The 72,089-nt window shown below is 32.0% G+C and overlaps 5 protein-coding genes across 5 annotated transcripts; all 5 read left to right on the top strand.

The window, feature by feature from the left end:
* Positions 1-6,862: 6,862 nt before the first annotated feature.
* LOC8260703 (UDP-glycosyltransferase 92A1) lies at positions 6,863-8,911 on the top strand. Its single transcript, XM_002529647.4, has one exon. The coding sequence runs from the start codon at positions 6,986-6,988 to the stop codon at positions 8,501-8,503; it is 1,518 nt and encodes a 505-aa protein (XP_002529693.1). The 5' UTR covers positions 6,863-6,985; the 3' UTR covers positions 8,504-8,911.
* A 9,319-nt stretch (positions 8,912-18,230) lies between these two features.
* On the top strand, positions 18,231-20,472 carry LOC125370939. The gene is made up of 5 exons (XM_048378402.1): positions 18,231-18,359; positions 18,716-18,832; positions 19,134-19,277; positions 19,857-19,989; positions 20,213-20,472. The coding sequence occupies exons 1-5, from the start codon at positions 18,231-18,233 to the stop codon at positions 20,470-20,472; spliced, it is 783 nt and encodes a 260-aa protein (XP_048234359.1).
* A 9,807-nt stretch (positions 20,473-30,279) lies between these two features.
* LOC8260701 (UDP-glycosyltransferase 92A1-like) lies at positions 30,280-32,292 on the top strand. The gene has a single exon (XM_048377594.1). It carries the CDS (start codon positions 30,463-30,465, stop codon positions 31,975-31,977), a length of 1,515 nt encoding a protein of 504 aa, XP_048233551.1. The 5' UTR covers positions 30,280-30,462; the 3' UTR covers positions 31,978-32,292.
* Positions 32,293-40,946: 8,654 nt separating this feature from the next.
* LOC8260698 (putative lipid-transfer protein DIR1) lies at positions 40,947-41,578 on the top strand. The gene has a single exon (XM_002529642.3). It carries the CDS (start codon positions 41,017-41,019, stop codon positions 41,335-41,337), a length of 321 nt encoding a protein of 106 aa, XP_002529688.1. The 5' UTR covers positions 40,947-41,016; the 3' UTR covers positions 41,338-41,578.
* A 13,041-nt stretch (positions 41,579-54,619) lies between these two features.
* Positions 54,620-55,241, top strand: LOC125370809 (putative lipid-transfer protein DIR1). The gene has a single exon (XM_048377632.1). It carries the CDS (start codon positions 54,693-54,695, stop codon positions 55,011-55,013), a length of 321 nt encoding a protein of 106 aa, XP_048233589.1. The 5' UTR covers positions 54,620-54,692; the 3' UTR covers positions 55,014-55,241.
* Positions 55,242-72,089: the final 16,848 nt, after the last annotated feature.

Below are 72,089 nucleotides of genomic sequence, written 5' to 3'. Positions count from 1 at the left end.
GGGTGATCATGATGCATTGCTAGATGCTAATCTTGATATATGAATATTGATTAAGTTACATTAGAGAATTAACATTAAACTAAAGAGTTTAATTTATAATCCATAATCATTACCAACATGTTAGGAACCTTTTGTGTCACACAAAAATAGAATTTAAGTGAGGATTAAAATGAGATTTAAACATTGGGCTTAAGCTCATATATATTAGGCCTAATTAAAGGTTAATTAATAAGAACTAATGGGCCTTGTATAATGGGCTTATGTTGGGTTTATTATCCATGGATTAATTCTTATATTAATTAAAGTCATTTAGGATAACAAAGTCCAACTTAAAGTAAGTTAGGGCTTTGTAGAAATCCTAAACCCTTAAAGACTTTGATTAAAAGGCCATATATATATATATATATATATATATAAAGAGATGCATATAGGATGGCAATGTTGAAAGGTTGAAGGCTGGTGGCACATCTAAGAAATAAAAACGTTTTCTTTATGTTGTTTTAAGTTAGATGCACAATTTTATAGGTTATGTAATTGAACTTATTCATTATGGTCTAATATGTATTATTTAGAAAATCGGACAACTTTTAAATTATTCAACTTTTTATATATTTTTTGTTCCAATTTTTTAATGTATATTTCTTAATATATGATATCTTTGAATATAATATACATTAATTTATAGTAATTATATACTAATGTTTAAATTTGCATAACTATTCTAAAAATAATATAGTAATTATTTGGATAATGGGTTACATGAAAGTTACCGAAAGTCTATGGATATGGAGACAAATTTAAAATCTATTACCTAAATGGGTATGGGTACAGGTACGAGTAGACATGCACTTTTTAGGTATGGGTAAGGGTATTGTATTATCTTACCCATTGCCATCCCTAACAGTTGATTGGTTGTGTCATAGAGTCGATTGGCTCTACATACAGTCGATCGACTATTCATAGTGCCAATTGATTTTAGGAAGGTTCCTAGGCTAGATTTGACAATCGGATCCTGTAGGCTTTGAGATACATGCACAAAAGCACAAAATGTAGTTAACATACATATAAAACATAATAAATTATGTAATTAACTAGTTTTTAAGACAAAATAACATAATTGAGCTTCAAACAAACTTACAATGAATAAACTCAACCAAACAGGTGCTTACAGACGCGTCTTTCTCAAAGAGCACAAATAACGTCAACTTGGACTCTTCAAATTCGGTAACCAGTTAAGGAGGTCTTGCCACATGTTGGTGGTTTCATTTCTCTACCAGTTGTCGTTGATTGTTTTCTTTATTACTATTATTATCTTTTTTCTTTCTCCTACATTTTGTTTCATTTGCCTTCTCGCTTTCTTCCTTTCTCTTCTATTCTTTCTTTTTCTTGCCTGGTGCTGCTGCTTTTTCTTTTTCTGATTTGCCATGGCTTCCAGCAATAGTAAGTTTTCTTTCTGGTCTTGTTCTTCCTTCATGTCATCTGCTTTTTGTTTTTATTTTTCTTACTGTTTTTCATGTTGTTGTTTGTTTGTTTCATTCGTGCAATTGTTGTCATTGCCTTGTCTACGGCGGCGTTAATGGTTTATTTCTCTTTCCTTTTCATTCTTATTTATGAGGTTTAGTAAGTGGTGGTTCTTAATATACTAGGAAATATTCATCCGACGAGGGGGTAGCCGCGGTGTTAATAGGGGCTCTGCCTCCAGGGTCTCTCTTGGTTCGGCTTCTGAGGGTCACCACGAAGTGATAGATTTGAGTGAGGGGACGCCAGTTCTTTATGGTCCAGCACCACCGTTCTTGCTTCATTTAGCGGGCAGCGCCCGATTACTCGTGCTACTGCCTCTCACAAACTCCTTGCTGAGCCTAGTGTTTCCACGAGGGAGGCAGGTGGTGACTTGGAGGTGCAGCAAAAATAGAAGCTAAAAAAAGAAATTAAAGAAGAAAGTAAAGTCAAAAAACACTATATATGATAAAAGAAAAGTTAAAATAGTATAAATAAAATGTTATATAAGTAAAAAGAAAAAAAAGTAAAATAAAAATAATATTTTATTAAAAAAATAATATTTTATATAATTTTTTCTTTTTTAATCAATAGAAAGTCCAACGGACCATAAATTATAAAATATAAAATAATTATTTTTAAAATTCACTATAAAACCAAAAATTGGACTAATAGAAAGAAAAGGAATTTAACTCAAGAACTTACTCCTAAAAATAAACACCATTTTCATTCTCTATATCTTTCAAATATATAAATATTACTTTCTCTCCCCTCATTTACTCCCTGTCCCAAACAAATGGTCAAGGAATAAATGAGTAGCGTTTTTAAGTTGGGGAAGTAGTGAATGCCCATTGTCCACGTAGTTTATGCATGCCTTACATAACTATTGCTTTAAAAGGAACAGCACCCACAAACATAACAGACAAAATAGGACTGTGATGCACTTTCTGAAAAGGCTAATTTTAATTTTAAAATAATTCTTTACCATCCTCAAAAGTGCACATTTTTTAAATAATTTTATATATATATATTTTTTAAAAATTAATTTAAAGCGTCGTAAAAATAAATTTTATAAATAGTAAAATATCTTTTTAAAAATTATAACATAATTATATATTCAAAATTTTAGTTAAATTATAAAAAAATATTTATCATTTTATCTACATAATTTTAAATATGTATATTTTATATTAATTAAATTAATTTTTATATATTAAATTTTAGAAACACTAATTTTATTTTTATTTAAACCTAATATATACACTCTGCATGAATACTTTTTGATTCAAAAGCTTGTTTCTGGAAAAAAAATATACATCATTTTTAAAAGATAAACTACTGCAATTCCTTTGAAGCAGCAGCTTCTCATAACAAATGTTTTGTTTCCTATTTGTTGTCTTCAGAACAAATTTCTTTTCCTTTTCGTTTTGACATTATTACTTAAACTTCTAATAGAGTTTTGACCAAAAAATGTATTTCAAGGGTCTCATTGCATAATAGTTTAGAGACTAGAGCTTGTAGAAAAATTAAATTTGATTGTGAATCCATCTTTTAATGCCAGAAGCTAAAATATATACATTAATGAAAAGACAAAAATTATAATTCTGCGTTTTATATTTAAATCGTATATTTAGACCCTTTTACTGTTACCATTTGTGTCAAGAGTCATTAGCGCATATGTATTAATTTCTATATATTATTGCATGAATGTCGATAGCTCCATTTAATTCTCTTGTTTTTTTTATGTCCATAAATATATCGGTTTAGCTCAAAAAGTAAATGCATTGATTTATCTTTTTGTCAATATAAACAAACCTAATGAAAGTAAATCACTCAACCACGAATGAAAGAGGGAAAACCCTAAAAACCTTAATCTCTTTTTGAATGCTTAGATTGTGTTTGTTTACCTTAAAACTCTTTACTGAGTCTGAAAAATATAAAGGTACGCTGTTGATTTGGAAGTAGCAAAAAGTATGAATCTCTTATTCTAGAACTGTATTTGTCTTGTATGTTTATGTGGTCCCAACTTGATCTGTCTTTACCATAAATATTAGGGGTATTTACTAGAGATGGTAAATTGCCTCCTACCCGTATGTAAATTTATAACCGGACTTAAATCAGACGGGAAATATTCGCTCCCCACTACTAGTGACGGAGTGAAAATGAGAATTATATCTAAAATATTTTTATATATTTTATATGTTTTATATATAAAATATAAGTAAATAAATATATTTTTTTTAAATATATTAAATATTAATTAAATCTTAGACTTATTTCTTTAATTATACTCAATAATTATTAAAATATTAAATAAATATATTTAAAAATTAATAAATATATATTTTTAAATATAGATATTATTGGAATTCAACCCGACTCTGTTTTGAAACTCTTTTTCTACTTTGTATCCACCTCGTGCTTGACACGGCGGGGATGGGAAATACCAAACATAGCTCAACCCGCTCATTTGAAATTCCTATTTTTTGGGCATGTGGTCTCAAAGTGTGATTTTCTTTTTACTGTAATTATTAGGATTTGAGTCCGGATAAATTTAAAACTAGTAATTGTTTAAGTGTCATATGCTGCAGTGTTCCCAACATATTATCATTTTATTGTTATCCTTAGGGTTTATAACAAGAACAACTTTCATGGTCCACCGTTTTCTTGAAAAAATCAAATCTTACCGTCAAAAATTCCTCTTTATGATTTTTTTAGAATTTTTTATTTATTCTAAAATTTTATCAAAAAAAATACTAAAAAATATTCAAAAGATATTTTTTACAAAATTTATATTACTATAACTTCAGTTTTCATTTTATATCTTTTTTTTTTAATTTTTTAGAAGACTTTATTAGAAAAAATATTAAAAATATATCTATAAAATATCAAAAAATATATTTTACTAATTTTACCGTGAATTTGATTTTTATTTTAGATTTTTTTATTTTTCAAGAGATTTTATTAAAGAAACATAAAATACACCTAAAAATACTGAAAATTGATTCATTTTTTCTTGTATTATTATGACTTTACCTTTTAAAATTTCATTTAAAAAAATATTAAAAGTATACGTATAAAATACTAATAGGATATGATTTTAATTTATATTATTATGAAATCAGTCAAATTAGATAGATTTATCTTTTTTATTTTATATTTTTATATTTGGTATTTGTGAATTGGATGATATTATATATTTTTTATAGCAACTAGTGTTTTGATGATATGAAAATATGTATTTTAAAAAATATACCATGATACACTAAAAATATATCAAATACAGTTTAACATACATGAAGATATTAATTAAAATAAAATTTTAAAATATATTTCACAGTAATAAAAATATACTAAAAAAATTTAATAAAATATCAAAAGAATACTGTAATACAATTCTAAAAAAATAATATAAATTTTTTAAAAAGAAAATTGTGAAAAGAATATTTTTAGAAAAGAAAAATCGTAAAGAAAAGGACTGTAAAAAAAAAATTTCAACACGCTTTCTCATAATCATTTAAAAGTCAATTATAAAAAGCATTAAGGAGTTAGTACGTCTAGCCCTAACTATGGTTGGATTGGAATCTAAAATCTGACGCCTACATCTAAATAATAAATGGTATCTTGAATCTAGGTATGTTGTGCATTATATATTCAATATCCAAAACGTGAATGTTTTATTTAAATGAATGAGCTGAATTTTTAAAACACATATGTGAGAAAGTTTAAATTCAAATATAACGCTTTGTATATTATTGCAGATTTAAAGCATAATGACGAGCTTTCTTTAGTTGTTTGCCTCAATTTTATTTTCTCCATTTTCAATTTTCTATCATTTATCGTTTCAAATCAGAATCTACAAGTTGTTGTTCTTCGTTTTTTTATTTCTTTTTTGTTCTTTGCTGCATAATATTATTGTTCTTTAATTTTTTTTCTTTTTTTTTTCATTCTCATACATAGATTATGCATATTTGTGGATTTTGAAAACTTATTTTTCACGAGCTGAATTCTTTATTCTTTCTCCATTCTCCAAACTCTCAAATCAGAATCTATAAATTTTAATCATTTCTTTTAAAATATGATTATAGGTTAATTAAATATAATGTTCATCATTATGTTCAATAAAAATATTATAACAGCTTGATTGTTAGAAAATAATAAGTTTATTATATAAAACATTAAGGTTCATTGTTTTATTCATAATTTTGTTAACAGTTTTATTTTGAAATTGAATAGGTTCACTTTATAGCACATTGAGGTTCATTATATATGAATAGATTCATTATTTAATTTATAATTTTGGTAACAGTTTTATTTTTGAAATGGAATAAATTAATTCTGTAGCACATTGAGATTCATTATATATGAACTACAAGTTGATCATGTTATTCATAATTTTGATGATAAATTCACTTTTAAAATGGAATAAGTTTATTTTGTAGTACAATTAATCTTATATCATTAACAAATAAATGTTTAACAAAATTCACCATCTACTAGCAACATGTTCATCAACGTAGCATTTGAGGTTCGTCAAATATATAACAAAAATTCATTGATCATATGTTATAATAAAAAAGCTGATGTAAAACAAATAATATATTCATAATAACAAAATCTATCAGTTATAAACTTTAGTTTCATAAGATTTAAACTGTGTGTTCTTTAATATTCTTACCACTGTTTTTACAAGCAATTTATATGATTGTATTGAAATGTCATTTAAAATAAATATGAATATGTATACAAAATAATGGGATCTATAGAAATTTTAAATCTTTAAAGTTTAAAATCGAAAGCCAAAAGAATTATAAAAATTATAAAAATTATAATTTTAAAAATAGGAGAGTGCATGTAAATAAAAATTCAAAAAAAGAAAATAATAAATAGTTGATTTTTTAGTATTAGAAAAGACAATTATATATTTTAGTTGAAGTAAAAATTATATATTGAGCTTAGGATTTTTCTATCTTAATTGTAGGTAAAAATGTTCAATTAAGTTCAATTTTTAAAGAAAATGTGCGGGCTACACATATTAATGATTCCAAGTACATAATCCTATGGATGTATATTGATTTAGGATATAACAATGAAGTTAAAAAAATGTTTTACTTATGGTTCGAAATGGAGAGAGGAATCGGTTGGGTCCTGACCTCAAATTGAATCAAACCAGAACTAGAATTGGCCGAATCCTGAACCAAAAATCGACACCCATATTCTAGGATCAAAATCGGAAGTCTGATTGAGCTGATTTCAATTTGACTCTCAGAAGAACTAGAACCACTAGTTGCACCTTTGCAGGAACTAAAACGGGTGGTTACGGTCCATATATAAAGTTTAAATTCATCACTTCAATTTCAATGTTAAAAGTGGATTAGAAAATTCAGACAACTAGACGGACCTACCTACCTATAAAAAGGGCAAAAACAAGAAACACTCTCTTCTTACTTCATTGTTCATCCATCAAACCAGAATCTTTGATCTTCAAATGGAATCTAAATCTAAGTCTAATGAGCATATAGTGATGTTACCATTCATGGCTCATGGTCATCTCATACCTTTTCTTGCATTAGCAAGACAAATCCACCAAAGAAGTGGTTTCAGAGTCACCATTGCTAATACCCCTCTCAACATTCAATACCTCCGTTCAACCATGAACTCCCCTGAACCTAATAACATCAATTTTATAGAGCTTCCGTTCTCTGTCCCCGCCGAGTATGGCTTACCGCCCAACACTGAAAACTCTGAAAATTTACCTTTGGATCTTATTGGGAAGTTTTTCGCTGCATCAACAAGTCTCGCGAATCCAGTTCACAACCTACTCTCTGATATTGTAGCTAAAGAAGGTAAGCCTCCACTTTGTATAATATCAGATGTTTTTTTTGGGTGGGCTAGTGATGTTGCCAAGAGTTTCGGTACTGTTAATGTTTCTTTCACTACTGGTGGAGCATATGGGTCCTTGGCTTATATTTCTGTATGGCTGAGTCTTCCTCACCGCCAGTATGCCGGTTCCGATGAGTTTCCTGCGCCTGGTTTTCCTGATGGATACCGGTTTCACATATCTCAGTTGCATAAGTTTATAAGAGATGCGGATGGTACTGATATTTGGTCCAAGTTTATGCAGAAACAGATTTCACTTTCTTTACAGTCTTTTGGTTTTTTATGCAACACAGTTGAGGAAATTGAGCCTTTAGGATTGGATTTGTTTAGGAAATATGTTAAGCTTCCTGTGTGGACAACTGGTCCTCTTCTTCCACCTGATGTGCTAAATGGTTCATCTCTTTCGAGTTCAGGGATTATTAGCTCTCAACGTGCAGGTAAGCAATTTGGGATTTCAACAGAAAAATGCCTGCAATTTCTTGATTTGCATATGCCATGTTCTGTACTCTATATTTCATTTGGTTCACAAAATAGTATAAATCCTGCTCAGTTGATGGAATTGGCTATTGGGTTGGAAGAAAGCGCAAAGCCATTCATCTGGGTGATAAGGCCACCAGTTGGTTTTGATAGAAGAGGTGAATTCAAAGCAGAATGGTTACCAGATGGATTCGAACATCGAATCAGTAGTAATAAAAAAGGATTGCTGGTGAGAAATTGGGCACCCCAGTTGGAGATTTTGTCACACAAATCGACCGGAGCATTTTTGAGTCATTGTGGTTGGAACTCGGTGATAGAAAGCTTAAGCCAAGGTGTGCCTATTATAGGTTGGCCTTTAGCAGCAGAGCAAGCTTATAATTCTAAAATGCTGGTGGAGGAAATGGGTGTTGGTGTGGAATTGACAAGAGGATTGCAAACCAGTATAGAATGGAAAGAGGCGAAGAAGGTGATAGAGTTGGCGATGGACTTGAAAGGCAAAGGAAATGATATGAGGAAAAAGGCTACAGAGATTGGAAAGTTGATCAGGGAATCAGTGAAAGACAAGAAAGAAGAAAAGGGGTCCTCTGTTAAAGCACTGGATGATTTTGTAAGGATCCTTTTGTCCAGAAGAGAAGGTGGTGGTCACTAAATGGAAGTTGAGGTACTTTGTTATGGTGTCAGTCATTTTTTATTATTACTTTTGAATAATGTGTTGTATTAACAGCAGCTTCAACAATTTCACAATGAAGCCTTCAAAAAACCCAATTTGCTGCCACCTGCTATTATTATATATACTTTTTTTAGTCAAAGATGCAAATATATACAATTGGCCTCTACGCCACTCGCACCAAGGGTGTCATCTGATGCAAAGATCGAGATTGAGCCACCCAATAACTCCAAAAGGAGATGCAGAGTTTGATCCCAATAGCTAGTTCATTTGTGCTCTGCTTTGTCTTATCCTGGGTTAGTCGAGTTAGATGTTACTTCGCAATGTGATCTGTGCCGCTAGCTCATTTAATGCGATACTTCTACTTTAATATTTTTTTCTTTCCTTTTAGGATTTTTTGTTTCCTTGTGCTTTTATTTCTGTTCTAGTCAATGAGTTAAAAAAGGACGTTTCTTTTTCTTTTTGAAATGAGTTTTGTGTTTCATTCGTAAATTAGTGATTTTTATCAATTTGCCTCCTTGAGCTGCTGACTAGATTTCAACAGATTCCACTAAAAAAAAAAAGAAAAAGTTGAATGGCACTTGGTAATTTAAGGATTTTAACCTCTCAGTTAAAGCCACGGTACATCATCAGTGAATCAGTCTTCTATTGGACGATTGCTTTTATTACAGAGGAATTTACACTGTATATCTCTATTTTGAAATAATTATAAAAATACTGCTTACATTTTTAAGCACTTTGTTTTCTTTTATAAGATGAAAGCTTGCTTTTCGGTTGAGTAATCTTTTCCACACTTATAAAGCTAACATTTATCTTTAATTTTTTCTTAAATTGATCATATTTTTCTTTTGGTCTCTACTTCAATTTCTTGCCATCACAAAACGCAATGTTCTTTTTGTAGTGAAGCTACAACAGAAATAAAAAATGATTTATTGTCTAATCCATATTTGTTTAGATTTTAATTTTTAATATTTATTTTTGTTATTTAATTATTTTAAAACTGAATGATTTTGTTGATGTTTGGTTGATGGTTAGTTGATGTGTAATTGATTTTATGACTAATATGGTTGATGTTTAGTTAATGTTTGGTTGATTTTCAGATCTAGAAGAATCGTCTTCAAATTTTTCTCTTGAACTGTTATTTTTTCTTTTGGATTTCAATTTCTTTTTTCTTTTATGATTTTTGCTATTTCAGCTCTTTGTTTGATGTAAAAGAAAAAAAATTATCGTTTTGGATTTTCTTAAAATTTATTAGATTTTACTCTATATAAGAAGTTTAGATTTATTTAAATTTTATAAAAAATAAATTATTTTGGTTTAAAGTCTTTTAATCTTTATGTTAAACTGCTTTGGCTGATTTGTTTATTAATTTTCAGATTTATGAAGATTTATCTTCAATTTCTTTTACTTTAATTGTTATTTACTTATTGAATAGTTCAAAATAATAGTAATTTTTGTTGAAAAATTATGTTTCAATATTGAAAAATATTAGAAATTAAATTTCGATTTCACATTAATAATCTTCTTTCTCTTTAAAAGACAATAATATTTTCCATCTTGAAGTTAAAATAAAAAGATATAAAATTCTATTAATATAAATAGAGTTAAAGTAGTTGCATAGAGTGGAAAAATTACTCTCTTTTAATAAAAATTAATTTGTCTGCCATAAAAAGATGAATATGGTAAACAAAAGGAATATATAAATAATTACAAAAATATCTTTCCTTATAAAAAATTAAAAGTCTCTAAAAACTAAAGAAAAAATGGTATAAAATAATAGAAATAATATGTGAATAATTAAGTAAATATCTTATCTTATAAAAAATAAAAATTTCTCAAATAAAAAGAAAAAGAAAAAGAAAAGAAAATATATATATATATATATATATATATATGTATAATATTAAAAAATAAAATCACATCTTACGATCATATTCATTGCTTTCTTTTTCAAATTTCTTCATAAATTGAATAACCTATAGTAATATTGAATTTTTACAAAAAGAAAAATTAAGCTTGATAGAATATTTTTGTGAGCTTGTGTTTTTTAGGAATATAAATTTTATTAATTTTGTAAAATTCTCAAATTTATAAAGTTTATAAATTTTTCAAATTAAGCTACACTCAAAAAATCAAGCAAAGTGGGATATTTAGATAACTCTAAAAAAATGAAAGAATTATAAACAAGTTGGCATTTACCGTCATATTAGTTCAAGAAATGTCTAACACAAACTATAAAATAATTCAACTATATAGTATAAAGTGAATGGGATGAATTTCAATTTTAATTTGGAAAGGATAAATTTTTTAAAAAGTGTCATTTTGATGAAGTCATCCATATTAATTAATTAGTTTATGTGAAATATATATTTTAAAAAAAATAAAAGATGAATTTAGACTCATATAAGAACACAAATCTTAAAATAAAAATAAAAGTAATTATTTATAAATCTAAAAGACCACTAATTATGCCCCATTTTTATGATATTTTTTCTATTGGATCTAAAAAGACATTGCAAGAAATGGTTCACATCATAAATTGACGGTGAAAGAAAAATCCATATTTTTGCAAAATATTTTACCTAAAAAGGGGATTTTTGTAATACTTTTTTTCTTGAGGTAAAAATGTTATTGTTGTTATATAAGGGGTATTTTTGTAAAGAACCCTTTATTATATAAATTATAAATATTTTTTTCAATCAAAAAATTAGAATCTTACTCTTTATTTTTAAAAAATGTTGTATGAAATTTAACTAATAATATGAGAATTTATAAAAAAATAACAATCCAAAATAATTAGTAAAAAGGACTTTTTAATTGATACAAACCAAAAATTCTGATTTGGTATATCGGTCTCTACACACGAACTATTCTTGATGAATTCCTGCAAAATAGCAAGTTATGGCCCTGGGTGTGGTACTTGGAAAACCACTCCAGCAATCAAGTTAGTATTTGGTGAAAACAATGAGATATAAGTATTTAAAAGGTTGTAGTTACATTACCTATTTCTCGTGGTGTGATATCTTACATTTATAGGCCTCGAGGTAGAGTAAACTTCTATTACTGTAGGATACATGATAGAGTTCTTTATATACTAAATAACAAGCACGAGAAGTAGAGTCTCGCTCTAAGTCTATAAGGAACTAGGTAGCGTTGAAATAAACTTCTACCTTTTAGGTGTCCGATCTTACTATGGTCGATCTATGGATTGATAGAAAGACTAGAATTTGTATGCTCTACTCGCACAATGTAATCCTTTCAGGCGAGCTCGTATCATATGTCCTCCCCATAAGGATTCGAGTTAAAGGCTCTAATCATACTGACATATGACAGTATTAGGGTGTAATGGCACTTCTTCTAAAAGCTTCTCTCCTGGTTATTGAAAACTGTCACGCCACCTTATCCCACTTCTCAAGGGTTTCAAAATTTGAAAAATCTATAACGGTAGAAACGGTTCACCTTATTCTTACACGTATTCTAGGTGATTAATACTCTTACCTCTTCAACTATCCCTCTAATTATGTATAAATATCTTTTTCTTTCCTTTATTTTTCACTTTTGCTTCCTTGACAGTATATCGTTTCTGTGTTGCTCTTATAATTTCATTCATGTGCTACCATTTCCTGCAAAATCTCTATCGTTTTCCAACTTCGGTGACCACTTCTTCACCATGGTTTCTCTGAGAGGAATTCTAGCTCTTTGATACCACCATCTCCGACAATTAGTTCTTTTTGGGAATTGTCTTAGTAAGTTCTTTCTGACTTTCTTACTCTTTCATCTTGTTCTTTAATGTTTCGTCAGAATGAGTGATTGTGAGGATAGCCAAAATAATTTCTCATTAGAATATGATTATAGTGAAGCCACAGAATCACACGATTCTTGCTCACCATCTCCAATCTCCATATATCATCCTCTTAAAATCTTTTCATACCTGATCCTTCCACCAGTTGAGCTCTTATCGTTTCTACCATTAATCCATAGAAGGGCAATGATAACGGGAGATCTCTCTATCACCAAACCACCGACATCTAAGCATTCATCTCCTAAAAAATCTAGTAAGAAATCTAAAAAGAAGAAAAAGGTTGATGATACCTAAATTCCTAAACCTAAAAAGAAAGTTAGGGAGATCCTCTATTATTTCACTGGCAAACAACTGGATCGCCTTAGATCTGCATACAAAGTACCTAATTCCTATACTCTTAGATTACTCGAACCTAGTACTTATGTCGATCTACCACTAGGAGACAAGGATAAGATGATCTATATTGAAGATCTGAAATCAAGACTTGGGTTTCCATTAGATGATCTTTATATTGATGTCCTAAGAGAATATAGTATCCTTCCTTGCCAACTTCATCCTAACTCTTAGAAAATTCTGTGCGGTCTTTGTTTTCTAGGCAAAGCCAAATGTTAAAATTCACTAGTGGGGTAATTAGGGAGTTATACCTTTTAGTGGTAAAGAAAGGGTTCGATCATTTTTGTAACACCCCCATCACATGCTAACCAATAAACATTAGCCAGGAAGCATACAAGCGTCGTAGAATATATACTACAGGTAGATAGGTCAATATGTAGGTTGTTAAGAATCCAGACACAAGGTTATTAACATATAAACATATGATTATACTTAAACATCATTTAACAAGTATTACAAACATCTTCTTATGCCTTATAAGGCATACTTCCATATATATCACATAACTGCATACAAAAATGCATCGGGAGGAGACTTCACAAACCGGCCCAACGAGAATGCTAAAAGCTAGACTTCGCATACAACCAACGGATGCACTACTATTTACAAACTTGAAAAGAAAAATTTTGGAGAGGGTGAGCCTCCAGCTCGGTAAATAAATAATCAACATAATCTATATCACATACACTTAATACAATTTCCACCAAATCACATAACTTTCCATGATATTCATAGTTTAGGTATAAAGTCATACCATTCTACTCAATTCATTACAAGCATCATAGAAGAAATACAATTCAACAATTATGGTTAGTTCTCACGGCTTGTGGATCCCCTTTAATGTGCTGCTCCGCCTCATCCTCACATATCACACACGTAAGCTGCTCCGCCTCATCTCACATTATACACTTTTATAGCCTCTCTAGGCTTTAGCCTCCCAAAGCTTTATATATATATATATATATATATATATTTTTCACAGGGGAATCCACCATTCACATGCACATATGCACTTAACATCACAATTCAATCATTTCACTTATATCATATTTCAGCAATAACAATTGTTCCACTCAACACCAATCATTTCCATCTCAGTCATTCAAACATAAACAATATTAAGCAAACGCAACCATTTGCGGAACATTTGATTAAATATATGAACATAGCAAATATTAACTATTTACTTACTCAAAATATACTATTCCTTTAGCATATAAGAACCTCCTTTCTCCACAACTTCCTTTCCAGGCCTTTGAGTACCTGTCAACACATTCATCAATTCACATTTCATGCATATTATAAATATTCATGTAAATGCGAGTTCTAATGCATTACAAGATCATCCCCTCTTTAATTCATAGGTCTAACTCTTCCTCTAAGACTCTCAATTACTGTTTTAATATCCTATAAACATTTCCCATCTAGTTAAATACCAATTTAACTCAAATTAACATCAATAAATTGCATAAAACTAATCTCCAATATTTCTGTTTTCTAGACAGAATTTAGTACCAAGGTATATTTATTGCTGGGAAAAATTGGCTTAATAAAAAAATCTCATATTAAATAGACATATCCATTTATGTGTCTAGTTTCATCTCCAAGAAGAATTACTCAATTCCGACTTCTATAGATTTAATTATTTTCAAATTACTGAGCAAGGGTCATACAGCTAGTTGTACCCGAGCAGCAATCTGTTTGCTCAATTTAAGCAACCAAAACGGCAAAAATAGCAAAATCACAAAACTACAAAGTTATAGAGGACTCTTTAAAATTTCCATAGACACCAATTAAGCTTAATTTGGACTTATATAACCCATGTTATGCCTAAAATACAGAACATTAAGGTTGCTGGAATTTTGACAGTTTTCTATCTTAACATACTTAAACTTAAATCAAGCTTAATCTTTATGCAATCATTCAATACTCTACTAATTTATGATAATCAGACCTTTAATTAATCAATGAGAGCATCAAATGAAGTTTTTCCAATTTGTAATCAAGAACCCTAATGACAAATTAATAACACTCAAGTAACAACTTACCAATTTCAGCTTTTGGGTTGCTAATATGCTTAAATCCTTTAGCTTTAGCTTGGCTCCTTCAATAGTTGGCAAAATCCTATCTTAATCTTAAGTTTTTCTAGGTATTCCACTCCTCTCTCTTATTCCAAATTTTGTGTTTTTGGCAATGTACGAATTTTAGAGAAATGAAGAGATAAAATGAGCTTGCTCATGGTTCCAATTTCCAATATTCCTCTCTTAATGCCACCACCTACTAAACTATTTTTATCACCCTAAATTAATTCTTACTAACCATATATAGGTACTAACTTTTAATTGTATCTTTTAAGTCCAATCTATTTACCCAACCTTCAACTATTGGTTCAATTAAGTCTTAAGGCTTAATACACATAACCCAAGTACTTAATCAACTTATCTAAATTAATAATCTAATATCATGCTTCTTATTCTCTACTTATAATTAATATATATCTGTTCTCATAAAATAAAAATATCATTGATATACCATCATATGCCCAATGATTAAATGTAAATGCACATAACATGGATGATGAGAAAATGCAGGCGTTACAATTTTCCTTTCAAAGTGAGAGAAAGATCATCACCCTACCTTCTGCAATAAAAAACTAGAGATACTAATTCTTGATCATCTTTAATGAGAATGATTGGGCGTGATCTTCCTAAAGATTGGGTGATCTACCCAAAGGATGAACTACTTGATCTTACTACCTCTGAGAGAAAGAACATCGACACTTTTTATAATGTTAGCCCTATTTATGGTGTGGAACTAATCAACATGTTTGAACTTAAAGTTTCTACACCCAGTAAGAAATGTAGAAAGGCGAAATCTAAATATATTGGTCCTGGTAGCCTTGATGGACAATCTCATGATATTTATCTTTCTTTTTGTTTTTTATTTTTATAAAATGTTGTTATAGTACCTGATCTTAATTTGTCATTTTTCATTTTTCAGAGATGAAGTCACTCTCCTAGTTGATGAAGAAGAAACAAAATAGAAGGCTAGACTTCAGAAGGGCGGATTGGACATTAAAGGATCAACCTCCAATGATCTTACCAACACATCCTCTATTATGCAACCAAGGATGTCATCAAGCCATGGGGCAAGGATCCTTTAGCATATAATGGACCAATGACTCGATTCAGGATTAAGAAGTTCAAGCAAGCTTTGAATTCTTATTTAGAGCATCTTATGAAGATGGTAAACAATGGAGCTTTGAAGATGACAACAATACTTTAAAGATTGTGAGCTTAATTGAAGTCAAACAACCTTAAGTCAACAAAGTCAAAGGGGTCAACAAGTTCCTTATTTAATTAGGAGTCTTGGCCGCATATCTTATCTCCTTTCTTTAAGGAGTTATTTGTTTTCTTGTAGAATTAGGATTCTTGGCCATATCTTATCTCCTTTTTTAAGGAGTTATTTGTTTCCTTGTTGATTTAGGAGCTTTGGCCGCATATCCTAGTCATTCTAGGGTTAGAATTATTTTGTTTTAAATTCTATAAATAGAGCCCTATGTAATTCGGCTAAGAACATGTTATTTTTGAATTTATCTTTTGCTTTGCAAAAACCTAGTGCGTTGCACTTTAATTCTAAAGGTGTTCCTTTTGAATTGCTTGAAATTAAATTGATTTGATTAGTTTGATTTCACATCTACTTGTTTATACAATCTTTTAGCTTATTAGTTTCAAGGTTGCTAAACAATTCATCTTATTATAATTGTTGATCTTAGTTCATCTTTAACTAAGGGTAACAATTCTGTTTAATTGCAAACTACGAGTTGATCTTTGGTGCGTTAAATCAGACTTATAGGTAAGGGTGCGTTCTACAGGGGCGAGATCTTGTCTGTTTGGTTTACTTTCATCATCAATAAGGGTTTGAATGTATCCTTTGAAGTTCAAGTTCGTATCATTTGGTATCATAGCCAAAATTGCTAGTTTAGGTGATTTTTCCTTTCATATTCAGTCCATAATTTTCCTCTTAAGTTAAAGGCTGTTTCGTTACTTATTAATTGTTTATTGCTCTGAATTTTTAACTGTTGAATCTGTGAGTCTGTTTGTTTGTGCTTAAGTTACAGTTCTATAAAAAAAATTTACAGAATTATAATTTCCTTGGGAAGATCGCGTTATTAAGCCGAAGACTATTTGTTGTAAGTTGTGGCCACTCCTTATTAAAGTTGAACTTCTGCCCTATTTTCTTTTCTTTCTCAATTCTTTGAATTCTCCTCTTTTCCTTCTAAAAAAAACCGTTCTTGGCTCATTGAATAAAATATTTTTTTTATTATAGGCTTGTTTTGTTTTGCATGCTTATATTTTTTTTTTTTTCATAAAGCGAATTGTTTATGTGAGTCTTGAAATTAATTTTCTGTGTTGATTGTGTAACTTGTTTATATGTTAATTGCTTACAAATTAGTTTAATTTTAAAGTCTTCAAATTGAACATCTAATTTTATGAGTGAAACACGTAAGGGAGTGATCCTTTTCTTGTTTGCCATATTTTCTAGATTAAACATGAGTTCTAAGGACAAAAAGTCGATTACAATGGAAGAGCTTACTCAAGCTCTAAAGGGAATTGTTGAACATGTGAATAGGGAGTTTGGTAAACGTGACACGGTATTGGATAAGATTAATGAATTCTTAGATAGTGAAAAATCTAAGTCATCAAAGGATAGTGATGACCATGAGGTTAAGTCTAGAGGACCTAGAATGGATTGGGGGCCTAAAATAGATTGTAACTTGGGGAGTATTAAAATGAAAATTCCATCTTTTGCTGGTAGGAGTGACCCTGAAGCCTATTTGGAGTGGGAAAAGAAGGTCGAGCGTGTCTTTGAATGCCATAACTATAGTGAACCTAAGAAGGTTAAACTAGCCGTCGTAGAGTTTGCTGATTATGCTGTCGTTTGGTGGCATCAATTAGTGAGTTCTAGGAGGCGACTTGGGAAAGCTGAAATCGATTCTTGGGTAAAGGTTAAGAGAATCATAAGAAAACGTTTTGTACCTATAATAAACTACCAAAGGGACTTATATAATAAATTGCAGAATTTGGTACAAGGGTCTAAGAGTATTGAGGAATATTGGCAAACTATGGAGGTAGCAATGATTAGGGCCAATATAGATGAGGATAAGGAGGCTACAATGGCACGGTTTTTGCATGGACTTAACTGTGATATTGCTAACATTATTGAATTGCAGCATTATGTTGAGATGGGGGACATACTACACATGGCAATCAAGATAGAAAGGCAAATAAAAACAAGACAAAGAATGCATTGCCTAGTTCCAAGTGGAGTGGGACGTGGACAAGTGGCACACAAACCACTAACAAAGGTCGTGAGGTGATAAAGGGCATCAAGGCAGCACCTAAACTTAATGCCAAACCAAAGTCACAAGAGGAGTCCGAACAAAGAAAGGTACAATATTTCAAATGTTTGAACTATGGACACATCTCATCAAATTGTCCAATCAAAAGAACCATGGCGATTCGAGGTGGTGAGATGGTTTTTACTAGTGATGAGAGTGAAGGTGATGAGGAGACCGAACATGATGATGATGATAACATGCCACCACTGGAGGATTGTGAAGATCTCCAATTAAGTGAGCAAGTAATATACTTGTCACTATTCGTGCTTTGAACTTGCAACATAGGGATGATGATAAAGTGCAAAGGGAAAACATCTTTCATACTAGATGTCGGGTGCAAAATAGTAATTTTGTTTGTACTTTGATCATTGATAGGGATAGTTGCACCAATGTTGCTAGCACTATGATGGTAGATAGGTTGAAGTTGTCTACTTTTAAACATCCCAAGCCTTATGTGGTGTAATGGTTGAATGATTATGGAGGTCTACGAGTAACCAAGCAAGTTAAGGTTGCATTCAGCATTAACAAGTTTCGTGATGAGGTGCTTTGTGATGTGATACCTATGCATGCTTGTCATTTATTATTGGTTAGACCATAGTTGTTTGATAGGAATGTGGTTAATTATGGGCGTACCAATTCATATTCTCTTATTATGAATGGTGTGCGTTATTCTCTTGCTCCTTTAAGTCCCAAGGAGGTTTATGAAGATCAAAAGGTGCTAAAGGCACGCATGAATGCATATGAAAAAGAAATAGAAGAGAGAGAGAGTGCACATAAAAAGGAAAAAGAGCACGAGCAAAAGGAGAACTGTGGGAAAATAAATGAGGGGTGTGAGCTTCGAGTGGTAAAAGGAAAGCAAAATGAGAGTTTGCATAAGAGTGGAGTGAAAAAAAAAGAGTAATGCACAAGAAAAAGGAGAATTGAGTGGAGAAAAAAGAGTAAGTTTTCTTGTGAGAGATAGAGATGTGAGGAAGGCTTTATATTCTAATAAGCAAGTACTTGTGCTTATGTATAAGGAAACATTATTTAGTACTAACGACTTTAACCCTTCTCTTCCTAGTGTCTTTATGAATCTCTTGCAAAAGTTTGAAGATGTGTTTCCGGAAGAATTGCCTAATGGGTTACCGCCCTTGAGAGGCATTAAGCATCAAATTGATTTTGTATCAGGATGATCCATTCCCAATAGATCGGCCTATCGAGTGAATCCGGAAGAGACTAAGGAGTTGCAATGCCAAGTGGAAGACTTGCTAAGTAAAGGTTATATTCGTGAGTCTTTGAGCTCTTGTGTTGTACCTGTTTTATTAGTTCCTAAGAAAGATGGGTCTTGGCATATGTGTGTTGATTGTTGTGCTATTAATAAAATAACTATTAAATATTGTCATCCTATTCCTAGGTTAGATGATATGCTTGAAGAATTTCATGGTAGTTATATTCTTACTAAGATATATCTTAAAAGTGGTTACCATCAAATTAGAATGAAAATTGGTGATGAATGGAAAACTGCTTTTAAAAACAAATTTGGCTTGTATGAATGGTTAGTTATGCCTTTTGGTTTGACAAATGCACCTAGCATATTTTTGCGATTAATGAATCATGTCTTACGAGCATATATAGGTAAATTTGTTGTGGTCTATTTTGATTATATTCTAAATTTTAGCAAAAGTTTAGATGATCATGTTGAGCACGTGCGTTTGGTTTTGATTGCTTTGCATAAAAATTCTTTGTTTGCTAACTTGAAGAAGTGTGATTTTTGCACAAACAAGCTTGTGTTTCTTAGCTTTGTTGTTAGTGCAAAGGGTATTGAAGTAGATGAAGAAAAGGTTAAGGTGATCAAGGATTGGCCTACACCGAAGAATACTAGCGAAGTCAAAAGTTTTTATGGGCTTGCAAGTTTTTATAGGTGATTCGTGAAGGGTTTCAGCACAATAGTCACACCCTTAAATGAGCTCGTGTAAAAGGATGTGAAGTTTATATGGGGGAAGAAAGCAAGAACGGGCATTCGAAATGCTCAAAGACAAACTAACTTCTTCTCCTATTCTTTGTCTACTTGATTTTTCTAAGACTTTTGAGATTGATTGTGATGCTTCTGGTATAGGTATTGGAGCTGTCCTTATGCAAGATGAGAAGCCAATCGCCTATTTTAGTGAGAAACTCCATAGTGCGAGTTTGAAGTATCCAACATATGATAAGAAACTCTATGTGCTTGTTAGGGCTTTGGATGTGTGGAGCCATTATTTGCTACCAAAGGAGTTCGTAATCCACACCAATCATGAGTCTTTGAAGCACTTGAAGGGCCAAAACAAGTTGAATAAGTGTCATTCCAAGTGGAGTGAATTCATTGAGGCGTTTCCTTAAGTCATCAAGTATAAGCAAGGCAAAGATAATATGGTATTTGAAGCTCTTTCTAGAAGGTATGCTTTACTTGCTTCTCTAGAAACAAAATTACTTAGTTTTGAATTTATTAAGGATTTGTACTTGGATGATAAAGACTTTGGTTCTATATTTATTACGTATGAACATGGTGCATGTGATAAATTCTATAGACATAATGATTTTCTCTTTAGGGAGAAACGTTTATGTATTCTTAATTGTTCATTACACGAGTTGCTTATGAGAGACTCACATGAGGGTGGCTTGATAGGACACTTCAGTATTTAAAAGACTTTAGATATTTTATATGTGCACTTTTATTGGCCTAAGATGAAATCCGATGTAATGAGAATATATGAAAAGTGCATTGTGTGTAGACAAGCTAAGTCTAAATCGCAACCCTATGGGTTGTACATGCCTTTGCCTGTACTTAGTACACCTTGGATTGACATATCCATGGACTTTCTGCTTGGATTGCCTGGGTCTAGGAAAGGTCATGATAGCATTTTCGTTGTTGTTTTGATAGGTTTTCAAAGATGTCACATTTTATAGCCTGTAAGAAGACCGATGATGCACAACACATTGCTGAATTGTTCTTTAGAGAGGTAATACGCTTATATGGTATGTCTAGAACTATAGTTAGTGATAGGGACACTAAGTTTTTGAGTCATTTTTGGAAAGCTTTGTGAGGTAAGCTGGGAACTAAGTTATTTTTTTCTACTACTTGTCATCCCCAAACTGATGGCTAAACCGAAGTGGTGAATAGAACTTTAGGACAATTATTGCGTACCATGGTTAAGAAGAACCTCAAGTCTTAGGAAGAATGTTTAACTTATGTAGAGTTTGCGTATAATCGTAGTGTGCATTCATCTACACATTTTTGTCCTTTTGATTATTGTGTATGGTTTTATTCCATTGAGTCCTTTAGATTTGCTTGCTTTACCTTTAAGTGAACAAACTAACCTTGATGGAGCCAAGAAGGCCGAATATATGTTGAAGTTGCATGAACAAGTGAAAGCTAATTTGGAGAGGCAAAATGATCAAATCACCAAACAACATAATAAGGGTTGCAAGAAGGTTGTATTCAATGTTGGTGATTGGGTTTAGGTGTACTTAAGGAAAGAAAGATTTCCTAATCAAAGAAAATCTAAGTTGATGCTTAGAGGTAATGAACCTTTTCAAGTTTTGGAGCGTGTCAATGACAATGCCTACAAAATTGATTTGCCTGGTAAGTATAGTGTAAGTGCTACTTTTAAAGTTGTTGATTTGTCTCTTTTTAATTATGATATAGGTGAAGATTCAAGGTCGAATCCTTTTGAAGAAGGGGGGAATGATGCAACCAAGGATATCATCAAGCCATGGGGCAAGTATCCCTTAGCATATGATGGACTAAGGACTCGATTAAGGACTAAGAAGTCCAAGCAAGCTTTGAATTCTTACTTAGAGCATCTTATGAAGATGACAACAATACTTTGAAGATTGTGAGCTTAATTGAAGTCAAACAAACTTAATTCAACAAAGTCAAAGGGGTCAACAAGTTTCTTGTTGAATTAGAAGTCTTGGCCGCATATCTTATCTCCTTTCTTTAAGGAGTTATTTGTTTCCTTGTTGAATCAGGAGTCTTGGCCATATCTTATCTCCTTTCTTTAAGGAGTTATTTATTTCCTTGTTGATTTAGGGTTTTTGGCCGCATATCCTAGTCATTCTAGGGTTAGAATTATATTGTTTTAAACTCTACAAATAGAGTCCTATGTAATTCGGCCAAGGACATGTTATTTTTGAATTTATCTTTTGAATTTATCTTTTGCTTTGCAAAAACCTAGTGCGTTGCACTTTAATTCTAAAGGTGTTTTTTTTGAATTGCTTGAAATTAAATTGATATGATTAGTTTGATTCCTCATCTACTTGTTTATACAATCTTTTAGGTTATTAATTTCAAGGTTGCTAAACAATTCATCTTATTATAATTGTTGATCTTAGTTCATCTATAGCTAAGGGAAACAATTCTGTTTAATTGCAAACTATGAGTTGATCTTTGGGGCGTTAAATCTGACTTATAGGTAAGGGTGCATTCTACAGGAGCGAGTTCTTGTCTATTTGGTTTACTTCCATCTTCAATAAGGGTTTGAACGTATCATTTGAAGTTCAGGTTCATATCACTCTGTAAAGGATGTCTCTTCTCCAGATGGAGCCAAGCATCCCCCTTCTCCGAAAAGTAACGCACCTCCTCTTTTGTCTGAGGAGGTGACTGAGGGTTCTTACAAGCGGCCTACTCCCAAAGGTGGTCTAGTTCACCCCACCAAATAGATCAAGCTATTTGAGGATTTTACCCCCCTTAGTGATCTCTACTAAATTCACCGAGATAGTAGAGAAAATATTTAGGGAGGATGCCATAGTATCTAATCAAGCCATCGCCACAAACATAGTGAAGGCGATCCAGCTATAGCGTAATCAAGAAATTTTTATTGATAATGTTACTAATGCTGAGGTAGCAGACACCCATGGTTTCTGACCTTGGTAAGATATCTATCCTCCTTTCTTGTTCCATGCATACACTTTATTTTCTTGTTATGTTGATAGATCCTCTATTTTTCAAGTTTCCTAATCCATCTTTACTCCCCGTCGCTACACTCTAAAGTATAAAGATAAGGTGAAAAATGACTATTTATAGGCTAAAATGAACTAAGAGGCAAGAGCTTGAGATGTTCAGGATAAACTCATTTCTGAGCAGAATACTGCTTTAGAAAATGAGAAATCCAAAAGTGTTGTAAGAAAGCTAAGCTCGGTAAGGAGATTACATCTCTAATTGGTGAACTTTTCTTCTCTTTTATGATGAACTATCATTATTTTTGTTGAAATTGTGTTTATTTTTTTAATTTGCTTAGCTATGTTCGTTCCTTTTACTTAAATATATTTGTTGATTTCCTTTCCTTACATCTTTTAATGGTTTTATGGGAGCTCTTGTCAGAAGTTTATTAGAGATCTTTTCTTAATAGATCCTTTGGGAATTTCTGGATAATCTCCCTTTAGTAGATCTTATGAGAGAAGATTTTTTGAAGATTCTTTGAAGATCTTTTCTTGAAAAATCCCTTAGAGATGCTCTTTTTGACTCTCTTGATGAGTTATCTTTCAGAGATTCACATAGTTACAATTATAGGTATAAAATCACTCACAAATTGACTGAAGAATACTTCTTATTAATGTAAAGTATATACTTGGCAAAAAATACATCTAATTTCCACAAATAGGCGATGTAACTCAAACCTTTATTGAACAACTATAAATATAAAACTAATAAAAACGACTAACACTTTGTCGGTACTTCATTAGTAATAGGCTCTTAGGTTGTTCGAGTTCCATGAATGAAGGAGGATCTTTCTAGCACCATTTTCCAGCTTATATGCTTCGAACCTTAAAACTTTAGCGATCTTGTAGGGCCCTTCCCAATTGGGTTACAACTTGCTAACTCTTATATTGCCCCTAAATATCTCTGCCTTTCTTAGTACCAAATTACCTTCTTGGAAAATCCTTTCTTTAACTTGGTGATTATGATACTTACCCATCTTCTGCTTATAAGTTGCTATCCTTTCATTCACCTAATTCCTTCTTTCCTCCAGTATATCTAGGTTGATCCTCAACTGTAAGGGTTGATTTGTTTGATCTCCCTTTTTAGTTTTGTAGCTTAGCATTCCGGCTTCCACAAAGATCACAACTTATGATCCATAATTCAAGGAGAACGGGGTTTCATATGTTGGTTCTCTAGGTGTAATTCGATAACTCCAGAACTCGTGATATAACTTTTCCACCCATCTGCTCTTCTACTCATCTAACCTCTTCTTTAGCCCTTGAAGGATGATCCTATTAGCAATCTTTATTTGCCCATTAGTTTGTAAATGAGCAACTAGGGTGAACCTCAAATCAATCTTGTAAACCTTACAAAGGGATCAAAATTGCTTGGAATCAAACTACTTTCCATTGTTTGAAATGACGGCCTTGGAGATGCCAAACCTGTAGATAACAGACTTAAAGAAGAAACTATTGATTCTTTTTAGTGATGCTCATCAGAGGCTCTAAGTCGATGGCCACTACTAAGAACTTGGATTGATGTACTGATAGAGGGAAAGGTCCCAAGATGTCGATCCCCCATTGAAACAAAGACTAGCATAATCAATAGGCGCAAGCTCTCTAGAAGGTATCCTTAGGACATGTGCGTGCTTTTGATAGCTTTGGTAATGGTGGACTAGATCTTTAGCATTTTTCTTCATTGTAGGCCAGTAATACCCTTGCATTAATGCCTTGTTGTAAATGCTTGGACTCGCCTTATGGGCTCTACACACCCTCTTATGAATTTCCTTTAGCATATAATTTCCTTCGTCTTCTAGAATGCACTTCAGCCATAGATGAGTATAGGAGTACCTATATAACTTTCCTTTATACGTCCTGTAGTGTGTAGCTCTTCTAATTAACTATAAATTCTCTGATCTCGATCCTGCCAATATGCCTGCCATAAGGTACTAGGGATTCATCCATGTTCCTTTCCAGTTCACAACCATCATAGGAGTAACTGCCGTTGCAGGCAATGCTTGTATTTCTATCAAAACTCCCTTCAACTGAGACATATTCCCCCCTCCCCCCCGTTACAGACTTGGCTATCTCATCAACTCTGTCATTCCCTGATCTAGGGATTTTCTTCAACTTCTAGATTCCCCCCACTTAGCCATTTGCTAAAACCGCCTACTGCACTAACTCATCATACTTTTTCAAAACTGGCTCCTTTATTGCATAAATGCCATTTGTTTGATTTTCAACAAGCTGGGAATAGCTATAAATCACTAGGTTCTTCATATTTATCTCCTGAGCTAAAGATAGGCCAGCTAGTAGGGCTTCATATTTAGCTGCATTGTTGGGGAGTACGAATCCAACGTAATGACATACTTAATCACCACTTTGTGGGGGCCCTTTAAGACTATGCTCACACCTGATCCTTTCAGCTCCAATGGCTCTATCTATAAACATCTCCCACACTTTCTTTTCCTTCATAACCATGTCACCTTCTAAAGGAGTTAGTTTTGCCATAAAATTGGTTAAGACTTGTGCTTTCATAGATTTCCTAGCTTAATACTTAAATTCCTAAGCTTCTAATCTTTACCACCTACTCAACTATTCTCCTAGCATTTTTTCTTTTTAGAGGATCTTTCTTAAAGGAAGATTAGTGCAGACAATGACCTGATGAGCTTCACAATAATGCCTTAGCTCTTGGGAAGCAAAAAATAAAGCTATGGTATGCTTTTCTAAGGTCGGATATGTTAGCTCGACATCATAGAGGACTTTATTGACATAGTAGATTGGATGCAACTAACCTACTTCTTCTTTAATCAAAACTGCAACGACAGTCTCAAGTGTAGTGGACAGATACATATACAATTCTTCCTTTGGCATCAGGCAACTCAACAATGGAGGAGATGTCAGAAATTCTTTCAACTCTTTAAAGGATTTCTGACATTCCTCTATCCATTCAAATTTTTTAAAGTTTTTCAAAGTCTTAAAGAATGGATGGCATTGCTTGGTCGAACAAGGAATAAAATGCCTTAGAGCAGTAACTCGCCTATTCAGTCTTTGAACTTCCCTTATATTCATTAGGGGGTTCATCTTCATGATTGCCTAAATTTTTATCAAGGTTCGCCTCAACCCCACCCCCCATTTGTGACACCATATATCATAAAACACTTTCTTGATGGCACTCTGAATACACGCTTCTCAGGATTCAGCTTTAAATCGAATGACTTCAGTAGCTTCATAACCATCTTCACATCCTAGGGATGATCTTTGGCTCGCCTGCTTTAGATTATCATATAATCCATATAAACCTCCACGTTCTTTTCAATCAGATCATTCAACTAGCATTTTTCAAACTAAAAGACATCATCCTATTACAGTAAGTACCATGATCTGTTATACATGATTTCATCACCTGATCATCCTTGTGCATATGGATCCGGTGATAACTTGTCTTTGCATCCAAGCCAGCATATAAATTATGCCTTGCTGTGGAATCTACTAGTTGATCAAATACTCATCAAAGGATAATTATCCTTAGGACAAGCTCTATTGAGATTTATGAAATCCACACACATCTGATATGATCCATTAGGCTTTTTTACTAACACCGCATTAGCTAACCACTCCAGATAGTATACTTCATTGATCATCCCTGCCTCTAACAACTCCTGAACTTCCTCAGCTATAGTGATCTGCTGTTCAGGCAAATGCTTTCTTTTTTTAGTAACAAGCTTGATTAATGCTTTGATGCTTAATTTATGGGTGATCACATTATTGCTGACCCCAACCAGATCTTCTATTTCTCAAGCAAATGAGTCAGAGTGTTTACGTAGGATTTGGATGATCTTTTCATGCAAATCCTTATCCAGCCCTGCACCGATCTTCGTTGTTTTCCCCTCCCTTACTCATATCAACCATCTCCTCAGCAGGCTCAACCTTATCCTCTCTTTCCGAATTATCAGGTACTTCTAAATGAACTACAGGAAAGACCCATTTCAAAGCATTGTAGTAGGTCTTCCTAGCTACCTCCTAACTTCCTTTAATCACTGCTACTCCTTTGGAAGTTGATATTTTCATGGTTAAATATATGATTCAAACTGAAGCACATGTCTCCATGAGGATTTTCCTCCCAACAATTGCATTGAAAGTAAAAGGGATATCTGCCACCATGAACTCTGTTCTAATCTCTTTGGTGATATCACCATCACCCAACTCCATGTCAATCATCACCGATCCTTTCAAAGGAATTATTTTTCCCCTAATCCCACAAGGGGCATAAACACTGACTTTAGCTGTTTCTCGAACAAATCCATCTTTTTGAACGCCTCTAGGGTGATCATGTTGATTGAGCTACCATCATCTACTAACATGTGTTGAACTTGACAATCATTCAAGTATCCCAAAATAATCATCGCATAATTGTAGAACTATCACATTTCCCCTATCATCTTTAGAGAATGTGACTAATCTATAGTATCGAAGGATCGACCTATTATGCCCAACTGAGTATATGTCCCTCACTGTCGACTTTATGTTCGATAAACTGTCTTCTGCTGAGCTCCCTCCAAAGGTTACTCCAATGAATATTCCTTTCCTCTTGGGCTTTTTAGGATCAAATTTTCTCCTCTACTACGATCAGGCTGATTTCTCTTTCTCTTTATAAACCTTCCAACCCCCGAGGCCTCTCTTTGGATGAGCCTTTCTATCTCCTCCTTTAAATGCCAACAATCTTTAATATCATGCTCCTTATCCATATGGAATTGGCAAAATTTATCATTATCTCTTTTACCAGTTGAAGAGTAGTTCATCTTCTTAGGCCATTGGACTCTCTACTTTGAATCCTTAATCCACATCAGCATATTAGCTCAAACAACTGATAATGGAGTATAGGATCTGCCCTAGGCTCTGATACATCCTATTTTTTCTATCGTTAACTACGCGGATCCCCTTAGCTTGATCCATCTGTACCTTTGGTGAGCTTTCACTCATCTTCTTCTGAAAATTTTGCATCCCATCATTAATTTAGATATGTATCTGTGCCACTGCCATTAGAGAGGAGATCGACTTAGGAAGGTCGGAGAGAAGTGCCTTTCTGAGATTATGATTGTTAGTCCCGTTCATCATCAATATGCGATGTCCCTGTTAAGATCTTCTACCTAGATTGCTTCTTTGTTAAATCGCTCAACAAATTTTCTCAGGCTCTCCCTTTCATTCTGCACCATAGTTAGCAGATCGGTAGATATCTTTTTTGGGGCTATGGAAGCTATAAATCTTTTTTTGGAATAAACTAGAGAGCTAAGAAAAGGAGGTAATGGAATTTGGTGGTAAAGATTGTTACCAATCCTGGGCTAACCCTTTAAGAGTGGTGGGAAAGAGCTTGAAAAAGCTATGATCTAGGTGGGTTTGGGTGTTAATCATGGTTTGGTACTTATGGATAAGACCTTTTAGGCAGGTACTTCCATCATACGACTCCATATAGGTTAGAATTTAGAATTTTGGGAGGTATTCAGTTATTTTACTTGTGGATACGACTCCATCTCAGTAACCCAAACTCGGATCTTCGTCATAACTTGTCTGGCTCTTTCTCTAAAGTGGGATCATTCTTTCTTCTTGCTCTCCCTCAGAATAGGGACCATCACGATTACTCCGACTCAACACCTCCATAATAGGAAGAGCGCCTTCTACATGAGGATCCTTTGCACCATCAGCAACCACCACCTGCCTACTCCTCTCCACTAACCGTGGGTCAGGATGTTAAGTGATCACAATCAGAGGTGTGGTGTGTTGCCCTACAGCTTGGCTCAATTTTCTTAATTCTACTCTAAATTCAATAAAAGCATATAAAAGTGATTGAGTGGTAGCAGGTTGGTTAAGGTCGGGGATGATGTTTGGTTATTCTGAGGAGATAACATTAATTTGGGGATTGCAAGAGTTAGAAGAGGAATTTGAGTCGAGATCAACGAGTACTTTTTTATTCTTGGAATTTGGCGAGAACATACTCAGGCCCAAATCTCCAGTGCTGGATGATAGATCCATAGGAGTCAAAGGTGACGATTTGATATGTATATGGATCTATACGGTTGAACTATTCTTGATGAATTCCTGCAAAACGTTAAGTTATGGCCCTAGGCATTGTACTTGAAAAACTACTCCGACGATCAAGTTAGTATTTAGTGAAGGTAATGGGATATAAGTGTTTAAAAGGCTGTAGTTACATTACCTCTTTCTCGTGGTGTGATACCTTATATTTATAGGCCTCGAGGTAGAGTAGTTTATTCATAATACACTTCACGACAGGATAGAGTCCCTTGTCTAATAAATAATAAGTACAAGAAGTAGAGTCCCACTATAAGTCTATAAGAAACTAGACAGTGTTTGAATAGACTTCTAAATATTTCAAGTGAGCTCGTAGTATTAATCTAATAAAATCTCTAAATATTTGAAAATTATTTACCTATTTTAAGAAATAATGATATTTAGTTTATAATTATGTAAATTGAGTCATATGTTATAAATTAAATATTTTACACTTTCTATTATAAAATATATAATTTAGCAATTGTCCATATAATTTCCTCCTTTCATAAAGTTTTTCAGCACACTTGCAAATTAAACTTCATTTTCTACATTACTTTGCCAGCTAAAACCAGTTGCTTGTTGTGCGTTGAAAATGTGGTTAGTACTGGGTTGGGTTCTTCGAAGGACAGGTTGTCAGTTTTTTCCATCAGATGGGTAAGGGATAAGGGACCAAAGGTGCAAAATTGAGAAACTCTTATTTTTATTTATTTGGGTGCAGTAAGGAATGAGGATAGGACACCAGCTAAGAAGGTTAGGTTAGAGGCAATACAAAATATAATCTTTATGAGATGAGGAGCAGGAAAGCTGAATCAAAGATATGAATTTTCTGAGGAAGATAACAGAGCACCGATATAAATGGTAGTTCTTACTTGCTTTAGATTTATATACTAAAAAGAATAGTCGAGTTACACGAATATATTAGTATTTTGTATTTTAATATTAATGATTGACATATATTTAAGTAATTTAAAATAATAATTATATATTTTCCTCAATTGATTTAGTATATAATATAGTAAGAATCTTTCTATAAAAATAATATTTTTTCTTTGAAAAAATTTGGAAAATAGTAAATGTCTATTGTCCATAGTCGATGCCTTACAAGTCTTGGCGAGTCGTTTTATTATGGATAACAATGGATATGATATTTTCAGTTATCCGATCTTTCTCGACTCTAATAGAATAGGCATATAATTGGATTTGTATAGATAAATATTTTTATAAATTTAGACGGTTAATATTTATAAAAGGTATTTATAAATTTAAATCTATAAAGAAAGGAACAAGAAGAAACATTATTCAGTCTTTCATCCTTCAACCCAAATTTTTAATCTTCAAATGGAATTTAAATGCAAGCCTAACGAGCATATAGTTATGTTACCTTTCATGGCTCAGGGTCATCTCATACCTTTTCTTGCATTAGCAAGACAAATCCACCGAAGAACTGGTTTCAGAGTCACCATTGCTAATACTCCTCTCAACATTCAATACCTCCGTTCAACCATGAACTCACCTGAACCTAATGGCATCAATCTTTTTGAGCTTCCATTCTCTGCTCCCGCAGAATATGGCTTATCACCCAACACTGAAAACTCTGAAAACCTACCCTTAGATCTTATTGGGAAGTTTGTAATTGCATCGACAAGTCTCAAGAATCCAGTTCACAATCTACTATCTGATATTGTAGCTAGAGAAGGCAAGTCTCCACTTTGTATAATATCAGATGTTTTCTTTGGATGGGCTAATGATGTTGCCAAGAGTTTCGGTACTGTTAGTATTACTTTTACTACTTGTGGTGCATATGGCACCTTGGCTTATATGTCTTTGTGGCTGAATCTTCCTCACCGCCAGCATGCTGGTTCCGATGAGTTTCATGTGCCTGGTTTTCCTCATGGATACCGCTTTCACATATCTCAGTTGCATAAATTTATAAGAGATTCTGATGGTACTGATGCATACTCAAAGTTTATGCAGAAACAGATTTCACTTTCTTTGCAGTCTTTTGGTTTTTTGTGCAATACAGTTGAGGAAATGGAGCCTTTAGGATTGGAGTCATTTAGGAAATATATTAAGCTTCCTGTGTGGACAATTGGTCCTCTTCTTCCACCTGATGTGCTAAATGGTTCATCTCTTTTAAGTTCAGGTAATATTAGTTCTCAGCGTGCAGGTAAGCAACTTGGGATTTCAACAGAGAAATGCTTGCAATTTCTTGATTTGCATAATCCATCTTCTTTACTGTATATTTCATTTGGTTCGCAAAATAGTACAAGTCCCACTCAGATGATGGAATTGGCTATTGGGTTGGAAGAAAGTGCAAAGCCTTTCATCTGGGTGATAAGGCCACCAGTTGGTTCTGATAGCAGAGGTGAATTCAAAGCAGAATGGTTACCAGATGGATTCGAAGATCGAATCAGGAGTAATAAACAAGGATTGCTGGTGAGAAATTGGGCACCCCAGCTAGAGATATTGTCACACAAATCGACTAGAGCATTTTTAAGTCATTGTGGTTGGAATTCAGTGATGGAAAGCTTAAGCCAAGGTGTGCCTATTATAGGTTGGCCTTTAGCAGCAGAACAAGCTTATAATTCTAAAATGCTGGTGGAGGAAATGGGTGTTAGTGTGGAATTGACAAGAGGATTGCAAACCAGTATAGAATGGAAAGAGGTGAAGAAGGTGATAGAGTTGGTGATGGACATGAAAGGCAAAGGAAATGATATGAGGAAAAAGGCTACAGAGATTGGAAAGTTGATCAGGGAATCAGTGAAAGATAAAGGAGAAGAAAAGGGGTCTTCTGTTGAAGCATTGGATGATTTTGCAAGAACCCTCCTGTCCAGAAGACAAGGTTGTCACTAAAAGGAAGTTGGGCTACTCTGTTTTGGTATCAAGTTCCCTTTTTTTTTTCCCCTTTAATTAGATTATGTGTTTATCATTGCATAGCCTAGAATGCACCAAAATGGCTGGCTTTTAAGAGTTCGAAAATCTATGGTTTTTATAGATTATGATTTTAGCAAGATTCTTGCTATTATTTGGTAAGGCAATTTAAGAGTTAAACAAGTAGGGAAGCCAACTTTCCTTCAAAACTAATTGGGCTTCCATTGAACAAAGTTGTGACAAATTGTCTTGACTTTTATTTCCTCTTACTCGATCAGTAAAAAGTCTTTCTTTATTCTTTCAAATCTCTCATCTTAAATATGATAGAATTGACTCGTAACATTTTGAATGTGATGCTAAAAAGGTACAATATTTGTCTTTGTTTTGCTTAAAATGTTTTAGCATTTGATGGTAAAAATAATAACTTTCCTAATCAAAAGAAAACTTAACTATTTTTTCTCATAAAGCTTGCTTTCTCTGAAAAGAACTTTTCCAAATTTATTATGATTAGGTGAAATCATGTTTAGTATGATATTTTAAAAGATATAGAAAGTTGGCACATTGAAAAAGATGAACAATACTTAAAAATAAGTATATAATAAAATAGCCCTTAAACAGGATAACACAATTATCTAAATTGAATAGGAAAAAAAAGACTTGTTATAGACTACAAATCTTTAAACCATTTCTTGCAAGATAACAAGTTTCCTCTCTCTCAAATCTCGAACCTTAGTCCAGGCCCCAAGGCAGCTGGAAAAGGAAGATCTACAGAAGCTGATCCCAACTGAATGGGTGACCAACTATGCTGATCTCTTTTAAGATCATGTTCAATATAATCAATTTACTTTTTTAGCCTTGTAATCTCCTTTTCCTTCTGAATGAAGGCTGAAGTGATAGGCTGAGGCAGTCGAAGCTCTTTATCCAGAGCTTGGTATTTGGCAGTGAGAGATGAATAGAGTTGGAGTACTTCCTAAGAGAATGTATCCAAGAGTCTTTTAGTAAACTCAATTTATTTATTCCAAATCTAAATTTTTTTATTTATCTTTTATTATTGTGTTATATCAATATTAGAAATTTTCAATTCTAACATAAGAGTGCGTATATGAGATGGTAAGGGTTTCTTCTAACTTAATTAAGATGTTGAGTTCGAACTTTTGATATATAACTGCATTAAGATTTTTAAGAAAATATTTTGCTACCCGTAAAAATTCTATACAGCAAGCTCTAAAATGATTGTAATATATGTATACTAAAAAAAATTAACAATCCTAATGGCCGAATGATAGGTACAGTAGCTGAAATATAATTATAAATAATTGAGTGATGGTAACTAAAAGATATCTATTGGAGTTGATTAATAGTTGAAGAAGAACTTGGGTTTGAAAGAATTATGAAGTTTGAAATTCAAGCTCAATCAAGTGAGCTCCATTCATCCTCCTATCGATCTTGAAAATGGGAAATGGAATCAGTATTTATAGATCATTGATTATTATACCACGTTATACAATTTAGTACATGTAAAATTATAAATTATAAATTATAATTAGGTTTATTCTTTAGATACAATTTATAAAGAATGTATCCATATTTTAATCCCATCACACTAAGTTTCTTTTGCCAAGAGTTGGCCAACAAAACACTTAAAGGTGCACCATTCTTCCAAAAGTTAATTAATCTGAACAAGAACTGATGTATATTTGGTAACGTCACCCACTCAAGAAAGTCCAATTAATTATGTCACTCTCTCAATTTCTGTTTCATGAAAATTGTACATTGAATTATTATATCAGAGACAAATTATTGACTCGTGGATGTGTTTCCCATGACGTCTCCTATTGTGCTTATGGTTCCAGAAAAAGATTATTTGTCTTATGCCAAGACATGAAGGATAAATTTTTTGTCTCATAAATTTATTAAAAGAATGGGTAATCAACTCCAACTTTACCTTTTCTTTGTTTTTTCTTTTCTTTTTAAGGTCCAATTATTAGTCCATGATTTTTATAATGTGAAAGATCATCTCCAATTTTAATAAATAATTATAAATGTAGAAACTGTTTATTTAATTTTTTTAAAAAATAGAACTGATTAACCATATCATGAAAATTTTCAACTACTTATGAAGTTGATTTTAAAAAATGTGAAGATTTATACTATTTTTTACTCGTCAGACAATAAATTTAAATTAAATTTATAAATTTTATAAAATTTATCGTTTAAAATCTTTCAATACAAATAATTATTAAAATTCTTCTCATTTTTTTTACTCATTTAGCGATAAAAAATTTCTAAATTTTATTTCCACCTTTTCCTTGTTTTGCTAATTTTTGAATTTTTTCTTAGCTATGGCTTTTTTCTTAAGAATATGAACTGGAGAATTTGTTCAGATTGTATCCCTACATCAATGAATTTGAGGGCAAAATATGTTCCAATTGAAGCAATGTGGTCGCTGTGTCATCGGCCCCCGAAACTAGTCACCATGCTTTATAAAGTGCCCATTCGCACAGGAATCTTGGAGGCTATCCTCTCTAGCTGTTTCTGATCCAGGTACGAGGCCTATTGTGGAGTGGGTTGATAATTTTCTGAACTCCGATGTGATAAAGAACTGTGACCTTTATGCAATGCTTTGTTGGAATCTATGGTTTCATAGGGATCGATGGGTCTGGGACAAGGTTGCAAGTACTGCTCTGCAAGCGTTCAACTTTGCTGGTCGACTGCTTTTGGATTGGCAGAAAGCTAAGGCTAATGCTCCACCCATAATGCGGATGATGAGATTATGTTATGGGCTAAGCCTAGAGTAGGGACGATTAAAGCCAACACAGACGCAGCTTTGTTTGCGGGCATAATGTGATTGGGGTGGGTTGTGTCGTTAGAGACTCTTAGTGGACATATGGTGATGGCAAGAGCAGATAGGATTCCGGGCAATTACACTCCCAGGGAAGCTGAAGCTATCAGTATAAGGGAGGCATTGTCATGGTTAAAACAACAGATTTTTGAGGAGTGCATCATTGAATCTGATGCACTGCAGGTCATAGAGGCTCTAAAGGCTCCTTCTAGTCAGTCTTGCTTTCATTTGATTATTGATGATTGTAAACATTTGGTTCAGCACTTTAGGCAAGTTCATTTTCAATTTGTCAGAAGATCTGCAAATACCGCAGCCCAGATTGTTGCTAGGGGTGCATATTCTTTGTCAGGTCCGATGGACTGGTTTCACATCCTCCAAGTTCTATTGCCCATGTTATTGCTTTAGAAAGTTCTGTTTAATGAAGATTACATTTTATTACAAAAAAAAAAAAAAGGGCTCGGTTTGGTGATTAATTTTTTTTAATCAGTAATTTTAATCTTCTCTATATATCTCTTCTTCACTCTTTTCAATTGTTTTTTCAATAATTTTTTCTCGCTTTTTATTTTTTTCTTTTATTCTCTTTTTCATTTTTATTTCCTGTAGTAATAATACCACCAACATCAACAACAATAACTACAACAACAATAATAATAATAATAATAATAATAATAATATTATTATTATTATTATTATTATTATTATTCAGAATAAGTATAAAAAGTAAAATAATTTCACTCATTTATAATTTTAAGTATGTAGTTACAAACACTGATAAAAAAGATATTTCACCATTAAAACTTTCTTATTCACAATTTATTATTATTATTATTATTATTATTATTCGGTATAAGTATAAAAAAATAAAATAACTTTACTCATTTATAACTTTAAGTATGTAGTTATAAACTTTGACAAAAAAATATTTCACCATTAAAACTTTCTTATTCACAATGATTTAATCATCTCATTCTGATCAGTTATCATTAGCATATTCATCATGTATAATAAGATTGATTTAAAACTTCACAACTCATAATATTATTATTGACTTTCAAATCACTCTCATCATATTAGTAATTGTTTCACTGTAACTTGATAATTAAATAATAAAATTAGAAGTTGTTAAGCTCTAAGTCTATTTTATTAGGTGGCAGAAAATCTGATAATGATAGTTGATTAGAGTGAAGATAGTTAAATCATTATGACTCAAAACCTTTTAATGATAAAATATTTATTTTTTTCACGATTTATAACTATCAGTACCAAAAAAGAACTTCATTTAGCAACAAAATTTATCATTGCTAAGAACAGGCGTTAATAAAAGCAATAGCGATGACATTGCGAAAAATGCATATCATCATTAAAAGGCTTGTTGTTACAAAAGTAATGATATTTTGGATGTCCATCGACGTATTTAGTGACGAATCGGCTACCGCTATTAGAAATATGGAACATCACTAAAAGAGTAGATAAAGTAGCATTGTAAACAAAATTAACAATGCTAGCTTTTATCGCTATATAACAGTCGGTGATTTTAATGACAAATGTTAATCATTGCTATTGTTTTTCCTATCTATTTTTAAAAAATAAATTTATCGCTAAGTACAGCATTTATTTTTGCCGTTGTTATTTCATTGTTAAATAATAGGAATGTATAATTAAATTTTTTACAATTAATATGAATATAATATCAATAATTATTTCTTATTTATTTATTGAAATTGAATAGGAGCAATGGATTTATATGCATAATAAAATTAAGTTTTAAATTATTACAAAAAAGTAATAAAACTAATCATTCACAAGAAAAAAATATTTTTTAAAAAATAAAAATATCACAAGAATAGTGTCTAATCGGAGACAGAAATTAATAAAATATAACATATTCATAGATTTAAAATTAAAAAAAAATTAAAAACTATAGAATGAAATTAAAACAAAAATTTTAAAAATAAATTCATATATAATTAAAGTTACAAATTATACCTATATAAATATTAGAAAATTAAAATAAAATCTTTATAAATATATTGGAAGCAAAAATTTTGAAAACATTTTAAATAAATAAAATTTATATATAAAAATAAAAACTATAAATATATCGTCATTTAATACCTCAACGACAACAACAACAACTGTCACTAAAACAAACACCTAAGCACCAAAGACTCTAGTCATTTTTTTTCAAAACATTAGTGATGGATAAAGAAATAGTTACTATATCGTCAGTGTCAGCACCCATTTTTCAAATCTAGATATCGAGAGAATTATGAAAAATTTGATGATAAAAGTTTCTATTTTTATCGAATTTCGAAGATTGAAAAGAAGTGAATTTGAGAAAATGATGAGATTAATTGGATTTAAAGTTACTTTTCTAAAATCAATTTAGACCTACTTTTAATGCCTAATCGGAAGATTTTAACTATTGATATCATCATTTGAGGGGTGAACATGTCTCACCGAAGTCGTAACTTCTGAGACTCGATTCATGGTGACGAGATCTGTACGGCTGAACTTCCCTCGTAATGGGCTTCATGCTAGTCTCTTCCATTTTCATTTTCGCGACATAGAAAAATTCCAGCCACCCCGTGTAGCGGCGCTTCAATTTATGTATTGAGGACAAAATTTCACAATGTAATTCCGAAACTCTTTGTGGTAAGGATTCAACGCATGCTGGGGATCCTAGTGGTCTAACTGTCAGCTAGAAGTTTTTATTTTGTATAGCACTCTTGCGAGTGGACCATGGTATTTTAGATTTTTATTATTATCAATAAATAATACTGTTCTTAGATTAAATATACACATTTATCGATGTGGTCTATATGATCGCATTTTAGATGTTGGTTGTTAATTGAGATATACTGTATTTGGAACAACGCTCGGTATACAAATGCTTTTGAAGCGTATACTGGATGGTTATCTTTTTGGGGTATTATCTATATGCGTATAACAGAAATTTGCATTTTGATATTGTATTTCGTTGCGCCTAAAACTGTTAGGGATCATTAGGAGACGTTTTTGAGTATGCACCATAATTTTATTACAGTTATAATTTTAATACTATTACCATTATTAATTTCTATTATTATTATTACTATTATTATTATTATTATTATTATTATTATTATTATTATTGGTAAGGATTACAGGTTGGTTTAATATTTTGACTTTTTCCTGTATAACCAGGTGAAGATATGTCCAATATTTTTAAATATATTTAAGGCATATAATGCATTGTTTGTTCTTTTTTATTATTTATTTATCCTTTCACTTAGTATCATATTCATCCATTTATTTTTAATATTTTTCAGTTTATTTTATTGATCCTTTAGTAGATCACTCGAGTGTTGTCCTTATTTCCACTTCATCCCCTTAGTTTTAGTGGAGGTTAGACTAACATAATTTATTTATTATTTTGTCATTTCTGGACTATATATTTTCCTTTTCGATAGACTTTAGGCTATTATATTTATTTTGATTACTCTATACAATTCAAGATTAGATATCCTTAGGTGATGTTAAAATATTAGATTTCTTATGATAATCTTTTCGATGTTATGATTTAGTAAAATATATTCTTTTTAATTATCAGAGTGTATGGTTGTCATTATTTCTTAGTAGTATGATTTGTACAGTAATAATCTGCAGAGTTAGCCTCCGTAGCATCTATCTCCATTTAAGCTCCATCACTGCAAAAAAACTGTATTTACCGTCGCTAAATGCGACAGACGACTGTACATCACTAAATGTGATAACATACCAACGGTTTATCATGGACGTGAGGGGCCTATGAATTAACGATGAAATAGCAACAACAGTTTAACTACGGATGTAAGTTTGTTAATAAATATCGCGCGACTCATTAATGCTTTTTTCTACGACCACCCAGTGACTGTATAACGGTGGATTCTAGCCACGACACAAGAATCCATTGCTATAATTGGTGGGAACCTGGAGCCAATATCTGGCTCTAAAAATTTAGGGTTAGTTATGGCTTGTCTGTCATTAATAGCTGCATTTAGCCATAGATATATGTCGTTGCTATAGTTTAGGAAAAGAATTATGGAAGTAGCCAAAGCAATGTGGTGCCATTTCCATTTAACGATGGACATAAAATGTTTTAACACAAACAATGTCATTTTGTGATACGGAGATGTTATTTTGGTACACAAGCAATAATATAACGATGAAATCAGATTCATCACTAAATTCTTAATTAAAACATTATCGTTTTGGCCACCTAATAATTAAAACCTAAAATTTTTGAAAACACTTTCCAACATTAACTTATAAAATTTTATAATAAGAAAAATGATGTACCAAGTTAATTCTGCTTACTAACATAAAAATTAGTGAGACAATAAAAATTTATTGCGTTTGGATGTAACATGTGCAAAAAGATTATTAAGTTTTATAATCATATGACTTTTATTATTATATTATTAAGTTTAGGATAAATTATTTTTACTGATTTATAATTATTATTCTTTTAGTAAGCATAGTCGACTTTCTATATCATATTTCTTACTATAAAATTTCAAAATTATCATCGGAAAGTGTTTTTGAAACCAAATTAAAAATATGAATATTTATTTTAAATTTTTTATAAAACTAGATAAAATTGTTAAAAAGTGTAAAGTTCAGAATATAATTGATAATTAGGCTAAAAAATAGACATTAGTTATATAATATATCTAAGTTAAAATTGCTTAATGGTGATAATTTAAAGAAAGATTGTTTAAGTTTAGAAAATCCTTTTAAAACATGACATGCTTTATGATACTAGTGGTTTATATTTATTTTTGGAATTAAAAATTGTAAAAGAAATTTTATATGAAAAATTAAACAACAAATGAAATATAAGATTTTATAAAGAAAAGATAAAGTATTCTCTAAATACATAAATAACTTATAGAATATTATTGAGCATTCTCGTTATGGTAATTTCAGTAAAAAGTATTTAAAATTAAAATTAATAAATCTTATTAACTATATCATCAATTGAAAAAATTTATTTTCTAGACTTAAAATAAAAATAAATTAGTGATTTTATATTTCAAAAAATAAGAAAAATAATTTTTAATTTATATTTATATTAAGAAGAATCCTTGTCTAGATTTATATTAATAGTGCCACAAATTAAATATTACTTAGAGCCACCAAAGCCACAGAGGATGTTAAGCTGGTCCTGCCTGCTAAGGACACATCTTATTCCTTATATAGGTTCCCTCTTAATTGCTAGGATTTCCTTCACCACTCCTTAAACAATACTAAATTGGAGAAGTTTATTATTATATTTTTCCATATAATATCATCCGGAATCATTCATTTTTCAACAAATATCTCACTCTGTAAGATGTCAGCTAAAATTTATATAGAGAGTAATCCGATCGGTTTGTTATTGAGTGATCATTAGATGATTTTGGTAAACTGGACTACCAGAATGTGTATCAAATCCTCTGACTCCTGGCTTAAGAAACATATAAACAACACACTAAGCATAAGCCTGTAGGCTCAAAAGAAGGAAGAGGGGCAGAAGCTTTACTTTTCTATTCAGCAAGGGAAGTCATCTGATGTGTCAAGTCATACAAAAATACATGTGTATCAGACATGTACATGTGGAGCTTGTCGTGTACTAGAGACTTCAACATATCCTTTCAATTGGAAGCATGTTTAAGCTTCATAGTGCTTAGTTACGAGTTACGTGTCATGAATGATTCAATACCTGTCGGTGCTTATTGTCTTCCTATCTAACTTTTTTTTTTTATGTAATATTAAGGATAAATTTAACTAATTACATATGATAAAAAAAATAAATTTTAAAACTTTAATACAATTATATATTTAATATTTAAATTTATAATCTTAATTAAATTAGAAATTAGTCTTTGCCATCTCATTTTTACGCCTCTTATAGGAACTCAACAACTACAACTTGCACACTTATTACCTTATCCCAAAAGTCAAGACCATGCTGACAAGCCAATTGGAAAGCCCGTGACACCACAGTTTGGGATTGGCAAAACCTTCCAATTTAGTTTCACGGGCAAACTAGCAAACATTTCACTTAACCCCATGCCTACTTTTCCTATATAAACACCGGTACCCCATCACTTCCCCAGCACCCCAAAACTAGCAAAAGGAGGAGTACAGTTCAGCGCATAGCAAGAAAGCCATTAATGGAGAGAGTTCAAATCAAGCCGTTCATTGCTTTGGCTATGATACTGGTTATAGCCATAGCAAATAATGGGGTAGTTCAGGTTTGTAATGCCCAATCCGTATGCAACGTCCCCATTTCTGGCCTAATGGCCTGCAAACCTGCCGTCACTCCTCCCAATCCCTCTGCGCCAACCAGCGCCTGTTGCTCAGCTCTCACTCACGCTGACATGCGCTGCCTTTGCTCCTACAAGAACTCTAACGTGCTTCCTTCCCTTGGAATTGATCCAAACCTTGCCTTGCAGCTTCCTCCAAAGTGCAAGCTTCCTCGCCCCAACTGCTAGAGGTTTATTATCGAGATAAACCAGCAAAGAAAGTAACAAAAAAGAATATATATAGATTTTAAAGAAAAGAGAGATGTATAAAAATCTTTCTTTCTTAGCTTTTTATAGTATTAATAAATGTACTTGATTTCTATTATTGTTGTGGTTTTTGTCTTTCGTTTGATGTATGAGCTAGGATTCTATCCAAATATATATTGTGACAATCTTTAAAACGTTTATGTTACTGGGTGCTTTTTAGTTACTCTTATTCCAAGTTTATGTTTTTTCTTTAATCATTATACAAGAGTCTAACGGTTTGATTTTTAACACTTACTTTGTTCTTTTTCCCTTTTAGAGAAGTCTATAAACGATTCAATGGAGTCCAAATGTTTGGCAATGCATACAACACAAACATAATTAGTAATTAACTTGTCTATCCCTTATTGTAGTTTTATCCTTATGGGTTTTACATGGTAAGATTTTTTTGAGGCAATCTTTAGAATGTAATTTTCATTAAAGCTTAATAATAGATCTTCTTTCTTTGAAAAATAAAACAGAAAAGAAAAAATCAGATTAGTAAAAATACACAAATCGCATATTGGGAATTTAGTGATTGCTGATTCCTCATCATTTTGATAAGCTTGCACTCATAAGTTCTTAGTTCCTAATTAGTCATTGGGTTTCACTATAATAATTATAACTAACTTCTACCTTTGTTCTTGATTGATTATTGAATTATAGTAATATTAGGACTAGCCCTTTTCTAACTTCCCACCATACAAAAAATTGTTTCAATAAAATTAGTATTCACATGTGAAATTTAAGAGGTTTTTGACCCTCACATCCATAATGCATTACCATGAGTGGAAATTTATCACCTTTACGATGAGAGAAATTAAGAAATTATCTCTCTGTTATATAGTCAATGCTTTACTAGACTTACAGTAGATAAGAAATAAATTAAAAATAAAATAAAATGCTAATAAGGTTCGATTATATATACGTTTTGTCAGTGATTGTAAATAATTTTTCAATTCAAAAACTCCAAAATTTTATTTCTTTATTTAAATATAAATTTACATATAAAGTCCGACAAATAATAAAGAGATTCATATAGAAATTAACAAAAATTTATATTTTTTAATTAAAAACCTTCTTAATTGAAAAAGTTTTTAATATTTTTGAAGTGTTTGTCGGGTGTAATCTTTAAAATAAATATTATATGCTAAACATTATCATAAATAGGTTTCATGATATTTTTAATGTTTGTAAGTTTCAAAATTAGTATCATAATGTATAAAATTAAATCTTTTGGTTAAAAAAACATTTTACTAACTCAAAAATTTAAGCTGTTAAATAAAGGCACAAAAATAGTTTTATATTTCCAATATTATCTCAAATCCAAATGCCCATTAAACTTAAAACATAGACGAGTACAAGCCTATTTTACCTTGTGTCATATTTAATAAATAATATACAAATAGTCGTTAGACGAACTCTAAACCTTTTATTAGTTCTAATTGGTGCAATGGCTCTTTGACAACTTTTTTATTAGAATTATTGTTTAACTTTGAAAACTAATTATCATTCAACATATTAAATATATTGATAACAACGTCCTATAGCAATTTTAATACAATAAAATCTTAGATCTTTTTAGTAATGTCATGTCAGTTACTTTTATGATAAATTTTTTTGCTAGACATATGTTAAAAACTTATCTAAAACACTTTTAAAATTCAGCTCATATGTATATAAGAAAACATTTATTTCAGAAAAAAAAAAAAAGAAATTAACTGACTAGGTCGATATATATTGGGCAAATATATATTTATGTTTTTGAATTTGTATCTATTAGTTAGTTTAATACTTTAATATCTGATTTAATCGAACAAATATCTGAATTTTATTTTTTTATAATATTTAAATATATTTATCTTTTACTTTAACCTAATATAAATTTGAATTTTATTTTTTAGTAATATTTAAATATCTTTATGCAATACTCGTGGATGTATTAAATAAAGACATATATCAATAAATATATATCTATATATATATAAGTATATTAAAGAAAACAGGCCAGCTAAATGTCTCTTCAATTAAAAGACTACATATTAAGACAACAAAATTGAAACATAGACTTTGAGAGTCAATTTTTTGGCACCATATGTACAGTCGTTGATTTGTACTAATAATTTGGAAAATATCATTTCCGTGTGGAAATCAAAGTTAACATTGACCGGATAGTTGGTAGGAAAACTAGTAAACTTGGGACATTCATTTCTAATTTTCCAAGAATCAAAACAACACTTGGAAAATTTGGGGCATTTGATTTCCAATTTGCCATTTGAAAATTCTTTTGCTGAAACACTGTAATTTTCCATGGTGAGGAAGAGTTGTTCTTACTTTACGATCAATCACATTCTTTAGTTGTTTTCTAGAGCGCCCCTACCTCTAACTTATAATACAAGTTAAACATGTTTTCTATTAATCTTTAGACCATTGATATCAAGACTATATATCAACACTGTATATTGAGTCATATTGACCTTAGAATTTTTCCAATTGTTTGTTATAACTTATTTAGTTAATATAATGAACCAATCTGTAAATTAAGTGGTGGTCCGCTTTTGAAGTATTTATAACTTCAGCCTTCCTTCTTCTTTGATAAGCCAATAATTTTATTAATATAGCTAAAAAGCCAATTTGCACAAAGAGTACAAATTGAAGAAAATACTCCTCCTAAAAACTAAGCAACAAAATAATATCAACTGGTTCAAAGCAAAACAAGAAAAACTGAAACAAACTACATCACTATGAAATAAGTGGGCCGCAACAACACGAGCAGCAGAAAGCATACGCGAACTGTTATAGAGTTTAAACCAGCAGCAACAACACCCGAACAGGCAAAGCCATGACAAGCAGAAAAACCACAAACAAAAACCAAACATACAATGCTTCTTCCTCATTAACTTCTCGTTCAGATTGGGTGAGATCAACTTCATCCATGCTAACATCAAATTCAACCTTTCTAAGATTTCCTCTAGTGACAGGCAATAAATTATTTATTGCGTCTGACGCCTTGCTTGATAGAGATTCAGCAAAGAAATTCTATTTTCTAAGCTCATGATTGATTGACACCTTTAAACAAAACTTCAAACTTTCTATGTATTATCGAAAGACTCTATATGACTTCTACAATCATCACATTGCATGATCGCGACATAATCACCTGATACAAGCACACAATAATTCCAACATGTAAGAATAGGCAAAATATTGCTCCATTGATAACAGTAATTTATAAGTGTATTTTCATTATTTTACCGAGTGTTTATTGGTGTTATTCTTATAATTTATAGAGTTTGAATGTGATTTAACTTTGAATGTGATTTAGTTACTTAATTGTTATTTATGTGTTTTTAGGGAATTATGGCACAATCAAGCAAATCCAAAGTTTTTTCGAGTTAAAAACCAACTCTTGGATCGGTCTTAGAGAGAAGCGGACTCTAGAATTTGTTGAAGTTTGAGTAATCAAATGATGAATTGTATTATAAAATTCTGAGTATTATAGGTTGAATGTTGTTGCTTATATATATACTGTTTCAACGGTAGCCTAATCCTATAGTAACGGTTGCCTTGAGACCTATGTCTAACATCCAATTCTTCTTCAAGAAAGGTTGAAGTGGCATTTCTCTTTGGCAGAAATGGTTGCTCCCTTTTTTGGAAGTCTATGAGGAAGAGACCTGCACAGGCTTTCTGCCTGCGCAGTTTCTGAGACTTCTATGTTGCTTGTTTCTGTGTTGTTTGTTTTTCTACTTTTAACACTCCCCCTCAAGTTGGGTTCGTATAGGTTGACAAAATCCATCTTGTTGAGGATGATTTGATGGTTTGTCTTGTTGAGTACTTTATGTAAATATGTCAGCTAGCTGATCATGATTTCTAACAAATGGTGTCTCGATTTCTCCTGATTATACTTTTTCTTTGATGAAGTGACAATCAACTTCGATGTACTTGGTTCATTCATGGAACACTGGGTTGGATGCTATATGCCAAGCCGCTTGATTGTCGCAGTACATTTGCATGGGTCCTTTACATTCTATTTTCATATCGAGGAGTAATTGTTTGATCCAAATGAGTTCACTCACCGTAGATGCCATGGCTCAATATTCAGCTTCTGCGCTCGATCTTGCCACTACACTTTGCTTCTTACTTTTCCATGTTACCAAGTTTTCTCCTACGAAGGTGCAAAAACCTGTAGTTGATTTTCTATCACTGCTTCCTGCCCAATCTGCATCAGAGAAGCTAACTATGGTGTTAGTGTTATTTTGTTCATCCAGATTTCTTGACCTGGAGTGCCCTTGAGATACCTAAGTATTCTATCAATAGCCTCCAGATGACTGGTACAAGGAGCATGCATAAATTTGCTTACCATACTTACTGCGTAAGCAATATCAGGTCTAATGACGGTTAGATAGATTAATTTACCTACTAGGAGTTAATAATGCCCTATGCTAGTTAGTAGATCACCGTCCTCCAAATTGAGTTTAACATTGGTTTCCATTAGAGTATTTGTTGGTTTAGCTCCTAGTTTTCCAGTTTCTTTTAGAAGGTCGAGTACATACTTTCTTTGAGACAGAAACAGGCCTTTATGTGATTTGGCTATTTTTATTCCAAGAAAGTATGATAATTGACCTAGATCTTTGATGTCGAATTCCCTCTTTAGCCTATTTAACTTTTTCAATTTCTTCATTATCGTTACCGGTTATGATGATATCATCCACATATACAAGAATAATAATAGTGTATGTGTGAGTGTGTTCTACAAACATAGAGGAATCTGACGTGCGTTTATTGAAATTGATATTTAAGAGAAAGAGGCTTAGCTTGGTGTACTATGCTCTTGGGGATTGCTTTAATCCATAAATTACCTTTTTTAGCTTACATACCAGGGAAGCATCTGATGTGGACTTGTGACCTGGGGGAAGGGTCACATAGATTTCTTCTTCCAGAGTGCCTTAAAGGAATGCATTTTTAACATCCATTTGGAACAAACTCCATCCTGAGTTAGTAATTACAGACAGTAAAATATGGACAATATTCATTTTTGCTACCGGTGCAAAGGTTTCCTGGTAATCAACACCAGAAGTTTGGGTAGACCCTTTGGCTACTAACCTAGCCTTGTATCTTTCGATTGTTCCATCACAGTTATATTTTATTTTTTACTCCCATTTATACCTTACAGTTTTCTTTTTTAATGGTAAAGGAACAATATTCCACGTGTTATTTTTTTCTAGAGCACAAAGTTCTTCTTTCATGGCTTTGTACCACTTGGGGTCAGTGTTCGCTTCATAAAAGGATGTAGATTCTGTGTGTGTTGTGATGTTTCCTAGATAGGCTTGATATTGTTTTGACATTGACTCGTAAGTGATGAAGTGTTGAATCAGATACGATACCTTATAGGAAACATAGTCCCTTAAACTGACAGGAGGCCTGGTCGATCAAATGGATCTTCTTAAGGCAATTTCTTCGTAAGGAGGTGGCACGATTTCTTCATTGCTTGTCACGTTGTCTCCCCTGAAGGAATTGTCCTTAAGTTTGTATTTTGCTCCCCTTCTAGGTGATTGTCCTGTTCTTGACTGCTACTGTCAGAAAAGACAGGGTTATGCAGAAATAGTAAAGTGTGTGACCCATGAATATGGTTGGGATTAGTACCATGATGGTCATACTCCTTGTAGTAGGGTTCATGTTCTATAAATGACACATCCCTGGAGACATAAGTTCTGTGTGTGGTGGGATCATAGCATTTATACCCTTTTTTCTGTGGAGTATCCTAAAAATAAGGTTTTAATTGAGCTTTTATCGAACTTGTTAAGTCGTTTAATATGGACAAAAACGGTGCAACCAAAAATTCGAATGTGTCCTAATTCTATTTTTCTTCCCTTGAGAATTTTTAATAGACTGAGATTTTTTAATTTTACGCTTGGTAACCTATTGATAAGATATGTGGCGGTTAGGATGGCATCCGACCAGTAGGTAGTTGGAACATTATTTTAAAAAAGAAGGGTTCTTGTGACTCCAAATAGATGTCTGTTTTTTCTTTCTGAGATCTCATTTTGTTCCAGGGTATTAATGCATGTAGTTTGGTGTAGAATTCCTTTCCTTTTAAAAAACTCTGAAAATTTTTTGAGTGTGACATTTATAAAGAAATAATTTACCCTTTATATAAATCACTTATCTAATTTGCTATTTAAGCAAATTAATTTAATATAAATTAATAATTTTTTTTTTATTTTAATCCAATATTAAAATCCTCTTTAAATTTAAGACTCGACAATGATCTCTTATATTTCATCCAGAATTTTTAAAATATAATTTGTTAATTCAATTTCACACATTAATTAATTAATTAATTATTATTATTTTTAAGCCTCTAGTTTGAGATATTATTATTATTATTATTATTATTATTATTATTATTATTATTATTATTCCTTAGATACTGGTATTACATACATTGTTTTGAATGGAGATCTAAGATTTGGCTACATGATTTAAGGAGGCTTTCTAATTTTCATGATTCAAAGTAGTATTTATCTTAACTCTTTCTTAATTATGTCTTCTTTAGTTTTTCTTTATATTTATTGCTTTATAACCATGAACAACCAAACTCTCATTGTAGAGAGAAAGATGTAATTTGTTGGTTTTGATTATAGATTCAATATAGAGTTTGTTGAATTCTTAATTTATTATTCTTAAGATTATCGTAAATGCTTTTATTGGCCACTATAGTATTTTTTTTTAGGATTTGTATGATGAATTTAAATGAGAAATACAGATCTAGATCTAGAATAATTGTTGCTTAACGGGTTTAGTTAAGTAATTATCCTTAAGAATTGATAATTGCTTGATTAGATATAGGCAAATTACTTGATAGACAATTAATATATTTTAGAAAAAATTGCATTCAAGAATAAACTTTAGAATTGTTATCCATAATTAATCCATTAGATGAAATCTAGATCTCCAGTATTCTAAAATCCAATAATCAATCTATTTTTTTATTTTGTTAGTTTTAATAATTTTTACTATAAATTTTATAATTTATTTTACACACTTTTAGACATATATATTAGATCTTATTCTCATGGGATCGATTTTGATTTATAATTCTATACTACAGTTGCCATGTGCCCTTGAAGGTGAAAATTCAGCGATCAGAAGCACAAAAATTGATTTTGAATGACAATTGTAGTAATGATATTATAATTTAATAGCTTATTGTATGGAAATAGTAAATTAATAATTGATGCAAAATGTTATATGTATTCATTATGTTAATTTGGACTATCAAGTAAAGAATTTAAGAGTATAGTTATTTAAAACAAGAAAACTTGATTTTAGACTAGAGCTGAGCATGTATCTTGGTGATTCCCGCCTGAACCGAATAATCATACTAAAAAGTACCACAACCAAAATAACCAAAAGTTTTATAATCGAACTATACTAATCCGAAAATATTTTACTATTACGGTATGGTACTGGTTCTTTAGTAATAACCGTACCAGAACTGAGCCATTTTGTATTGATCTGGACCAAACCGTATAACTGAATTTTTATATATATTTATTAATAATTATATATATTATATAATACCTATAAATTATTAACTATATATTAGATATACTTTATATTCCATTAAGAATAGATGATATATATATATATATATGAACCGAATAATCATACTGAAAAGTACCACAACCAAAATAACCAAGAGCTTTATAATCGAACTATACTAATCCAAAAATATTTTACTATTACGGTATGGTACTGGTTCTTTAGTAATAACCGTACCAGAACTGAGCCATTTTGTATTGATCTGGACCAAACCATATAACTGAATTTTTATATATATTAATTAATAATTATATATATATATATATATAATATTTGTTGTATAGTGTATATACTATATTACTAATGCACTTTATACTTAAGTTTTAATTTCTTTTTTACTAATACCATCTACTACAGCAGCCAGCTGCATGTCTCAAATCTCAGTTCATGAGTTTATTTTCTCACACTTAGGCTCTCGATTCATAAACACTATGCTAGCCGCATTTCTCACATTTAAAATTAGACTTATATTTTAGTATATAGTTTGTAATTTTTTTTATTTTAATGCTTGCCATCTGCAAAATATTATTTGCTAGCAATAGCAGATATTTTAATAGTTTATATTAGAATATTAAATTATTATATTTGTAAGTGGACTAAATTGCAAAGCAAGTTATTTAAGAATGTAATTGCAATTCTATTTAATTCTAATTCTTATAATAGTTTCATTTGGATGTCAATCGTATTTTTTTAATATATTTGATTAAAGGTAAGATATAAATTCGTATTTTCTGTGAATGTTAGAACCGAAAATAGTACGGAACTGAAAAAATTAGTTCAATACAATATGGTACCATTTATATTTGGTACGATATTCGTATTTTAAATTTTAAAAGAACCGAGGTTTGGTACGGTACTAGTGATTTATAAATAACTGAATTGGAGCTATCCGTGCTCAGTCATATTTTAGACTTAAGTTATTTAATTTGAGTTAGTTATTTAAATTTATTATTTGAATGAGATGTTTTAGTTAATTGGTTGGTGAATAAAAATTTAATTAGTGGGTTAATTAGTTATTCAGATTAAATTAAATTGATTCAACATAAGTAAATGTTAATTTGGTAAAGAAAATGATTTTCTTTTTACAAACGTGATTGGTGAATGGATAGTAAATCATAATTGTAACTGTAATAGTTCTATTAATAATTGAAAGCTTAACTTAGAGTATGTATAATTGGTTTAATTGGATTCATTAATAGATAATTGATCATGTAATTAATTGTTTTAAGTTAGTTATTGATAACTAATGGTTTTAATAGATAATTAAATATTGAATTTGACTGAACTAAGCTTGATAGCTAATTTATACTTATTAATTGAATTTATTTAGGCATAATAAATGAATAGTATTTTAAGTAGCTAATGATTCTTGTGTACTAATGTTATTGGAACTTTGGCAATAGTAAGTAGTTCGGGGACTCAACTTGACTATGGATATGTAAGTTTGTAATTATAGAAGTGTTTTTAGCAGGAAATGGACCGTTTCATAAAGAGAATTAGTCTGATTTACAAAACAGATGCTGCTAAATTTTTAGTAAAATTAATTAAAATAAAAAGATAATTAATAGGATTAAATAAAAGTAATATTTTTAAATAAAAATAATATTATACTTATATATTAGATATTAGAAATTAGTTAGGTATTATCAAGAAATAGGATTTTGACTATTTTTAAATTATATATATGCGTGATTTATAGGATTAAGTGTATAATGTCAATTCGAGAAAAAGTTAGCAAGTTGAGCGGAAGATATATTCAACTTGGATCATGCATACTACGTGAATGAATAAACTTATAACATTGTAATTTTTAATTATATTATATGATTAGTTTTATTTAAATACTTTTATGAGAAAAGTCATTATTTTTATAAAATTCGATGTAAAAAATTAAAATATTCTTCTATAGAACTCAGGAATGGATAATGGCAGTTTAGTTTTTTTTTTTATATTTATATATTAGATTTTATATAGCTGAATAACACTCATATATGTGGCCTAAATGATCACACCTTGAATGTCGGATGTTGATTCAGTAACAAAATAAATGATTTACTGTCTTTGGGACATCATTCACTATATACATGGCTTTAGGGCGTATACTAAGTAGTCGCCTTTTGAGGGCATGTCTGTGCGCATATAATAGAGATTTGCGCTTGGGCTACTAGGTAAGATATCTTTGTGCCTATTGCTACCAAGATCTTCGAGGTATATCTATGAGTTTGTATTAGATTTTATCGTTGTTACTTGATGATTTTGTTATTGAGACCAATTCAGAATTATCATATTTTATTACTGGCATTTGTACAGTTGGTTAACAATTTTCAGGTTATATGTATAGTATGAGTTATGATTTTAAAATGTTTATCTGTTTCTCCTTGTTATTGTTTATCCTCTCACCGAGTTTTACTCGCTGTTTTTCCACCATTGTTTCTCCTTGTAGGATATTTATGAGTTGGGTCAGAATAGTTTACACTAATAGAGTAATTTACATCCATTGGGTAAATATTACATCTTTTCACTCCACTTTCTCTCCAGAACTAGTAACAAAGCCCTAATAGTGATATGAAAGTAGGAGTAACATTATGGCTTGGGTTCTCATTCTTTGACTTTCTCTGAGATTGGGTTAAGTCAATAGTGGATAAAGCTTTATATTGCTAGACTTCACGGTTCGGAAAAGTGAAAATAAAAAATTAGATACTATGACCCAACTTGGGCAGGGCTATTTTGGACTCTGCAACCGAAGCATAGCATTAGGTTTTAAAATGTTTAATTGTCTAAGTATTAATTAGAGATAACAGTTAGAGATTAAATATTTAAGGATCTGATTGAATAGTGGTATATTTATATATTATCAATAGTAATTGTTGCATTAGTTTCACCAAAAAAAAATTTAAAAAGGAAGCAAAATGGCGGTGATTTGTGGAGGATTAGAGAATTAAGCATGATGATTGGTCATCCAGAAAATTCCATTCTTTGAGGTGGATTTTAAAATAATTTTTCTTATGATCTGATTATAAAAAAAAAAAAAAAAAAAAAAAAATAAGATTTCTAAAGATATAAGATTTGCTATTCTTAAAAGTTTCAGGATTTTTAAACGGTGGTATATTGGGCGGTCTCTCTAGTTATTTGTCTATCATCTCATTGAATTTTACTCACTCTTTTTCCACCCATCAATGTTATGAAAGATACTTATGAGTTGGACCAAAATTAGGAATGAGTACGGTTTAGAGAATTCCGAGAATTTAAGAATTTTCAGAATCGTGTTATAGTATAAAAATCGTTATCTTGAACTGTACCAATTTTCTCTTTGTATATAGTCAATAAGACTTTCAAATTTGGTGTCTTAATTTTTTGGTTTTTCTATTTTAGTGTTTGAATTATTTTTTATTCAATCAAGTGTCTGAATTTGTTATTATATATATATATTATGGTATCTCTTACATGGTTTACAAGTTAAAGTAATAATTTAACTCAACATTTACATATGAAATGACCTAAATATTTTTACTCATTGTTACTTACTATTTTTTTCTATTTTTCTTCTCTTTCTTATGCTTTGGTCTTCTTTCTATTTTTTATTAAATATTCTTTTATTACTAAAAAGATAAAGATGTGTGTGTGTCTATATATATATATATATATATATATATATAAGGTGAATCAACAAAATAAAACAATAAAAGATACTGTTTATTTTTTTATTTGAATGAATGAATAAAAAGAAGAATCTTACATTTTTTTCTTTTAATTTCTCGAGAAATGTACAAATCTTTTAAAAAATAATACTAAAAAAAGAAAAAAAATGAAAGTAGAATATTATCTTTAAAAAGGGTATTAATTCAATTTCATGTTCAAATAACTCATATAAACACTTTAACCTGTAAAACTGGCTAAAGGTACTATATCAAAAAAAATTAGTAGTCTAAATACTTAATTAAAAGAAAATTATTATTTTTAGTAGCCTAAACACTTAATTAAATAAAAAAAGTAATTTAGACACCAAAATTAAAAGAACTTAAAGTTAAAACACCAAATTTGTAATTTTTTCTAAAAATAAAGATCACTACAATCAAGAAGTACAAAAGAAAAATATCACTTAAAGAGTTAAAAACTTGTATTCATATCTTCAATTGCATTGATAAAACTCTTTTAACTTATAAGCTCGGAGATCTGTGCGCTCCAATCAATAGTTATTTTAAATCACAAATCGACTCTTTGATCTTTAAATGAGTCTGATTGTGAGACCATCAACAAACAAGTTCTTACTATCAACATGCAGCTCCATTTTGTGAATGCATCCAGAAAGAAAGATTCAAATCCCATAAAATGTAATCAAAATCTCCATAAAGGGAATAAAAACTCAATAAAAATAGAAATTAAGAAATTCTAATAGTAATAATAAATAAAAAAACATACAAATAAAAGATCTGTATTTAGCGATCAAAATAGAAGAATATAAATAAAAATAAGAAGGGATCACCGTTAATCTAAAAGATGATCAGCAGTAGCCAAAAGAAAAAAGGTTTTGGTGAAGAGCAAAGGTTTATAAAATTGTTGGTTCAAAACTTATATATAAGTAAGGATTTTTTCAGTTTCCCATTTAAAATTGTAAATAAGAATTTTCTCTCTATTTTCCTAAGACTGGAAATTTCTTGAATTTATTGGAAATTTCATGCAGAGAAAAGAACAAATCAAAGTTGTTTATAAGGATTTTCTCTCATTTTCCCATTTATCAAATTTCATGCAGACTTTTTGAAATTTCTACAAGGGGTATCGAAGTTAATAGTGGTGGATTTTTGTTCTAAGTTAAAGTTGTTTGTACTACTAAAAGATAAACGGCTTAGTTAAAGAATTTGAAGAAGTTTTTACAGTTAATAGCAGTATCCAATTGAAGATTAGCCTCCAGTTAGGTTTTCATGATAGTTCGATCTGTTCAATTGTAAAATCATTTCTCTGTTCGAGTCAGAATAGTAACCATTCTTAAGAGAGTAGAGCAGCTTTTAGAGTGACTTTTAGGCTATCCGGCCCTTATTGAAGATTCAAATGGACCGAATGAATTACATAGAGAGTTATTAAATCTTGCACTCTTGTATCACAACCCAAGTACCCTGTATTTTCACAATTGCAGAGAGTTTTCTCTTTGATTATGAGAGAGTAGAAGTTAGTGTAATGATAACTTTTTATATGACGTATCCAATCTTATGTACATATAAATATTCGTGCCACGCATAGTAGTAATTTATCATTGGATATCTATTTCTTTTTATTATTTATATATAATTATAAATACAAATAGATTCGAATCAACTCGTAACCCGATCCAATATTGTAACAATTTTTCACTCAGATATGATGAATAATACCCATTGCGAGATTATATATATTTAAATAAAATATAGTTTCATACCATTGATGGGTGGTGTGACCTAGGGAGGACTTGGTCTTTCTACGCACCTATTGGAACTCAACAATTACAATTCAAGCCCATACCGACAAGTCAATAGGAAAGCTCAGGACACCACAGTCCGGGATTGGAAAAATCTTCCAATTTAGTTTCACGGGCAACCTAGCAAACACTTCACTTAACCCATGCCTACTTTTCCTATATAAACACCGATACACCAACATTCCTCCAGCACCCCAAAACTAGCAAAAGAAGGAGTTTAGTTCAGTGCATAGAAAGAAAGCCATTAATGGAGAGAGTTCAAATCAAGCCGTTCTTTATTTTGGCTATGATATTGGTTATAGCCATAGCAAATAATGGAGTAGTTCAGGTTTCTAATGCGCAATCCATATGCAACGTCCCAATTTCTGGCCTAATGGCCTGCAAGCCTGCCGTTACTCCTCCCAATCCCTCTGCCCCAACCAGCGCCTGTTGCTCAGCTCTCACTCATGCCGACATGCGCTGCCTTTGCTCCTACAAGAATTCTAACTTGCTTCCTTCCCTTGGAATTGATCCAAACCTTGCCTTGCAGCTTCCTCCAAAGTGCAACCTTCCTCGCCCCAACTGCTAGAGCTTTACTATCAAGATACACCAGCCAAGAAAGTAACGAAAGCCTATATATATATAGATTTTAAAGAGAAGAGAGAAGTATAAAAATCTTTCTTCCTTAGCTTTTCTAAAGTATGAATAAATGTACTTGTTTTCCCTTATTATTGTGGTTCTTGCTTTTCGTTTGATGTATGAGCTAGGACTCTATCCAAATATATATTATAATACAATCTCTAAAATGTTTATGTTACTGGGTGCTTTTTGGTTACTCTTATTCCTAGTTATGTCTTTTTCTTTAATCATAATAGAAGAGTCTAACGGTTTGATTCTTGACACTTAAATTTGTTCTTTCCTCTTTTAAAATAAGTCTATAAACGATTCAATGGAATCTAATGTAAATTTCATTCAAGCTTAATAATATATCTTCTTTCTTTAAAAAAAAAAAAACACAGAAAAACAAAATTGATGGAAAAGAAATTCAGATAAGTAACAATACACAATCGCATATTGGAAACTTAATGATTACTGTTTGCTCACCATTTTAATAAGCTTGCACTCTTAAGTTTTTAATTCCTAATTATTCATTTGGGGTTTCACTATAATAAGTATTTTGTTGTGTTATGACTGACTCGTTCTTTTGTTCTGGATTGATTGTTGAATTATGCTATAAGAAAATTTTTGCTTAGATTTGATGTATGTTCCCACGTATACACTAAATTGATAAATAATTAACACATATTTATTAATTTTAAAAAGTATATTATATTAGGAGTAGCTCCTTTCTAGCTTCCCACCATATAAGAGATTGTTTCAATAAAATTGATATTACCTTTATAATCCATGTTAAAATTTAGAAGGTTTCGAGTTTAAATCTCACATTCACAATCCATTAACATTAATGGGAATATTTTACTTTTATAATGAGAGAGATATAAGAAAATAAATTATCCGTGCTACATCTTGCATTTGTTCGAAAAAGAAAATTCATTTATCCAATTCCAAATTAACTTCTCAATTCTCTATTTTTCATGTGTAGGCTTTTGTTATAATATTTAGTCCATTTGTAAATTAGTATATTGCATCGTTATTAACAAAAGAAATAAGAATTATCTGCGAATTGGACTCATTAACAAAAGTCTGTAAAAAAATTATATTTTACTGGTCACTTACTTCCATGCTGCGCAACAATTATAAGTAGTTTAATTATAAACAATTTTTCAATATAAAAAATTAAAATTCTATGTGTTATTATAAAAAAATTATATGTATATAATTTAACTAATAATAAAAATATTCATATAGATATTAACAAAGATTTAAATGAAGTACTGAAGAAAACTTCTCAATTTAATAAAACTTCTAATACTTTTAGAAGTGTTTGTCGTGTTTTAAACGCCAAAATCATAATATGTTTCTAATCTTTACAATAAATATTGTATGTTGAACATTATTATAAATAAGATTTTAGAATAATAATAATTTAGAATGCTTTCATGATTTTTTTAATATTTTTAAGTTTCAAAATTAATAATAGAATGGATAAATAATAACCTTATTTTGTTAAAGAATCATTTTACTAAAAAATTTAAGCTGTAGATAAAGATAAAAAAAATGGATGGAAGCTAAGTCATTTACTACTATGGGGACAAAGTAGATGACTAGATTCATAGAGAGGAACCTAATCTACAGGTAAAGGGTCCCGCATCACATTGTGACAAATAATGACATATAGTTTATGGGCGAAACAGCAGATCTGCTAGCAAAATACAAGATCGAATATCACATATCTTCTTCTTACAAACCTCAGGCGAATGGAATGATAGAAGCAGCCAACAAAAACTTAAAGAAAATACTCTCGAAGATGGTATGGAATCACAGGGATTGGTCATTTTGGTTCCTTCTGCACTTTCGGGGTATCAAACGACTAAGCGGACGTTGACAGGGCAGACTCCATACTCTATGGTTTATGGGACTGAAGCAGTCTTACCAGTTGAGTTGGAATTGAAATCTTTGAGAGTTGTATTAGAGGCTGAAATACCAAAATATCATTGAGTCAAGCAGAAATATCAACAGTTAGCTCTAATTGATGAAAAGAGGATAAAAACCCTATAACACATGCAATTATACCAAAAAGGGATAACCGAGGCATTCAATAAGAAAGTAAAACCAGGAAAAATCAGAGTCGATGATCTAGTAAAACACAAAAGACCTATTGCATTCGACTCGAGAGGGAAGTTCGTTGGGAAGTTTCATACTTGGTGAAGAAGATCCTGCCTAAAGGTATTGCTGAGGTCTCAGACCTGGAAAAGAATGAATTCTCCAAGCCCATTAACTAAAAAGGATTCTAGTAAATTAAAATCTCATTCCTTAAGAAGATGGAGGAGAATCCTCTCATATAAATACATTACACACAAGAGCTTAATTAGGAAAGAAAAAAAACAAAAAAGGAACAATAGGTGGCTGGTTATAAAACGGTAACCATAATTATATGGCCACAAATTTAGAAAATAAAAAAGGACTAACTGTTAAAATTTATTAAAGGAATTAGCCGTTTTGATCATCCTTTCCTTGTTTTAGTTCTATTTCTTCACCCTTTTTCAAGTTGGAGGGAAGGAGAACATGGACTCCAAGTTTATCACGCAATACTTGATAGGCAGTTTTAGCTAATGGTTTAGTAAAAATGTCTGCTATTTGCTCAGAGGATCGAAAAAATCTTGTAACCAAGCTTCCAAGAGCAACTTTCTCTCTTATAAAGTGATAATCAATGGCAATATGTTTAGACCGAGAGTGGAAAACTGGATTCACAATCATGTATAAAGAACTTAAATTGTCAGAGAATAATTGTGGTGATTGATGCAAACTAATTCTAATATCCCGTAGGATGAATGTGATACATGTAAGTTCAGCTGTAGCCACTGCCATAGCCCTGTATTCTGCTTCGGAACTAGGCCTAGAAACAGTTGGTTGCCTTTTTGAAGACCAAGAAATACAATTGCTTCTAAGATATACACAATAACCCGATATACTTCTTCTTGTTATAGGACATCCAGCCCAGTCAGCATCACAAAAACCATACAAGTTGAGAGAGCTTTATTGAGTGAATTGAAGACCAAAATTTAACATTCCTTTGACATATCGAATTATCCTCTTGATTGCTTTAAAAAACCCCTATTGTAGGATTATGTACCTTTTGACATATCTCATGTACAGCATGAATAATATCTGCCCGAGTGTGAGTTAAATAAAGAAAAGCACCAGCTAGACTTCAATAAGTTTTGGCTTTAAATGTTGTATAATCGCTGTCTATTTGTTGAACTTTCATAGCCATAGGAGTGTTGAAGTGAGACCTTGCACCCAATCCAGCTTTGACAATTATATCCTTGGCATACTTTGAGAGAGATGGATGCCAAATGTTGTGTATTGAACTTCTATTCCCAAGAAGTAGTGCAATTGTCCCAAGTCTTTAATAGCAAATTCTTGTCCTAGAGCATCAATGATTTGCTGAATGAATGAGTTATCATTCCCTGTTACCATAATATCATCAACATAAATTAGCATAATGATAATAATCAAGTTTTGTCATAAAACAAATAATGAAGAATCTGCACTACTGGAGTTGAAACCAAAGTGAATAAGAAATTTTGATAATTTGTCGAACCAAACCCTCTAGGCTTGTTTTAACCCATAAATAGATTTGTATAGCTTGCAAACAAAGTGAGGGAATTGAGAATCCTTAAATCCCAGAGGTTGTTCCATAAAACTGTTTCACTTAATTCCCCATGAAGGAATGTGTTTTTCACATCAAGTTGTCTTAATGTCCATTTTCATGTTATGGCAATGGCAAGAACGATCAGAATTGTAGTGACTCTTACTACAGGACTGAAGGTCTCATAGTAATCAATTTCTGGTATTTGGGTGTATCCTTAAGCGACTAGACGTGCTTTATAATGATCTAAGGTACCATCTTTGTTGCGTTTGGTCTTGAAAATCCATTTAGATCCTATGATATTGGTGTGTACAGGTCTGGGTACAAGAGACCATGTTTTATTTGAGTGGAGTGCTGAAAGTTCTTCCTTCATTGCCTTGTACCAATGGGGAATAGAGACAGCTTTCTTCCATGTAGTGGGTTCTGCTATATCAGTCATACATGTGAGTGCTTTAGGTTTAGAGTTTTTCTTCTCTCTTATTCTTTATGTTGCCATAGCTAACTCAAGATCAAGTTCAGGTCTTTGCGCTAGTTGACATCGTGTTATCATCTTATGTTGTTGTTCATTTGTGGTACCTGCAATAGGAATATCAATACTTAAATTATTTGAGATATCTCGATAGTTATTTGACAAAGATAAAGAAGATAATTTTGCATTGAGTCATCCTGTGAAATCGGTTCAAGTTGGTGTAGAGGTTGATCAACTTGTTAATTCACATCAATGTCATGGGAGCTTTCTTCAATTTGCATATCCTCATCCAAGTCTACTTGTTGTAGGATTCCTACTTCGGTGAGTGAATTATTTGCTCCTTGAATCATTGTTGCTTCTTTTTGTGAATTATCCATGACATTATCCACCATTGTTTTAGTTTGGCCAACATCAGGTATATTTGGTATTATGTCATCAAGAATTTGTATCCTTGTAGGACAAGGATTTATTGGCTCATTTGGAGTGTCTAGCTGCTGGTTCCCTTCTTGAATCCAAGTTTCCTGATTAGTATAGGACACTAATTCTAGAGAAGCTATATTGACAACCTCAGTGTGTTTATCAAAAGGAAATTGGCTTTCATTAAACACCATATGCCTGGAGATATACACTCGATTTGATCGAGTGTCAAGATAACGTTATCCTTTGTGCATTGGACTATACCCAATAAAAACACAGGGATATGTTCTTTTAGAAAACTTATCTTTTCCATAATTGCGAAGGTAGGGATAACACCTGCATCCAAAGCTCCTTAAATTATCATAATTGGGGTTAGTACCAAAGAGTTTTAAGAATGGTGACTCCATTTTGAGTTTTTTTGTTGGCAACCTATTAATAATGAAAACTGAAGTAAGAAAAGCATCAACCCAATATTTCATTGGAAGTTTTGATTGAAAAAGTAAGGTTAATCCCATCTCAACAATGTGGCGATGTTTCCTTTCGGCTATACCATTTTGCTCGGGGGTGTTAGGACAAGAAAATTGATGTTGAATACCACATTGTTGTAAATGAGTTTCAAATTTTTTGATGTAAACTCACCACCCCCATCACTTTGGAAAATCTTAATTTTCTTATCAAACCAATTTTCAATGAATTTTTGAAATTTAGCAAATTGTTCAAAGAAATCAGATTTTATTTTTAAAGGTATAATCCATGAATAACGAGAGAAATCATCAATTATAATAGCATAATATTTAAAGTTTTGAAAAGAAGAAATAAGTGCAGGACCCCATAAATCACAGTGCAATTTTTCAAGAGGCTGATGAGAAGCATTCATTGATAAATTAAAAGGAAGTTTGCAGCTTTTTCCCATTTGACAAAAGGGACAAATACTGATTCTTTATTTTTTTCCAATTTGACACACTAATGAACTCTTTATTTTTTGAGAAATTTAAAACTTTAGAATTTGCATGACCCAAATGTTGATGCCAAATTGTTGAAGATGCAGTATTGGAGACAGCAGAGAGAGCAAAATTATGTAATTCTTTTAAAGTATAGAGACCACCTTTCTTCACACCTTTAGCTATCATTCTTCCCTGTAAATCCTCAACAAAAAATTCAGTAACAGTGAATTTAATAATACAAGCATTATATTAAGTTAATTGACTAACAGATAAAATATTTTTCTTAATTTCAGGTACTATCAAAATATTATTTAATTTAAGGTTCTCTTTTTTTAGCATTTATAAGACCTTCACCAATATAGGTAATTTTGAGACTATTACAATCACCAACAGATAATGATTCTTTATCATGATAGGGAGTGAGTTTAGAGGTTTTACCAGTATGGTTCATGTTGTGTGTTGTAGCACCTGAATCAGCATTGAAAGTTGAATCATGTTCCTCATTTATGCAAAGAGCAGCTAATGCTTAAGGTAGCTCTTCTTCGGGTTGGACAGAATGATCAAATATGCTCCAACATTTGATTGCAGTATGATTTCTTTTGCAACAAATTTGGCAAACAATGATGTCATCCTTTTTGTGTGATGAACTACTTGGCTGATTTTCCTCTGTTTTGCCTTTGAAAGTTTGCTGATTTTGATTGGCAGCAGGACAAAAACCACGGCCATTAGAATTAAAGCGACCTCTGCGACCACGACCAATTCCACGCCTACCATAGAAAGCTTGATGGTGATTTGTTTGGTTATCACTGATTTCAGCTTCCATTTGTAAAGTTTTCTCTTGAGCCTTAAGGGAAAGAATAAATTGGTTGTAAGAGGGATAAAGAGATTTAGACAGCAATACCATTCGAAAATATTTGTATTTTGGACCCAGACCTCATGTAAGTTAGAAGACTTTGTTGGTTTCATCAAGAGGTTTCCCTATGGCAGCAAGGTTATCACAAAGACCTTTAAATTTACTAAGATATTCATCAAGTGTCATGTTCTCTTTTGTAAGGGACATGAGAGTATCAGTTAGGAGAATTTCCTTTTCCTTAGATCTTGGTAAAAGCTTGTCCTCAATAGATTTCCAAACATAAAAGGTAGTGTTTGTATCATCCAAGTCAAGCAGAACGCCTTCAGCAATGGTTCCAAATAACCATATGGTCAAGAGACCATCATTGTTTTCTTGTCATCAGATTGGATCCTTTTGGTGGTTCATTATCATTTTCAAGATGGTGATGAACTCTAAGACTTCGAATTAATGGAATTACCTGAGATTTCCATAGAAGAAAATTTGTTTGACTGAGTTTTAAGGTCACTAGACTGGAATACTGATGAAAATTATGTACTGTGAGAAGAGGTTCAGTAGTCATAGAAGAATTGGCCATGGGATTGAAAATTTACTATCTCACGGTTTGTGTGTAAGGCTCTAATACCATAAAGAGGATTTTAGTAAATTAAAATCTCATTCCTTAAGAAGATGGAGGAGAATCCTCTCATATAAATACATTACACACAAGAGCTTAATTAGGAAAGAAAAAAAAATAAAAAAGGAACAATAGGTGGCTGGTTACAAAACGGTAACCATAATTATAGGGTCACAAATTTAGAAAATAATATAGGACTAGCTGTTAAAAATTATTAAAGGAATTAGCCGTTTTGATCATCCTTTCCTTGTTTTGGTTTTGTTTCTTCATTAACCCGGATCGTCTTAAGAAATAATACATATAAAAATAAAATTAAAAAATAAATAAAAGAGAAAAATAGCTTGCTGATCAGAGAATCTGAAACGGCTGGTCAGACAAGAATTAGGACAAATAAGAGAGAAAATATTAAGTTGGAAAATCTAAAAAGACTGGTTGATGACAGGAGTTGTATCATGAGAAATCAAAATGTACCCATTTGGGTCTTTGCTAAATGAATAAATTGTTTAGAATTTTTATCAAACATATATGTCTATTTATTACTCTACACACTAATTAAAAGTAAAAAAAATAAGCTAAAAGTCTTAAGCAAAATAAATAAAATCTAAAAAAGAAGCAAATTTCATCTTCTCTTTCTCTTTACATCTGCATTCCTAGATTCAGCAGGTAGCTCTTTAGTCCTCTTGAACCTTGCAAATCTAGGACAAATGATAATATGAAGCTGGACCCAAGCTTTGAAATTGTCATCCGTAGTTAGATCGCCTTCAGAATCATTTTTACGCTCTATATCTTAACGGTTCCGGAGTCTCCCAATCTTGTCAAAAAAGTCTTATCTCAATAGGAAGCCTTCAAATTCAAGAGGGAATTCTAGAATCTGTTGCTTTTGTCCATACAGATGGTAAAGTCTCGCAGGTGTGTAAAAAGTGGATGCTCGTAAACCGGGTAAAGGTACACAGTTGTCGTACATCATAAGCGTGACATGCTTAATTCTCCACTCAGGGCAATTCTAGTAGATAAGTGTGTCCAGAATGCCCTTCATCCAAGAAATCTAGCCCACATGGTCTCATAGGGTAATAATGGATCATACCTACACGTACTTCTCTCATACTTATCGATGTCCCTTGGGATGGTCAGTATCTGAAGCTTCTCGCACAACCAAATCTGCAAAAAGAAAGAAAAGGAAAAGGAAAAAGATATAATAAAAAGCTAAGTCAAAAATCCCATAATGGGCGGCTTAGGCAAAAAAAAAAGAAAAAAAAAAAAGCTAAGTCAAAAACCCCATAATGGGCAGCTTAGAAAAAAATTAAGGTAAGAATAATAAAATGAAAAAAAAAAAAGAGATTTGGTTGCATACCTGTAACAAGACGAGGCTGCTATCAAACCGTTAGTAGGTTTTGTACATATCCAATCCAATAATGATTTCAACCAGAATGACTAAAATTGGGTCTGCTCCATGCTCCACCTTATCAATGTCACCAACAATTCTAATATGTGCTCCACCTTATCAATGTCACCAACAATTCTAATATCTCCCCCTCCCTGAGAAGAAATTAATAGAAATGGGGCGTAGAGGTAAAAGCTCAGCATCCTAACCCATGTAGGTGTTCCCCTTTCCTTCTTCTCACAATAAGAGATCAGCGAAATAAGTAATGTACTCAGCAAGGGGTATGTTGAATAAATCCATCAATTCTCTAAGAAAATGATCATCAAGCCTTCGCAAAACAATTGGATATGTAGAATTCATGGAGCCTCCAAGAATGGCAGAGAACTCTTTAACCATGGTACATAGCTCTTGCCCATTGAATCGAAAAACATGATCTCTTGGGCACCAAAAGTTGACAATAGAGTGAAAAAACCTTTAATCAAGTTTGGTATATGCATGTCTTTGAAGGAGGAAAGGTGAAATTTCCTAAATTTAATCCATTCATCACTAGTTAGGATTTTAAAAAGAGTTTGGAGGGTTTTGGCACTTTTTTCAGTCATGGTGTTTCAACTTTGAGGTATGAATCGTATATGGGGACGTGTAAGGGGTATACATATATTTAAAGGCCAAAAAATAGTGTTTTATTTGGACTCTACGACTACAGAGCCGAATCGGCTGAGCACACATCCAATCGATTGTTGATGTCATCGCTCGGTTTTTTCAGTTTTCTCAAATTTTTAGGCATTTTCTTGAGCCCCGGTCATGTGTAAGTCCAAAATATGTGATAACTAAGAAGATATTAATGTCAAGCATGGATTCAAATATCAAATGCAAAATTTTCTATCTCAAATGCTAAAGTTGTATAAAAAAGTTATCAAAAAAGGAGAAATACAAGAAGCGGCAGCCAAGATTAAAAGTCTGGGCTCTCTCCAGAATCCCCCATCCATTCATTTGAGTCAGTGTCTATCCCCTAAGTTCGTAAAGTGGACAGCTGGATTGTCAGAGTGTCGATCCTGCGCTACTACGCCTCGATCTAGCGTTGGCAGTCATCCACTTACCCCTATAAGCCCTTATAGTCCCTCTAAATAAAATCCAAAGGAGTTAACTTTTGCATTTTATACATGCATACATCTTGTATATTATAATTTTCTTTATGTTTAGATTCTTACCCGCCAATCCTTACCAAGAATGAAGAACTGCCTCCTTGCAACTCCGACCAACCGATGTACGTGCTCAAACCGATCTCTCTAAATATGTATGAATACTTGTATTACGAACATTTCACGAAAAAATAAAATGTGATGTATCAAAGAGTATAACTCACATGTGTGTAAGTACTCGGAGTGAACTCTAGAGAAAGGCAATGCTCCTTGGTAAGCCGATGCCCTGTTGCACCAGAAGGGCTTTAATAGGATACCATCAGACCTTGAAGAAACGGAACACTAGTTGGGATCACGCTTGATACCGTTATAGGAGGCGCCTTAGATGCAGCGCCTGCGGAGGAGCCTGAGATGAGAGGGCCTAGAATGGTGAGCAAACTGCCTCTTTGTCGGTTTAGGAATCGAAGGTGCACGACGAATAAACTATAGTAAAACAACTAGGAAAAGTAAGGAAAAGTAAGACTCAAACAAGGTAGTCGAAAACGAACCTGAGCCATAATGTCGTCAAAGGGCACGAGCCCTAGCAACTGGGAAATGAAGAAGGTATACTCCTTCCTCCGAGACCAAATGATAAGATCTGCGAGGTTGTCATATCCCTCTTGCCCGATCCTCACTAGCAAGATCAGTTATCCAGAACATGAAAAGAAGGGGAGACAAAGAAACTCAATTTCTATTGGATCCCCTCTCCTATCCATAGATCCACTCGCCTAAATACCAAGCCCTATATGTGGGGCCAACCAAGGACCCTCTTATGCTTGAGATCCACAGCAGAAAGCATATAGGATCCCAACGGCAGCGCTCACCAAGCCAACTGCTACGAATCTATAAATTACAAAGGTAAGTAACCAAAACTTGTAAAATATAAATACGATTAAAGAATTTTCTTTTACCCTGTCCAATGTCAAAGAGTTGATCCACATGCGATGCACATGGACCTGAGCCCACTCTAGTGGGACGCTTTGACTCGATCCCTAGCGGGTTAAGCAAGGAAAAGCATGAGACGTGTTAATAGGCTGAGAGCTTAACAGTAGTCCGATCTCTAAAGCCCAGACCTCCAAGTCAAAAAGTTAACAGCTTACATGCAAATATAAAAAAGCTAAAGTAAGGAACAAATAAATAGAACTTACATGTACGGCGTGCCAAAAGCCATAGAGCCTCTTGCTCTCAGGAACTATGATGTTCTTCTATTAGTACAGATATGTGAGAGTAGTGAACCCTCATTTGAAGGAGGAGACCTGATCCAAACCCCTCAACGGAGCCAAGTAATGGAAGTTCAGTGAATTCCCAAATCGTTGAATAAGGTGGTCCCGAAGAGATAAACCAAAATAGCTCGGATCATTTGGTCAATTTCCTGAGTAGTCCTAGGTACAAATCCTTGGTAATGTAGAGCGATGCTCTAATAAGCCAAACAGTAAGTGTTCTTGCATGTCGGTAAGAACCCCAGCAGCTCAATAATGTACTGGTCCCGGACATCAAACTACTAGTCATGAATAACATCATCAAAGGGTGAGGGGATACTTGTAAAGTCAATCACCATGATAACAATGAAAGAAAGGGGAGATACAGTTAGCTTACCCATTGGGGTATGGAAAGTATGAGTGGTGTCCCTCCACCTCTCTAATAGTGCGTAGACTAAATTGTGATTAGTCCTCCGTCTGATGGACGGTTGGGCAGCGATAAACTGGCGGAACTCGGTGTCTCTAATCTGAGTTTACCCTAAGCTCGACAGCTCATCGAACCACTCGTAAGCACCGTAATCGATCGCCTGGTATCACAAACCTAATCGACACAGTGTCGCTCTGAAAAGTACAAAAAATATGTATAAAGACACAATCCACACATAAAATTTTGGTAAGAAATTGGCATTCAAAACTCCCAATTTGGTGCGACTAAGGTACATCCAGCAAATCTAGAAGAAGACCTAGCCATTTTGAGACTAATTTTACAAAATTTGGTTGAAAAATGAGTGAGAAATCAAAGAAAGAGTAAGAATAGGATAAAAGTGAATTAGAAATGGATATATATATATTCTACTACTCAGACAAGGCAAGCACAGAGCTACACTTATTACTTAAGATGAAAATTAACAAGTTTTTGATGTAGAGGATCCTCAGACGAGGCAAGCACAGAGCATACACTTGTTATAAAATATGCACAATAATGTAGAAAGAAAATAACACGTTCTTATTAATAAACAAATATACGAACTTTGAAATAAAAACTTTAAAATGAAAGCTTTAAACAAAGAAATATAACTTACAAGAGTAGTAGAATACAAGAGGAAGGGTTCTCTCTCTCTTTTTCTCACTATCACTCTCTTTTTACTATATTTCTAATGGTAGAACTTGAAGAATACAAGAGTTTCTTGTGATTTTTCAGTCTGCCTTTTTCTTTGATAGCTCCTCTATTTATAGAGGTCTTAGCCTTTGATTTCAATAATTCTTTCTTTGGATGCTTTTAGTAATGGAGTGAGGGGCTCCATAATTTTTCTGAAATGGAGCAGAAATTGTCTGCCATGCTTCATTAGAGTGGAGTCTTCATTATTTTCTTTAAAAAATTAATGGTGCAGAGTCTTTTATCTTTTTTTTTCTTTTTTGGAAAGACTTTTTTTTTAAATAGGTTTTTGGCCCATTACATAAAATTATCATCGGCAGCTATTTCTGGTTTTCAACCCAAGGGCTTTACAAGGATATCATTTGATGGGTTTAAATATCCCAAAACAGTCATCTTTATTCGAGTCACCATCAAAGTCAATGGCTGCTGAGCTGGTGCTTGAAGAGGAGGACGAAGCTTTAGACTTTCCTTTAGAAGATGCGGTTTCTGACAACTGTTTGATTAGTTGTAGGAAATCTTCTTCCGTCTGAGTCGCCGCTAGTTTTGGAAGAATAAAAGACTTATATGCCAAGAAGGTAGTTTGTTCTTTGGGTGCTGGCAAGAAGCTATTCTTTGTAAGAAAACTTTGGACCATCTTTGGAGATAGTTTTTCTTGGTAGTTGAATTTGTCCCACCATTTAACTTTGAACCTACGGGTAAGAATGATTTCTCCATCTGCTGCTTGGTTGAAATGGAAATACCATACCCAAGGGAGAAAGAAGTTTGAAAAAAATAAAAGCAAGGGGGGAAATTGTCTTTCTATTTTGTTCGGTTTGTAGTGAGCTTTGAATAGATTAAACAAAGGGAGTACCTCTGATATTATGGTTTTTGGAACGTTACCATAATAAGTCCACCATTGTTTAAACCAATATGGGATTTTTGAAGTTTGGATTGTGCTTATGTCGAAGTAGAAAAGCCAAGAATGGCTTTGTCCTTCATTTTGTAAGAGAAAGGTATTAAACCAGGCTTGCTGGTAATCCCAGTAGTTAAAGGTTGTATTGAGGCTTGAGGGGCAGGTGTTTTGAAGGGAGGTTGGGAAAGATCTTGACGAGTGTAAATCCATTCCCCAATCAGAAGGGTGAAGGATTCTTTGAATTGAAAGGAGGTTGGGAAAGATCTTGACGAGTGTAAATCCATTTCCCAATCAGAAGGGTGAAGGATTCTTTGAATGGTACATGTGGAATAAGCTGGATCTTTATGGTCTTTGTGCTTTTTGAGATATTTGAATTTTGTAGAACCAGTTACCTTTAGGATATACTGGTAATAAAACTGAGGTTTTGTCTTATTCCAGAGTTTAAAATACCATCCTAGAGGAAAAACTTTTGAAACTAATTTTGAGGGGCTTTCTGTACAGAATCCTTCCTCAACAGTTAAAATGCTTTGAAAATTTTATTTTTCTATGTACTCATTAGTTTTGAAAAGTTTTGTTTGAGACAAAACTATTTCTTATGAATTTGGCTTTGAAATGCTTTGAGAGTTGTGAGATAGGTTTTGAGAAAAAATTACTATCTCAAGTTTTGAAACAGGGACAGAGAGTATACCTTTACCGTTGTTTGATGAAGAAGATGACTTTGGAGAAATCTCTAGCTGAACTTCAGCCACAGGTTTTATCTTGAATATTCTTCGACCATGTTTAAAAACTCGGGAGGTTGCTGTGCAAGCCACTCCTGTATTTGGAATTATTTTTGGACTAGATTTTCTTTGCTTTTGTTTATTTCTTCCTGGATGATCTCAGTCCAGGTTCTGATTGGTTTAAAGAGGAGGGAAAAATCTCCTTTTTAGGGCTTTGAACAGCTTTTGAATTTGCTATTGACTTTTCTTCTTTATCTTTTGCACTCGTTTTTTGCGGCATTATCACTCCTATTTTTGAAGGAACTCTCTAGTTAGAAAGTCTGGTATTGAATTTGAATCTCCTCTTATGTATTCGATTTCAAAATCAAAAACAAAAAGAATAGCTTGCCATCTGGCGAAAATCTGTTTCGAAGCTATATTTTAAACATCTTTTTGCAATACTTCTTTTGCAGATTTACAATCAATTCTTAAAAGAAATTTTTAATTTAAAATATCACTTTGAAACTTTGAAATGCATAGGACTATTGAAAGAATTTCTTTTTTGATAGTTGAATACTTCTTTTGAGTATCATTCCAGTGTGCAGAAATAAACTGGACAATGCATTCTTTTTTGTTGTGAATTTGTTTAAGAATTCCACCATAACCCAAATCTGATGCATCAGTTTCAATAATTTTGAATGCAGATGGATCAGCCAGATGTAAACATGAAATTTTGGAAACTTATTTTTTGATGCTTTGAACAATTTTTGTATGCTCGTCAAACTATGCAGGGGGATTCTTCTTTAACCTATCATGGAGAGGTTTTGATAAACAGTTTAAATTTGGGCAAAAATCCATGACATAATTTAAAATGCCAAGGAATCTTTGCAATTGAGTCTTTTCTAAGATTTTATTTAGAAATTTTAAAGTAAAAGTTAGAGATCTTTCAATTGAGATAATAGTTTCCCAGGAGATGTAATGTCCAAGAAATCTAATTTTTGTTTGGAATAATGATACTTTGGATTTGGAAACAACCAAACCATTTTTCTTAACAACATAGAAAAATGTCTCTAAGTATTTGAAATGTTGTTCGAGAGAATTTGAAAAGATTAGTACATCATCGATGTACACAATGCAAAACTTTGAATAAGGATTAAAAATGTCATTCATAATTTTTTAAAATTCATAACAAGCATTTTTTAATCCAAAAGGTATCACATTCCACTGGCCAAATGGAACTGTAAATACAATTTTGTATCGATCTTTAGGATGAATCTAGATTTGCCAAAATCTTGATTTCATATCAAATTTTGAGAAAATAAAAGCAGAATGAGTTTTTTGAAGAAGATCTTTTTTGTTTGGAATAGGATATCTAATCCACTTAAGAGCTTTATTTAAAAGTTTGTAGTTAATTACCAATCTAGGTGTACCCCTTTCTATTTCACTATTTTTGTTGACATAGAAAGCTGCACACGACCAGGGGATCTTGATTTAGTAATTAAGCCTTTCTTTTCTAAGTCTTTGATTTCTATTCTACAATGTCTTTCTAAGGTTTCATTCCTTTGGATGGTCCTGGCTTTGGTAGGGATCTGTTTTTCACTAAAATCCTTTTCATAAGATAAATCTACTATATGCTATTTTCTTTTCCACAAAGCATTAGGAAGATCACAACAAACTTCTCTTTCGATTATTTCTTATAAATCATAAATTCTTTTTTGGACAAAATCATTTTGCAATTGGCTTTGGATTCTTTTTAAATTCATATCTTGCTTTAGATAGAAAAGCTAGGTTTGATTCCCTTTAATTAAAGCACTTATCTCAAAATTATAAATTGAGTGAGCTTTTATAAGATTGAGATTTCTTTTCTTAGGTTTTTCTAAAAATGAAAAAACAACCTTTGAATTCTTAGCTTTAAAAATGATCCCATCAGTAGTTACTTTGAAGGGGGTAATCAAATTTATAAAAGGAGTCCCTAAAATAACAGTTTGTTATAAATCCTTTGTAAGAATAAAATATTTTTTAAAGCAATGTCTTTGTTTAGCATTGGAGCTTCAGTTTTTTCTGCAATTCTAATGTCTGAATTGTTAGCAGAGGTGAGTCTTTCATTGTTTTGCTTAAGATCAAGTTTGAAGTAGAATAGAATCATTTTGTTGTTTTTCTTTCAATTCTTTGAGTTCTGTTTTAATAGTTTTAATCTCTTTTTAGAGTTCTTGGATAGTAGGAAGAGGATGCTTGTACCTTTTCTCTTTTTTCAAAATCATAGTAAGATCGTAGGTGTTTTTACTAGAAGAAGGGATGAGGGTTTCAGTTTTTAAAATTTCTTTCAAAACTTGTTTTTGAATTTGGGGGTCGTTAATATGCTTGATAGCTTCAAGAAGAGCTTTTTGTTGCCTAGTGAGCATATTAATATTTTTTAGAATCTCATTCAATTTGATTCAGAGTATTTGGATGAGGTTTTAATTTCATCAATTTGGAATTCTTCCTCTTCATTGGAAAATTCTGATTCAGAGGTTTCAACTAAAAGAGCTGAAATTTTACTCAAAATTTCTTCTTCTATTTGGAGCTCTTGAAGTTTTTTAAAAAACTTACAATATTTTGAAGTGTGTCCTTTTTTGCCACATTTGTAACAAGTAATTTTGCTAAAATCTTTTTTGGGACTTTGTTTTGAGAAATTTGAAGAGGATGGCCTTTTGTAAAAATTCTCTCTATTTTTTGGCACCTTCCTGCTTTTGTGAAAATGCTTTTTCTTATAAGGTTTAGAAAAATCTTCTCTGCATTTTCCTTTGCAGGCGGGGGAAGGTTCTATGGGATTATAGTCAAACTGGTTACAATAGCTACCTAGTTCTTGTCTAGTTTTCTTCATTTCCCATTTGAGCTGTCTTTGAAGTTTAAGATAATTTTAGTCCTTCTTTCTGAGTAAGGCTAACTAATTCGCAATAAGTATAGAGATCATAAGGGATTGGCCATTATGTGCTTCTCTGATAGTATTCCTAACTCTTTCGCCTAGTATTTTAGGTAAACCAGCTAAGAATTTTTCTTTCCAGAAAGGTTGGTTTGAGTCTTCTCTAAGCATTACTCTGGTAAGGAGAGTGTCTTTATAGGCTTGGAAATTGCTTAGTTTTTTGCAGGTCAGATTGCTGAGAAGTTCAGCATTCTTATCTTTGAGATGAGAAGGGTCTCCTATGAAATGGAGGGAAATCGTAAGAATTAAAATTGATACAACATCCTCAATAGGATTTCCTAGCTCATCTAAGATGGGGGTTCCTTCTATTGTGGTTTGAATAGCACCTAGGATTTTTACAGTTTTTGTGTTTGGGTGAGATGGTAATCCCACCATCCTTTAAGCTGGCCTAAAAAACCAGCTATAAGGAGCTTAGTTATAGCTTTATCAGAGGTACTGCTTTGGGTTTTGTAGGCATTTGCTGCCATGGTCTTCTGTTGTAAGAGACCAAGAATGTTGTACTCAGACATTCCATCTATATTCCATTCATAGACGGAGGAAGCATTGAACCTAGATTGGGTAAGAACATTATTTATGTTCTCTGTGCTTAAATCAGGGGCATTAGTCCTAAGAGTATGCCAAGTTAATCTA

Source organism: Ricinus communis, chromosome 8 (assembly GCF_019578655.1).
Source record: "Ricinus communis isolate WT05 ecotype wild-type chromosome 8, ASM1957865v1, whole genome shotgun sequence".
NCBI lineage: Eukaryota > Viridiplantae > Streptophyta > Magnoliopsida > Malpighiales > Euphorbiaceae > Ricinus > Ricinus communis.
The sequence above is the reverse complement of the archived record's forward strand: the minus strand, read 5'-3'. Positions and strand labels throughout refer to the sequence as shown.

Bases quoted from the DNA above. Each gene is read 5' to 3' on its own strand.
- LOC8260698 (XM_002529642.3), top strand. From the start codon at position 41,017: ATGGAGAGAGTTCAAATCAAGCCGTTCATTGCTTTGGCTATGATACTG.
- LOC8260701 (XM_048377594.1), top strand. From the start codon at position 30,463: ATGGAATTTAAATGCAAGCCTAACGAGCATATAGTTATGTTACCTTTC.
- LOC8260703 (XM_002529647.4), top strand. From the start codon at position 6,986: ATGGAATCTAAATCTAAGTCTAATGAGCATATAGTGATGTTACCATTC.
- LOC125370809 (XM_048377632.1), top strand. From the start codon at position 54,693: ATGGAGAGAGTTCAAATCAAGCCGTTCTTTATTTTGGCTATGATATTG.
- LOC125370939 (XM_048378402.1), top strand. From the start codon at position 18,231: ATGGCGATTCGAGGTGGTGAGATGGTTTTTACTAGTGATGAGAGTGAA. The intron at 18,833-19,133 runs GTGCTAAAGGCA...CTTATGTATAAG, and splicing joins AGGTTTATGAAGATCAAAAG to GAAACATTATTTAGTACTAA. The intron at 19,278-19,856 runs GTATCAGGATGA...GCTAACTTGAAG, and splicing joins TTAAGCATCAAATTGATTTT to AAGTGTGATTTTTGCACAAA.